The sequence below is a fragment of the Eleutherodactylus coqui genome, chromosome 13, assembly GCF_035609145.1.
Source record: "Eleutherodactylus coqui strain aEleCoq1 chromosome 13, aEleCoq1.hap1, whole genome shotgun sequence".
Taxonomy (NCBI): Eukaryota; Metazoa; Chordata; class Amphibia; order Anura; family Eleutherodactylidae; genus Eleutherodactylus; species Eleutherodactylus coqui.
In genome coordinates this window covers 9,124,871-9,190,762 of record NC_089849.1, presented here as the reverse complement: position 1 = coordinate 9,190,762, position 65,892 = coordinate 9,124,871, and the positions used below count along the sequence as shown (strand labels likewise).

At 46.8% G+C, this 65,892-nt stretch overlaps 2 protein-coding genes across 2 annotated transcripts; one reads left to right on the top strand and one right to left on the bottom strand.

The window, feature by feature from the left end:
• The first annotated feature begins 25,797 nt into the window (after positions 1-25,797).
• LOC136587321 (arginine and glutamate-rich protein 1-like) lies at positions 25,798-29,680 on the top strand. Its single transcript, XM_066585888.1, has 3 exons — positions 25,798-26,328; positions 27,706-27,760; positions 29,358-29,680. Exons 1-3 carry the CDS (start codon positions 25,798-25,800, stop codon positions 29,678-29,680), a joined length of 909 nt encoding a protein of 302 aa, XP_066441985.1.
• Positions 29,681-30,922: 1,242 nt separating this feature from the next.
• LOC136587320 (axoneme-associated protein mst101(2)-like) lies at positions 30,923-32,501 on the bottom strand. The gene is made up of 3 exons (XM_066585887.1): positions 32,401-32,501; positions 31,760-32,330; positions 30,923-31,618 (listed from the first exon to the last, which is right to left on the bottom strand). Exons 1-3 carry the CDS (start codon positions 32,499-32,501, stop codon positions 30,923-30,925), a joined length of 1,368 nt encoding a protein of 455 aa, XP_066441984.1.
• Between the last annotated feature and the right edge of the window lie 33,391 nt (positions 32,502-65,892).

The window sequence follows — 65,892 nt, the reverse complement described above, 5'->3', positions numbered from 1 at the left end:
CATAGACCAATACAACTACACACCCAATCACAAAGACAATCCACCTGAGGTAAACAAACACCACCCTAGAGGTACCCTAACTCTGGGCCACTACAGTGTTACCACTGGGACCCCCCACGGATCCTGAGAACAGGGGGTCCAAAAGTTTCTCTCATGAATGGAGGGGAGGTCATGGATGCTCAGTACTGCTCCATTCATTTTAGCAGTAGCTCTGAGATTGCTGAGCACTTGTAATTGGCAATTTTTGATTATCCCACTGAGATAAATGGAACGGCAGCGCTCTTGTTTGACTTTCAATCCAATTATGTAAGGACCTTCAGGAATTCAGAGGGGTTCCTGCGGTCAGACTCCAGCGGATCATAAAGTTATACTCCATCTTTTGGATAGAGCAATGCTTTTTAACATGAGAAGCCCCTCGTTCTTCAGTGTTTCTGCTTCTCTACATCTCGTCTTGTCAATCAAGTTTTAACATTAACCCCTAAATGACTTGAGACGGTCTATCGGCTGCTCGTTAAAATGTCTCTGCTTTATTTCATGAGCGGGGGGCAGTGGAAATTATTAATAAGCAGTAAAATCAGGGCTGCAGGTAATCTGTCCCATGCCTCCTGAGCTTCAGAGGGGAACGTCTGTTTTCGGATTAACCTCAGTACCCAGAACATGTAATGATGGTCCAGAAGATTTCTTCGACTGAGTCTAAAGATCTAATTTCCGGCTACATGAGAAGCGCGGGCAGTAAACACCTGCTGCAGGTTGTACATCAGAGGCCGACTGACAAGCACTAATTGATAGGAACATTACAGCCAAAACCACAAAAAAGAGTTTCTGAGTGGCAACTTTGTTTCCATCTTTTCGGATGGATTTGACACAATAGAAAGTGACACCAATAAATCTTCCAAGATATTAGAGGGAAACATCAATTAAAGGGGTTGTCCAGTTGTAAACTATTGATGGCCTATGCTTAGGGTCGGCCATCAATATTAAATCGGAGCAGGTCTGCTGCCCAGGACGCCCCACTGATCACTACGTCAGTGTGTTTGTGCACTGAGATGATTTCTGCAGGAAGCAGACAGCTCTGTTCTCACTGCAGTGGCCAGGCTTAGTATTACAGGCCAGTCACTTCAATGGGAATTTTGTCTGCAATACCAAGTTTAGCCACTGCACTAGGAATGGAGCTGTCAGCTTCAGGCAGAAATCAGCTCTGTGCACCAGCGTGCTGGCCTAGTGATCAGTGGGGGTCCTCACCAAACTATTACTGATGTCCCATCCTAAAGGATATGCTATCAAAAGTTTGTAATTGGATAACAGGACTGCAGGGCTATGGAGGCCACAGAGAGTGGGCTCCAGAGCTACTGGGACCACAGAAAGGGGACACCAGTACTACAGGGGGCCACAAAGGGACCATTAGTACAATGGAAGGTCACAGAGGTGCCACTAGTACTACGGAGGCCACAGAGGGGACATTAGTAGTAGTGGGAAAATTACTGAAAGGTTTACTGGGGTACTAACAGGATGCTAAGAGTATGCAAAGATATAATGTAGCTGGAAGAAATCTTTATGATCATCTAGGCCCAGATAATGAACAAAAACTAAAACGGACGCCCCCAATCAGAAAATGCCACCAGTGATCATTGGAGGAAGCTGCACTGTAATCACTATCACTGTATTAAACAGGTATCTGTTATATGGTGACTGCCTACTTTGGAGTTATCCCAGAGATGAGCCACTGTTATCCATATGCTGACTCTAATATATATATTTTTTATGAGGGGCCACAAGTCTAGGTTTTGCTATCTAACCCCATGAATTCTATGTATGGCCCTGTCCCCAAGATACTAGAAACTAAAACAATGGGTCACCAGGGTGTAGATATAGCAAAACTAGAACACTAGAGGCAGGACACTGGGCCACCAGTTGTGGGCTTGTGACCTACTTGGGCACCTTGGGTTAATCAGATATTGGATGCTCCACTATTTATCATCAAGGACTGGATGCCGAGCCACTGATCCAAACTGGGTGCAGGGCTAATCTGTCACAAAGGATTTAAATTTGCTATATTGGTACACGAGACAGTAGGGGCTGAACCACTGGGTTACAAAGTACTTGAAGCTGCACTACTGGGTCACATGAAACTGGATATTATTCCACTGGGCCACCAGGGATGGGATAGTACACTACTAAACCATCAGGTAGTGGACAAAGCACTACTGGATCATCAGTGACTGAATGCTGAGCTATTGTACTATTAACGACCATGTATTGCCCTACTGAAATACACTACTGGATTAATTAGGACTGGATATTCTACCGCCAGGCCAACGAAGATGCCATAGTACCCTATTGTACTATCAAGGACTATATGTGGGACCATTTGATCACTAAGGTCAGATTAATGTACTACTGGGCCACCAGGGATGCTATAGTACTCTACTAAGTCATAAGGGACTGGCTAAAACACTACTAGATCCTCAGATATTTAATGCTGAGCTATTGTATTGTCAAAGACTGTATGTTGGACTATTGGATCACTAAGGACTGGATATTGTACCACTGGGCCACCAGGGATGCTATAGTACCCTACTAAGTTACTAGGGATTGAACAGAGTACAAGTGAATCATCAGAGACTGTATGCTCAGCTATAGCTTTATCAAGTACTATATGTTGCAGCACTGGATCACAAAGGCCTGAATATTGTACTTCTAGGCCACCAGCAGGGGCGTAACTATTGGTGATGAGGAGGATGCGGTTGCATACAGGCCCAGGAGTCCTAGGGGGCCCATAAGGCCTCTCTTCTCCATATAGGGAGCCCAGTACTATGAATAAAGCATTATAGTTGAGGGCCCGGTTACAGATTTTGCATTGGGGCCCAAAGGTTTCAAGTGACCTCTATGGATACCATAGCATCCTACTGAGACACCCTGGACCAAACAAAAGATCAAGGACTATATGCTGCACTACTGGATCATTAAAGACTGGATATTATACAATTAAGCCACAAGGGATGTTATAGTAGCCTAATAAGTGACCGGGGATTGGACGAAGCATTATTGGACCATCAAGTACTATATTTACATGCCGGACTACTAGAGCACTAAGGACTGGTTCTGTTGCATCATAGGTGAGTTTAGTACATATCAGTCCATTATTGGGTCTGTGCTCCTCTTTGTCCTGAGGATTCCTTTGACTACCTGCATGTCAACAGGCTGGCTATGAAGAGTTCACCTGCATTAGCTGGAGACAATGCTCTGTAATTAGGCATTAGCACCTCTTACCTGCTGAGTTGGGTTTTAGTTTATTGCTTGTTTGATGGAGGGAGACAGGATAAGGACTGCAAAGAAGAGTCGTTGTCAGTCGGTTTCCCCTGGGGGGATAATACAAGCTGCTCTCAGCCCTTCCAAGTAATTATAGATAATCAACCCAAAAATGTCTGTGGTCTTTTCTTGTGTTCTGCATTCCACACTCCACCCACAACAGGATCTCTACAGCAAAAAAATCTGATTACTCCTAATTTGGACACTTTCTAAATCTGTGCTTTTATAAATGGTGCACAGAGCAGTGCGCACTCCACATCCTGCAAGCACTGGATGAAAGGCTGCAGCAACCCTCCCGGATACATTGACGACGCTTCTCACTAAAACATCCTGCAATTAAATCCTGCAGAGCTGTGACAGCCCCCCGAAACCCACACATCATTATGATATCTGGGGGGTGGATTTACAAATGTGATTCAAGGGCATGTTACACCGACAAAACCCCTTGTCCTGTAACAGCGTATGAAGACGAGAGTAACATACATAAGGAATAGCTTCAGTCTAACATAAAGGGCATCTGCAATCCCAAAAATCCCCAAGCAAATGTAAGCCCTTGAGTCGTCCTCTTGTGTCAAGTTGGTAAAAAAAAGTTTCAAACTTTTTTAACTCTCTTTCTGGGAAGGCTTGGTGATAACTAAGGGTCATTAATGTGGGGAGTGAAGGGCACAGAAGAGCTGCTGTAGTGCAAAGTACAGATAACGTCCCTGCTGTGGATAGTAGAATGGTGTCAGAACACACAGGGATAGAAGCTTGCTGTGTATGGGGCAGAGGGGTCAGAGTGCCCATGTGACCTATGCCCACTGCCGAAAGTGCCTACAGTGGGCAAGTGAACATCAGAACTGGACCATGGAGCAATGCAAGAAGGCACTTGATCTTATGAATCAGGTTTTACATCATGTGGATGGACAAGTGCATCACCTACCTGGGGAAGAAATGGCACCAGGATGCACTCTGGGAAGAAGATAAGCTGGTGGGGGCAGTGTGATGGGCAATGCTTTGCTAGATACTTGGTTCTGGTATCATGTGGACAGTCAGGTGCATTACTTACCCGGGGAGGTGATGGCACCAGGATGGAAAGAAGACATGCTTGCAAAAGAAGTGATGGGAGATGTTCTGATGGGTACTTGGGTCTTGGCATCATGTGGATGTGACACCAACCTAAACATTGTACAGAAAAGCCCAAAAACAAAAAGAGGAACAGCAACAATTTTTTATGATAGGCCACGCCCCTTTCCTACAAAGTAGCCCTAGTCTAAATAGTGTCCCCCTATAGTAGCCCCAGTATCAATAGTGACCCCCACCGTAGCTCCAGTAATAATAGTGACCCCAATTAGTACCCCCAGTCTTAATAGTGACTCGCATAGTGGACCTCCAGCCACCCAACAAGCATTTAACTCATTGGTAGTCCCGGTATGGCAGCAGTAGAGCCGTTGCTGTAATCATTCCGACCTCTGTCCTCTCCACCCGTGTCTGTGTGCAGGAACGCACACCTCGGGGTAGATGCAGGGGTCACACCGATTACAGCATTGGCGACTTCTGCTGCTGGACCGGGTCTACCAGTGAGTTAAATGCTTGTAGGGTGGGAGAAGAGATGTGCCTCCTGCTACCCTGGACTGTGGGATAGCTCCCCAAATCCGGGACTGTCCCACAGAATCCAAGATGGTTGGGAGGCAGGGACAAGTACCCATTCATCAGCACTCCCTAATGGCAGTGCCCTATGTCCGCAGGATAATGCTCTTGGCCACACTGTTCACAGACCCTCCCAGCATTGGGATCGCTCTACTGGACATCACTGGTGCAGCTTAGGTCTACAACAAGATTCATCAAACAGTATTAGTGTGGAAAGTCAGCTATAATCTCGCAGGTATCACCTCTGTCAACTGCAAATTCAGAAATATCCCTTTAAGACATAGAAAGTGTAAGAGAAGAAGATGGAAGGATCAGGATAAGGAGGAGGATGGGATGAGAGAATGGCCCCGGGCGCTGTCTGTAATGTGACTTCCCACCACGGGAACTGAATCAGTCACACAGTCGTAGGTGAAGCTGAAATAAATATATACAGAGTCACATGCGCCTGCTAGGTGTGATCCGTGAGCCGTCTTGTGCTCCTACATTCATCCCTCTGTATTAACGATATCGCTGCTTCTTCTGCCTCCTGCGCGCTCCTATATGATTAGCCCTAAAATAGGAAGATGATCCCCATTGTACAGTCTATATACTGAATGAATCTATAGAATAAATTGCACATTTGTTGCGTAAGCTCTGAGTATGAAGTGCAAGAAAAAGTAAATGAACCCTTTGGAATTCAATGTAACAAATAACACAGAGACAATTCTACAGCTCATCATCCGCAGGGCAGAGAGAAAATGTCAGAGAACCTCAATGTTAATGACTTCTACAAGAGCTAATTGGCAAAAGAAGTTACTATTATTGAGATGAGATTGGAAGTGTGGGTCTTACAGGTGCTATGCCCATTAAATAAAACCACACAAAGCCTGGTTACTGATAGATCTGTTCTTCTCATAACAACTGGTTAGTGTGACTGACGCCTCAATGTACAGTAGGCAGCTATCAGAAGACCTCAGAAGAGGTGTTACAGATGATTAGATACAGCGGTTCAGAAGACAGTATTCCACAGGACAGGATTTGACACACAACTCAGTAAAGAGTATCACACAGGATGGGATTAGACACAGCAGATTGTTACAGTGTGCCATTCGTAAAAGGGAGTGGAAACAGGGTGACGTTATTATGTCAGCCTGGTCCACGTGGCTATGTCTTCATCTTTGCTGTTTGCTTTTATACCTGTCACTGCAAAAGGTCCCTGTGAAATTGTCTGTTGGAAATACCTCATTGGGGCTTTACTCTCCACTTTGCTGTAACATTTGCTATAGTGTAATGGCTGATTGGTTGACAGGGAGGTGTGTCCGCTGTTTGGCCAATCAGCCATGGTGTGAATATATTTAACCTGGACACACCCATTCCTGGATGTGGGTCATTCTGTAGTCTACATGTTTGTGTGAGGATGTGTGGTGCGCAGCTCTCTGTCTGGATCCAGTTTGGTGTTTGAGTCTAAACTCCATGTTTTGTCCGTGTTTGGAATTCAGATTGGAATTCATGTTTAGTGTTGTTTGTGCTCCTCCATCTATAGGTGTGCAGACGCCTGAATTCCCCTCCGTCCGTAGGTGTGTGGACCTCTGAATCCTCCTCCATCTGTATGTATGCTGACACCTAAATTCCCCTCCGTCAGTAGGTGCACGGACGTGTGAATCCCCCTCCATCCATAGGTATGCAGACGACTGAATTCCCCTCCGTCTATAGCTATGTGGATGCCTGAATCCCCCTCTATCCATAGGAGGTCGCACCACTGAATCCCCCTCTGTCTGTAGGTGTGCGGACGCCTGAATCCCCCTCTGTCCGTAGGTGTGTGCACGCTTGATTCCTCTCCATCTGTAGGTGTGTAGTGACCTGAATCTCCTTCCATCCATAGGTATGCTGACACCTAAATTCCCCTCCGTCAGTAGGTGCACGGACGTGTGAATCCCCCTCCATCCATAGGTATGCAGACGACTGAATTCCCCTCCGTCTATAGCTATGTGGATGCCTGAATCCCCCTCTATCCATAAGAGGTTGCACCACTGAATCCCCTTTTGTCTGTAGGTGTGCGGACGCCTGAATCCCCCTCTGTCCGTAGGTGTGTGCACACCTGATTCCTCTCCATCTGTAGGTGTGTAGTGACCTGAATACCCCTCCATCCATAGGTGGGCGCATGCCTGAATCCCCCTCCGTCTCTGGGTGGGCGGACACCTGAATCCCCTCCATTTGTAGGTGTGCGGATGCCTAAATCCCCCTCCATCTGTACGTGTGCAGAAGCCTAAATTCCCCTAAGTCTGTAGGTGTGTGGATGCTTGAATCCCCTTCTGTCTGTAGGTATGTGGACACCTGAATCCCCCTGCATCCATAGGTGGGCGGATGCCTGAATCCCCATCTATCCATAGGTGAGCAGACACCTGAATCCCCTCCATTTGTAGGTGTGCGGACCCTGAATTCCCCTCTGTCTGTACGTGTGCGGAAGCCTGAATCCCCCTCCATCTGTACGTGTGCGGATGCCTGAATCCCCTTCTGTCTGTAGGTATGCGGACGCCTAAATCCCATCCATCTGTAGGTGTGCGGACCCCTGAATCCCCCTCCGTCTGTAGGTGTGCAGAAGCCCGAATCCCCTTCTGTTTGTAGGTGTGCGGACAACTGAATCCCCCTCAATCCGTAGGTATGCGGATGCCTGAATCCCCCTTCATCCATAGCTGGGCGGACGCCTGCATCCCCTTCCATCTATAGGTGGGCGGACGCCTAAATCCCATCCATTTGTAGGTGTGCGGACGCCTGAATCCCCCTCCGTCTGTACGTGTGCCGAAGCCTGAATTCCCCTCCGTCTGTAGGTGTGCGGATGCCTGAATCCCCTTCTGTCTGCAGGTATGCGGACACCTAAATCCCCCTCCACCAACATCCGTAGGTGTGCGGATGCCTGTATCCCCTCTATTTGTAGGTATGGGGACGCCTAAATGCCCCTCCATCTGTAGGTATGCAAATGCCTGAATTCCCTTCTGTATGTAGGTGTGCGGAAGCCTGAATTCCTCTCCATCTGTAGGTGTGCAGATGCCTGAATCCCTATCTGTCTGTAGGTATGCGGACACCTGAATCCCTCTTCATCCGTAGGTGGACGGATGCCTGAATCCCCTTCCATCCGTAGGTGGGCGGACGTCTGAATCTTCTTCTATCTGTACATGGGCAGATGTCTGAATCCCCTTCCATCCGTAGGTGGGCGGACGTCTGAATCTCCTTCTATCTGTATGTGGGCGGATGTCTGAATCCCCTTCCATCCGTAGGGGGGCAGATGTCTGAATCTCCTTCTATCTGTGCGTGGGCGGATTTCTGAATCCCCTTCTATCCGTAGGTAGGCAGACACCTGAATCCCCTCCATTTGTAGGTGTGCGGACGCCTGAATCCCCCTCCGTCTGTAGGTGTGCGGACGCCTGAATCCCCTTCTGTCTGTAGGTGTGCGGACACCTGAATCCCCCTCCATCCATAGGTATGAGGACGCCTGAATCCCCTTCTATCCGTAGATGAGCGGACGCCTGAATCCCCTCCATTTGTAGGTGTGCGGACGCCTGGTTCCCCCTCCGTCTGTAGGTGTGCGGATGCCTGTATTCCCTTCTGTCTGTAGGTATGCGGACACCTGAATCCCCCTCCACCTCAATCCGTAGGTGGGCGGATGCCTGAATCCCATTCCATCTGTTGGTGTGCGGACGCCTGAATCCCCTTCTGTCTGTAGGCATGTGGACACCTGAATCCCCCACCACATTCATCCTTAGGTGGGCGGACAGCTGAATTTTCCTCCATCCGTAGGTATGTGGACTCCTGAATCCCCCTCCATCCATAGGTCGGCGGACGCCTGAATCCCCTTCCATCCGTAGGTGGGCGGACACCTGAATCCCCTCCATTTGTAGGTGTGCGGACGCCTGAATCCCCCTCTGTCTGTAGGTGTGCGGAAGCCTGAATCTCCCTCCGTCTGTAGGTGTGCGGACGCCTGAATCCCCTTCTTCCTGTAGGTGTGCAGACACCTGAATCCCCCTCCATCCATAGGTATGAGGATGCCTAAATCCCTTTCTATCCATAGATGGGCGGATGCCTGAATCCCCTCCATTTGTAGGTGTGCAGACGCCTGAATCCCCCTCCGTCTGTAGATGTGCGGATGCCTAAATTCTCTTCTGTCTGTAGGTATGTGGACACCTGAATCCCCCTCCACCTCCATCCGTAGGTGGGCGGATGCCTGAATCCCATTCCATCTGTTGGTGTGCGGACGCCTGAATCCCCTTCCATCCGTAGGTGGGCAGACACTTGAATCTCCTCCATTTATAGGTGTGCGGACGCCTGAATCCCCCTACATTAGTAGGTGGGCGGACGCCTGAATCCCCTTCTATCCGTAGGTAGGCAGACACGTAAATCCCCTCCATTTGTAGGTGTGCGAACGCCTGAATCCCCCTCCGTCTGTACGTGTGCGGAAGCCTGAATTCACCCTCCGTTTGTAGGTGTGCGGATGCCTCAATCCCCTTTTGTCTGTAGGTATGCGCACACCTAAATCCCCCTCTACCTCTATCTTTAGGTGGGCGGATGCCTGAATTACCTCCATTTGTAGGTGTGCAGACGCCTGAATCCCCCTCCGTCTGTAGGTGTGCTAATGCCTGAATCCCTATCTTTCTGTAGGTATGCGGATGCCTGAATCCCCTTCCGTCTGTAGGTGTGCTAATGCCTGAATCCCTATCTTTCTGTAGGTATGCGGATGCCTGAATCCCCTTCCGTCTGTATGTGTGCTAATGCCTGAATCCCTATCTTTCTGTAGGTATGGGAATGCCTGAATCCCTATCTTTCTGTAGGTATGGGGATGCCTGAATCCCTATCTTTCTGTAGGTATGGGGATGCCTGAATCCCCTTCCATCCGGAGGTGGACGGATGCCTGAGTCCCCTTCTATCCGTAGGTGGGCAGACACCTGAATCCCCTCCATTTGTAGGAGTGCGGATGCCTGAATCCCCCACTGTCTGTAGGTGTGCTGAAGCCTGAATCCCTCTCCCTCTGTATGTGTTCGGATGCCTGAATCCCCTTCTGTCTGTTGGTGTGCGCACAGCTGAATCCCCCTCCATCCGTAGGTATGCAGATACCTGAATCCCCTTCCATCCGTAGGTGGGCGGATGCCTGAATCCCCTTCCGTCTGTAGCTATGTGGACACCTGAATCACCCACCACATCCATCCGTAGGTGGATGGACTCCTGAATCCCCCTCCATCTGTAGGTGGGCGGACGCCTGAATCCCCTTCATTTGTAGGTATGCAGATGCCTGAATCCCCCTCCGTCTGTAGCTATGTGGACACCAGAATCCCCCAGCCTATCCATCCGTAGGTGGGCTGACTCCTGAATCCCCCTATATCCGTAGGTGGGCGAACGCCTGAATCCCCTCCATTTGTAGGTGTGCGGACGCCTGAATCCCCCTCTGTCTGTAGGTGTGCGGAAGCCTGAATCCCCCTCTATCCGTAGGTGGGCAGACACCTGAATCCCCTCCATTTGTAGGTGTGCGGATGCCTAAATCCCCCTCCGTCTGTAGGTGTGCGGACGCCTGAATCCCCTTCTGTCTGTAGGTGTGCAGACACCTGAATCCCGCTCCATTCATAGGTATGCGGACGCCTGAATCCCCTTCTAGCTGTAGGTGGGCGGACGCCTGAATCCCCCTCCATCTGTAGGTGTGGGGATGCCTGAATTCCCTTCTGTCTTTAGGTATGCGAACACCTGAATCCCCTCCACCTCCATCCGTAGCTGGGCAGATGCCTGAATCCTATTCTATCTGTTGGTGTGCGGACGCCTGAATCCCCTTCTATCCATAGGTGGGCATACACTTGAATCTCCTCCATTTGTAGGTGTGCGGACGCCTGAATCCCCCTCTGTCTGTATGTGTGCAGACGCCTGAATTCTCCTCCGTCTGCAGGTGTGCGGATGCCTGAATCCACCTCCATCCGTAGGTGGGGGGGATGCCTGAATACCCTTCCATCTGTAAGTGGGCGGACACCTGAATCCCCCCCATTTGTAGGTGTGCGGACGCCTGAATCCCCTTCTATCCATAGGTGGGCATACACTTGAATCTCCTCCATTTGTAGGTGTGCAGACGCCTGAATCCCCTTCTGTCTGTATGTGTGCGGAAGCCTGAATTCTCCTCCGTCTGTAGGTGGGCAGATGCCTGAATCCCCTTCTATCCGTAGGTGGGCGGACGCCTGAATCCCCTTCTATCCATAGGTGAGCATAAACTTGAATCTCCTCCATTTGTAGGTGTGCGGACGCCTGAACTACCCTCCGTCTGTAAGTGTGCGGAAGCCTGAATCCCCTTCTGTCTGTAGATGTGCGGACACCTGAATCTCCCTCCATCCGTAGGTGGGGGGGACGCCTGAATCCCTCTCCATCCGTAGGTATGCGGACGCCTGAATCTCCCTTCATCCGTAGGTATGCGGACGCCTAAATCCCCCTACAGCCGTAGGTGGGGGGACGCCTAAATCCCCTTCCATCCGTAGGTGGGCAGACACCTGAATCCCCTCCATATGTAGGTTTGCAGACGCCTGAATCCCCCTCCGTCTGTAGGTGTGCAGATACCTGAATCCCCTTCTGTCTGTAGGTGTATGGACACATGAATCCCCCTCTGTTCGTAGGTGTGCGGACGCCTGAATCCTCCTCCATCCGTAGGTGGGCGGACGCCTGAATCCCCTCCATTTGTAGGCGTGCAGACCCCTGAATCACCCTACGTCTGTAGTTGTGCGTAAGTCTGAATTCCCCTCCGTCTGTAGGTGTGCGGATGCCTGAATCCCCTTCTGTCTGTAGGAGTGCGGACACCTGAATCCCCCTCTATCTGTAGGTTGTCGGATGCCTGAATCTCCCTCTATCCATAGGTGTGCAGACACCTGAATCCCCCTCCGTCTGAAGGTGTGCGGACACCTGAATCCCCCTCCTTCCATAGGTGTGCGGACACCTGAATCCCCCTCTATCTGTAGGTTGTCGGATGCCTGAATCTCTCTCCATCCGTAGATGTGGACACCTGAATCCCCCTCCGTCCGTAGGTGTGCGGACACCTGAATCCTGCTCCTTTCATAGGTGTGCGGACACCTGAATCCCCCTCCTTCCGTAGGTGTGTGGACGCCTGAATCCTCCTCCTTTCATAGGTGTGCGGACACCTGAATCCCCCTCTATCCGTAGGTAGTCGGATGCCTGAATCTCTCTCCATCCGTAGATGTGGACACCTGAATCCCCCTCCGTCCATAGGTGTGTGGACACCTGAATCCCCCTCTATCCGTTGGTGTGTGGATGCCTGAATCCCCCTCTGTCCATAGGTGTGTGGATCCCTGAATTCTCCTTCATCTGTAAGTTTATGAATCCATGTCTTGTTTGGTGTATGGGGTGTAGATGCGACATTTGTGTGTTGAGTACGTTTGAGGCATATCTTACATCTGTCTAGTTCTGTCCTCTCGTACTTTCCATCTATGGACTGACTAGGTCCTTAGGTATGAAATGCAGGTCTTCCCCCCCAAAAGTTGCTAGGGATAACTTTCCCTTTTCTGTTTGTTGGTGTTATGTCTTGGTGTGACCCCCTTAGTTTGTTCCGGCTGGGTGGATAATCTCTGCATGATCAGAACACGGAGCTTTTTATTGTCAAAGTAAAAAGTATAACAAAGGGTGAAAACACATTGCTGTAGGGGTGACTACGCTCGGTGGCACGGGGCTAGGTTGTGCCTAAACGAGAGGAATCCCTTCTCCCTTGCCAGCTTTAAAAAAATAATAAAATGCGGGAAGATAGGTGCCACCCGATAGCTTCTTAACCGCATATAGTAGTCACGGCTCAGAAATCCCAGCAGTGAAAACAAAACCACTGAACTCCTATTGAAATCAGTGGTTTAGTTTTGTCCCCTTATACGGCCATGATTATCGTATAAGGGGAGAGAAGCACGCTCGTGTTTAAGCCCTAATAATGGAAAAGAAGATAATATGCCAACTCAAATGATCAAAATACAATAGTCAAAAGCAAAAAAAGAGGATATTTACAAAATATTACAGAATAACCAAAAGAAGAAAAAACTAGCCCATCGGCGTAGCCATCAGACATTTCCCATTTATACCAAATAATTTATATCAAATACCAAATACATATTTTGCCCGGCTGTAGGAAGCGACCATGCCTCTTCTTGCCACCTTTGCTCTCGGAAGGCCCCTGTGCCAAACCTACCTATACAAAAAGACAAGTCACGTTCTTCACCCTCTTTTGTGACCGACCTCTCTCCTCTCTGAAGATGGATAGGAAGAGATGGTGTGACCCTAGGTCCCTGAAATCAGGAGAAAAAGGTTCCCTCACTACCCTGGCGGCAACACTCACATAGCTCCTAGGAACCACCCCCGGGAGAACCAGGGAGAACTTCTTCCAAAATCACCAGCCACAACACCACCAGACACACCAGAACCAGACATAACTCCACCGGATGCAACTCTTCCAGACAAAACTCCACCAGACACAACTCCACCAGGTACTCCTGCCTCACCTTCCTCACTCGTTACACTTGTACATTTACTGCCCTTGCCTCCCACGAAAACTCCTCCATCTGCAGACACCCCAAAATGTAACTCTGCATTATTTGGATTCCCCACACCCCAGACTCTCTATCACTCACACCACTTGTTATAATCCTCCCACCTTCATCACTTTCACTTCTATGTTTTCTATATTATTTTTACCCTCATTATTGTCCGTGACCAGAGTAGTAACGGCTCTCCTCTTGGGATGGGGAGTAAGAGGCCCTTTGCAGCTCGGAGGACCTCAGGCACCTCCCCCCATGCCTGCAGGGGAGCAACCCAGAGTTGGCTTCTTAAAGATAGCCCCCTCCAAGCCACCAGCCCCACCCCTCTCTTTTTGTAACATGAGAAATGGGACTTCTGGCTGCCCACATGGAAAAGCCTTCAGCCCGACCCCCTCCACCATACCCAGTGTAATGCCAAAAGAATTCCAGTGGGAAACTTGACAAATACTTTGACGGGAAATGGAACGGCCTTCAGCCATCACCATATTCACAGCTCTACAAGAGGGGGCCCGACGCCGGGCAGCCCCACTCTCAGCTACCCACCACGGAGAATTTTAGGGGGCTCCCCAATGCCAAACCACCCCAATACTTTTCCCACATCCCTTTTAGATATTTTTGGGTCACTAGATGCCGCATGACCCCCACACATAAAGACCTCACTGTCAGACACCACCAGTTTATGCTTGTTACTAGGAGGGGGTCTGGACCGGGATGCCTAGCACTTTCAACCTTCCTGTGCACTGAACCCACATTAGCAGGGTCCAGACAGAGTCAGACAAGGGGACTCCCCATGCAGCTACCTCCCTCCCCTGGTTCAGAGGCTTGCCGTAGGTGGTTAATGTACCTGTACTCCATCTGGGCTCTAGGTGATCTTTTTGCCACCTTTTCTCTTCTTATTAGCCCAAGAGTCCTGCTTAGGTAGGTCATTTCCAGAACAGAGACTCTGCAGACCTCCAGGGTATTCCAGGTGCTTTACATACACTATTAGCCTTCCTCCCTGACCACTGTCCTCACCCTCTTCCACAGAAGTGCTTGAAATGATGGTAACTTGCCCGGCCGGAAGCTCGCTGCGCAGGGACTGCTGACTTTCCACTGCCCGCAGTTCTCTGGCAGAGGCCTGCTTCATGTTGAACACAGGGCCATTCAAATCATCACATACCCCAGCTAGACGCGGCTGAGACCCTTCAAACCAGTCATCATTGCCCAGTTTTTCTGCAAAGGGACCTGAACCCTTAAAGATAGTCGTCCCTCTCTCAAACAGGGTAAGAATCTCTCCCTTTACCTGGCGGACGCCTTGTTTGGTCTCTAGGAGGGGTGCAGGAGACACATGACTTGATCTCCTCAATCCCTCCTGGGTAGCCAGTTGTAATGCATCCCCACCCTCCGCCGACTTGGTCTAGAGATTGGAGGTTGTGGGATTCCCTCCAACCATATCCCAGGACCAAACCCTCCGCTGGGTAAGAGAGAACAAAAGCCCCGGCCCTGGAGGTAATGAAGAGACTGAAGCTGCAATCACAACTGTTGGAAGTTGGTAGGTGGATACAGCAGCACAGCCGACAGTATCACACATGGCAGCATTAGATACACGCTCAGCAGGCAGTATCACACATGGTAGGCTTAGATACATTGGCTCTGCTGACAAGTAGCGCAGCACCCATGAAGCCGGCCAGTCACCTTCTACTCTGGTGCTATAGAGCAGTGGTCCCCAACCTTTTTGGCACCAGGGACCGGCTTCAAGCAAGACCATTTTTACAAGGCCCGTCAGGGTTGGGCGGGACATGGGCGGGGCTTTGGTTATAGGGGGCGGGGTTATGAAGGGGGTTGGAGTTTAGTGCATTCTTATTTAGTTATGACATTAGAATGTCCTGGCAGTACACACATAGGGTAGTGTATAATCCCCCCCCCCCCCAGAACACACATAGGGCAGCATATAATTTATCTCCCCCCCCCCCCCAGTAATAGACAGCCCCCATCCCTCAGTAATAGACAGCCCCCACCTCTCAGTAATTAGCAGCCCTTCCCCCTGTAATAAGCAGGTCCCCCCCCCCCCAGTAATAAGCAGGTCGCCCCCCCCCCCCAGTAATAAGCAGGTCCCCCCCCAGTAATAAGCAGGCCCCCCCCCCCAGTAATAAGCAGGTCCCCCCCCCCAGTAATAGGCAGCGCCCCACCCCCAGTAACAGGCAGCGCCCCCCCAAGTAATAGGCAGCCCCCCCCCCCAAGTACTAGGCGGCAGCCCCCCCCCCAGTAATAGGCAGCCTCCCCAATAATAGGCAGCCTCCCCAGTAATAAGCAGCCCCTTCCCCTGTAATAAGTAGCCCCCACCCCAGTAATAAGCAGCCCCCCCCCAGTAAGCAATTCCCCCCCAGTAATAAGCAGGTCCCCCCCCCCCAGTAATAACCAGGTCCCCCCCAGTAATAACCAGCCCCCCCAGTAATAAGCAACCCCATTCCCCTGTAATAAGAACACCCCCCCAGTAATAAGCAGGTTCCCCCAGCCAGTAATAGGCTTCTCCCCCCCCCCCCCCAGTAATAGGCAGCCCCTTCCCCTGTAATAAGTAGCCCCCCCAGTAAGCAACCCCTCCAGTAATAAGCAGGTCCCCCCCCCCCAGTAATAGGCAGCCCCCCCGTAATAGGCAGCCCCCACCCCAGTAATAAGCAGCCCCCCCAGTAATAAGCAGGTCCCCCCCCAGTAATAATCAGGTCCCCCCCAGTAATAACCAGCCCCCCAGTAATAAGCAACCCCATTCCCCTGTAATAAGAACACCCCCCCAGTAATAAGCAGCCCCCCCCCAGTAATAAGCAGGTTCCCCCAGCCAGTAATAGGCAGCCCCCCCCCCAGTAATAGGCAGCCCCTTCCCCTGTAATAAGTAGCCCCCCCCCCAGTAATAAGCAGCCCCCCCAGTAAGCAACCCCTCCAGTAATAAGCAGGTCCCCCCCCAGTAATAGGCAGCCCCCCCGTAATAGGCAGCCCCCCCCAGTAATAGGCAGCCCCTTCCCCTGTAATAAGTAGCCCCCCCAGTAATAAGCAGCCCCTTCCCCTGTAATAAGTAGCCCTCCCCCCCAGTAATAAGCACCCCCCCAGTAAGCAACCCCCCAGTAATAAGCAGGTCCCCCCTGTAATAAGCAGGTCCCCCAGTAGTAAGTGGCCCCCCCCCCAGTAATAGGCAGCCCCTTCCCCTGTAATAAGTAGCCCCCACCCCCCAGTAATAGGCAGCCCCTTCCCCTGTAATAAGTAGCCCCCCCAGTAATAAGCAGCCCCTTCCCCTGTAATAAGTAGCCCTCCCCCCCAGTAATAAGCACCCCCCCAGTAAGCAACCCCCCAGTAATAAGCAGGTCCCCCCTGTAATAAGCAGGTCCCCCAGTAGTAAGTGGCCCCCCCCAGTAATAGGCAGCCCCTTCCCCTGTAATAACCAGCCCCCCCAGTAATAGGCAGCCCCTTCCCCTGTAATAAGTAGCCCCCACCCCCCAGTAATAACCAGCCCCCCCCCAGTAATAGGCAGCCCCTTCCCCTGTAATAAGTAGCCCCCCCCCCAGTAATAAGTAGCCCCCCCCCCCAGTAATAAGCAGCCCCCCCAGTAAGCAACCCCTCCAGTAATAAGCAGGTCCCCCCCCAGTAATAGGCAGCCCCCCCGTAATAGGCAGCCCCCCCAGTAATAGGCAGCCCCTTCCCCTGTAATAAGTAGCCCCCCCAGTAATAAGCAGCCCCTTCCCCTGTAATAAGTAGCCCTCCCCCCCAGTAATAAGCAACCCCCCAGTAATAAGCAGGTCCCCCCTGTAATAAGCAGGTCCCCCCTGTAATAAGCAGGTCCCCCAGTAGTAAGTGCCCCCCCCCCCAGTAATAGGCAGCCCCTTCCCCTGTAATAGGCAGCCCCTTCCCCTGTAATAAGTAGCCCCCCCAGTAATAAGCAGCCCCTTCCCCTGTAATAAGTAGCCCTCCCCCCCAGTAATAAGCACCCCCCCAGTAAGCAACCCCCCAGTAATAAGCAGGTCCCCCCTGTAATAAGCAGGTCCCCCAGTAGTAAGTGCCCCCCCCCCCAGTAATAGGCAGCCCCTTCCCCTGTAATAACCAGCCCCCCCAGTAATAGGCAGCCCCTTCCCCTGTAATAAGTAGCCCCCCCCCCAGTAATAGGCAGCCAGGCAGCCCCCCAACCCATATACTTACCTCCTCCCTGCTGTCGCTCTCTGTCTGCTTGCCCTGACGTCAGCCCGGAACGCTTCCTCCCCGAGTCCTCTCCTGCGGAACTAATGAGCAGGGGACTCGGGGAAGAGTATCCTGGCTGCACAGACGTCAGTGTGCGCCGGCATCAGCGCGATTACCAGCGGGGAGCTGCGGCGCCCTCGCTGGTAATCGCTTCGGTGGTCAGCGGCGTCGGCACGCCGCGGGCCACATAGCACAAGGCAGCGGGCCGGATTCGGCCCGCGGGCCTTGTGTTTAGAGTAAAAGTTCCCGGCGGTGCCGCGGACCGGCGCTAAACACCCAACGGCCCGGCCCCGGTCCGCGGCCCGGCGGTTGGGGACCCCTGCTATAGAGAATGTGCATTCAGCATGGGGGGAGCTGTTAATTGAGTGGGCAGATAAATACCCTCCGTGTGACGGGACGCTTCTTTAGATATTGACTCTCATCTGATCCCACAAACCTCCTGTAAATGAGTTTGGTGACCCCGGCCTGCATGAACGTGGCCGATCCCGGAGTCCACACGACCCCCAATCTGCCAGCAGTGTAAGCTGGCAAGAGCCAACCTGCCATGAGTCTGCCAGTCTCCCGGTGCAAATCAGCACCCCGCCGTTCATAGTGCAGCCCCCCGAATACAATGATGAGTGGCTCCTTTGAATGGCAGGCTGCGCACTGGAGGAGAGCCCATTAGATCAGAGTAATTATTCCATTTCCATGGCACAGAGTCACAGTGGGATCCTCAGATCTCATCAAACACTTCTGTCTCCCCCGCTAATGAGGCAGACTGGATGCCTTTGTACGCGCCATTCACTCCTGAGGACGTCTATCCAGCCAGCAACAGCTTTGTGCACAAAACAGGCCCCGCTTTTCAGAAGCCATTTATTCCCCGGCGACCTTTGACCCGCGAGGTTGTGACATCAGCAGGCAGATTTGCGACCATTTTTATTGGCAAACACTCAACTCTTGTTCTGTGTCTTTAACTCCGGCCTCCTGTTTTGTGGTTCTACACTCTGCGCTAACAAAGCATCTGCCAAATGACTAGAAAGCGGGCCCCGGGCCGCACAATGGGGCCTCTTATCTCCGCACTGAAAAACAGCTCGCCCGGCCCAAAAATAATGGCGCTATAACAGCAATTTAATTGTCTGGATTAGCGAAGAAGTGAGACGGCGAAATATTCGGCTAATCACATCACAGGAGGAGGCGGCTATAAAAATAATCAGTGTATTTTTAGTTTTCGGGGCGTTTATAGCGGCTGGGGGAGTTGGTGTAACGTTGTAATAGATAAGCAGCGAGAAGAAACATTAAGGAGCCTTTCAGTCGGGGCGGAGTTAGTCGGCGCGGACATCTCTGCGTCACAAGGTTATCCCGGTGGGACTTGGATTTCGCACCTGCTATAATTTGCGCGTCTTTACTTCAAAACTGCAAGATTAAATCCCGTAGCTGAAGAGCTTCGTCCTTCGGAATTACGGACGCCGTGCGCAATTGTTGCTGCCAATTTCTAACACGAAGGAGATGGAAGTTCGCAATCAAAGTCTGCAGAAAAAAAACGTAACACGTTCCACAAGACGTTTTGCAGAACGCACGCCGCAGTTAAAAATGAGACAAAAGTAACAAATTCTGCATCTGTTCTGCGGACAATTCCATCCTGTGTGAAACGTCCCGAACGGGATCTGGGACATAAAGAAGTTACAAAGAATTGAACATTCCCCTACCTGGGCGACCCGGGGGGCGACCCCCCCCATCTGTGTCCAGCACTATAAGCCCCAGCGCACGAAACCCTGAGGAAGCGTCGTAGGTCACTCGCTGTTCATTGGGCACTTGAACCTTTCAGCCACTCACAGGCTTCAGCGGCGAATCTTCTATGGCCGGTGAGCGGCTGAGCGGCCGCGTGCCCAATGACCATTGAGTGACCGCCCGCCACTTCCTCAGCGTTCTGTGCGCTGGGGCTGCAGCGCTGGACGGGGAGCCGCGGGGATAGGTGAGTATTTCATTTATCCTCAATTCTGGCTCTTTTAGCTTTTTTTATGTCCCACAAAACCCCTTTAAGGCTGCGTCACGCGGCCCAATTCAGCTTCGTACATGAAACACCCAGCGCTTTCATGGACCAAAACCGCGTGTATCCCTGGCGATCGTGTCTTTCATGCGCGCAAAAAACACTAGAAGGTGCCACTGATTTCCCGTGTAAACATATATGTATCACACGTATCCGCTGCGGATTTACCCATAATACGGACCAGAATCGGCTTTCTCTTTTTGCTGTTATACAACAGTGCCATCTGCTGGCTGCACCAGGGAGGCTCCGACAGCAGAGTGGCTGTCAAAAGACGGTAAGAATACCCTGTTAGACGTCTTCTGACATTGGAGCTGTACAAGCTTCAATGAGAATGTAGGAAGACGTCAGACAGTGGATTGGAAAGGGTTAAATGATGCCACCCAGGCATTTATAGGTCAGCTGACCCACTTACTGAGTTAGCTGCCCAGCCTACTCAAACATGGCGCTGCTGGGGCCGCGCCAATGTGAGTGGATCCGGCAGTACAGTAAAATGCGCAGATACGGGTACAATAGCCCACAATGATGTGCCCTGCATAGCGCATATACGCGTACTGAGTGTATCTGCGCTGACGCCCGTGGGAGGCCGGCCTTCCCTCTACGGACCTTTTCATGTGTTCATTTTAAATTCTTTGCTCGCCGTTTTCAAAAAATTCATAACTTTTTTATTTTTGCGGTCGCGTCGCTACTATCGTTTGGCGGAGGGTTTGTTTTTATGGCATTAAGGCTGAAATGTTATCTTTATTCCGTCGGTCGGTATGATTATAGTTTTTCTGTAGTATCTCTTTCAACGCCTTAATGCCCCCGGGCATACAGGTGAGTCCTGGCCACGCGGGGTTTGTATGGTGCGGGAGCCACACCCACTAAATGCATGCTGTCTCTCACAGCTAACCCTCACCTGCAATAGCTTTCATCAGCACTCATTCTGTTAACCCTTTAGATGCTACTGTCATGCTGATAGCAGCGTTTAACTTTTCCAATTGGTCCAGAATGCCCCCCCCCCCCCCCCATGATGAGACCTCAAGGTGCTGTTCAGTTGCCATGACAACCTAAGACCTTCTGAAGGTCCCAGCGCTGCCATGCCTTGGCACATCTTGATAGACTGCCTGTCAGAATATACTGTAATATACTGCAATACCTTGGTATTACATTATACTGTATGAGCGATCAAACAATCAGAACTTCTAGTCCACCATAAGGACTAAAAAAAGATGTCAAAATGAGTTTAAAAAAAAGGGGGTTTTCACGTTAAAGTCCGGTCTACCAAATGAACGCATTATTTATCCAGCATGGGGAATGTGATCAGGAAAAAATACACAACGCCAGAATGGCGCTTTTTTGGTCACTCCGCCTTCAAGTAAAAAATGTAATAAAAAGCGATAAAAAAAACTGTATGTCTTCCAGAATTGTACCAACAGAATCTCCAGGATGTCCGGCCAACACTGAGCCCCACACAACTGGGTGGATGAAAAGAGTAAAAAAGTTATGGCGGCAGGAAATTGTATTTTTTCTAAAGATTTTTCATTTTCCAAAAGCAGTACCGTAAAAAGGTGAAGCGCTATAAATCTAGCGCGCACCGACCGCTAGAGTGCAGTTAGAGCGAGAGCCCTGCGGGATGAGTTGGCGCTGTACAAATATAGATTATCATTACTTATTAGAATGTCGTTTTTGCTGCAGCGTGTAAATCCTGTAAAAACAAGAACCCCAAAATGGCAGAATCAGCATTCTGTTCACCAGACTGTACGGTGCGGTAAGCATCTCCACTGAAAAATACAAACCGCCCGCAAACAGCGCCCAGCCCTCCGACCGCGGGGAGGGATAAATATTTAGGATTCTTTTGCAGGTGGGGTGGAAAAAACAAAAATGGAAAAGAAGGGGAGGCTGTCACGTCCTTTAGGGCGCCGACCCACTGGCGATTTTTTTTCCTGCGATGCTAAATTGCGTTTTGCGTTTTTTCTGAAGAGCGATTAGCATAGAATGTGTTCTTGTCCATTTGGGTTTTTTTTTTCGTTTCGTTGCAATTTTTCACATAGGAACTGTCAGTTGCATATGTCTCCTTATTTTTCTCTTAAAGGGGTTGTCCCGCGCCGAAACAGGTTTTTTTTTTTTTCAACCCCCCCCCCGTTCGGCGCGAGACAACCCCGATGCAGGGGTTAAAAAAGAACACCGCACAGCGCTTACCTGAATCCCCGCGCTCCGGTGACTTCTTACTTACCTGCTGAAGATGGCCGCCGGGATCTTCTCCCTCGGTGGACCGCAGGGCTTCTGTGCGGTCCATTGCCGATTCCAGCCTCCTGATTGGCTGGAATCGGCACGTGACGGGGCGGAGCTACACGGAGCCGGCATCCTGCACGAGCGGCCCCATTGAGAAAAGAAGAAGACCCGGACTGCGCAAGCGCGTCTAATTTGGCCATTAGACGCCGAAAATTAGGCGGGCTCCATGGAAACGAGGACGCTAGCAACGGAACAGGTAAGTGAAAAACTTCTTATAACTTCTGTATGGCTCATAATTAATGCACGATGTACATTACAAAGTGCATTAATATGGCCATACAGAAGTGTATAGACCCACTTGCTGCCGCGGGACAACCCCTTTAATGCACCCATGATTGTCAATGGAAATTAACGAAAAAGGCGCGAAAAAGGCACGAAAAAGGCGCAAAAAACGCTGCGTTTTTCACGCACGAAAAACGGCAACGCCAGTGGGTAGGCGCCCTCAGGGGTTAAAAAGAAAAAAATTGCTTTCTGTCGCCATCTTACGACCCCGTAACGTTTTTATGTTTCCATCGGTGTCTCTGTTTTTGCGCCGCAACCTGAAATTTTCATTGGTATCATTTTGGGGAACATATGACTTTTTTCATTGCTTTATTTCAATTTTTCTTGGAGACGGGGCGGCAAAAAAAGCGCCATTCCGTTGTTGTGTTTTGGTTTTCACCATGTGGGATTAATAATGTAATATTTTCATAAATTGGTCTTGAATGGAGCCATAGCAATTTTTCCATTTTTTTAATTTGCTTTTATTTTTTTGATGCTTTTTTAGGGGGGCTTTAAAGTATTGGTGGACTAATCTCATAATAGGTCATCAAAAGAAGATCAGTTTGGATTTGTTGCCCGAGCCCCCCGCCGATCAGCTCTTCTCTGGGCTAATGTGCTAATGTACTGAACTGATTTCTGCAGGAAAGTAGACAGCGCTATTCTCACTGCAGTGGCCAGGTTGGGTATTGCATGTCAAATTCCCATAAATATCAAAGGGAAATGGTCTGCAATCCCAAGCCTGACCACAGCAGGGGAAATAGAGCTTTTGTCAATGGGCAAAATCCACGTGCGGAATTTCAACGTAGAAAATGGAATTTCGGTGGGTTTCTGCATTAAGAAGTTTCATGTCACTTCTTTTTAGTTTCTGCTTCAAAATTCCACATGTGGATTGTCGGGGCAAATTCGGCATGCAAATTTGTGTAAAAATTTGCACCAAAAAGATGTGTATTTCAGAGGCTGAATTCATGTGGAATGTTTCCTCGGTGAAGTCTGCTGTGTGAACATACCCTTACTTTTAAGAAGCGCTATTACTCTGCGGGGCACAACGGGGGCCCTCATACAGCTTGGGATACAAAAGCAAGCATTGTTACTATGGAAGGCACTGCGAGGGGCATTGGTGTAGCGGCAGGACAAGGAAAGTGCGCAGGGATTAATCGTTTATACAAGAAGGGAAACATAATGACACCAATCAGAGGAGACGTCACCTGTGATCACTGGAGGTACCTGCACTGTAATCACTATCACTGGAGGTACCTGCACTGTAATCACTATCACTGGAGGTACCTGCACTGTAATCACTATCACTGTACAGAGCTTATTTGTCTAAAAATGTGTATATATTTTTCTGTTGGATGTGAAAGGGGTTTTGGTGCACCGCTGGCATCATCCCGGGCCGCCGGTGCTGCTACAATGGGTCACTTAAAAGTTATTTTCAGAGCCATGAAGGGAAGTTGTGAGGGATGGGGGGGGGGGGGCAGCTGTATTTACGTACCCGGCCAATGAGCCTTTAGCTACACCCCTGACTTGATCCACAGATTACCTCACTTCACCCACTTAGACGAGATGTACGCTTACGTGAAAAAAAAACGCCCGTGTTACATGCGCAAAAAAAGCAGACTTTTTTTTCCCGCCTGTGCAGTTCCGTGTGGTCTTCGCAGTCGCGCCACCTGTCGGCTTTTTTCTTTATACAGCATGCATTTTTTACATCAGCAAAAAAAAAAAAATGACACAAGGCCAATTTTTTTCTGCATCTTATAAAAAAAATATGAATTAACCGCTACATGAACGGCGCCCGCACGGCGCCCGCAAAATGTCCATTTTTAATATCTTCTGCGATAATAAAAAAACTGATTATAAAACCAATGATTTACAAGGTTTCCTTCCCATCTGTGATGTTTTCGCTAAAGCGATGCTGAGAGGACAAAAAAATCGCGTTGCGCTCTATCTTTCTGCGATGTCCGATTTTTTCATCTCCAGTATCCCCCTATGGAGCCTCCTTTTTTATCACAGACGCGCGTTGCGATGCGATTTTAACTTTAGAAAGTCCTATTGACTTTTGCGATAAAAAAATTGCGTGATTCTCTTGCGAGCAGCAGCGATGCGAGATTGATCCCCCCCCAAAAAAGCATCGCTGACGCTCAAATGTTACGGATGAGACTCGCCCACTCAAGTCAATGGGGAATGAAAAAAAAACAGACAGTACATGGACGCCATCCGTGCAGAAAAAAAGATCTGGGCTTGTTTTGGGTTTTTTCTCCGGACGTGAAAAACGCAAGATATATAGAGAAAAAACTTCTAATCCGCGGACTGAATATGGAGGCCACATGAGCTGCACACGTATGGAAAGACATAACACAGACATTTTCTTTAACACAAGTGTGCATCTTGCCTTCTATAGACATTTCCTCCCTTTGGTGTTCTACGCGTTACAAGAGCGCCCCAGAAATGTCATGATTTAAAGGGACTCTATCACTTTTGTCTGGGCACAGTTATCTCATAGAGCTCTTCTTACTGAGCAAATAGCACATCCTGTCATTTCTGAGGGAAGAGTCATTCAAAATTGACCCCATTTTAAAGATGTAGGTTTTGTCTGTACCAGATCACACATCAGACTAATGTCTTTGGAAAAGATTTGCTGCCACCAGTGGTGAAAAGGCGGAACTACAACTAACAAAGTTAAAATTTGATGGGCATGGGGGTGTATAAAACTTGGAACCATAGGGTTGTGGTGAGGAGGTCAAGTGCATTACCAGTTCTCTGGGAATTAGTGGGGATCATAAATTTCGGAACCCAAAGGTTCCAGTAAACTTCAAGAAGAACATAATTGGGAAACCGCAAATTTAGTAGTCTTCGTGTGGAGTTTATTTTATACCCGTCCGTCCGTTTTCGCACGCTGACAGGATCATCATCTGGAAAAAATAAATTAAAGGCAAATGTATTCATATTTTCGATGCCGTTTGGCGAAGGCGTCACACGTTCTGAAAAGTAAACTTGTGGTCTGATGCTAAAAAAAGGCTATTTTCACCCTGCCTGTTGTACGCAATGTTTCTCTGCCTTACCTGCCACCTGATAAAGCATCATTTAGTCTCACCTTGCCCGCATCTCCGTGACAATGTGATTTCACTAGTCACAACATCTCGAGACAGCATCGGGAGTCCGCCATTAATTAGACTAATTAGAGGCAAAGGACTGCGCCTAATTAATCAGTTTGGTTAAAATAAAACATCCTCCTGTTCGCCAGCATTAGAAGTGTGATCATTAATTGACAATGCTTCTCTTTTAACCCCATGAGTGCTGAGACGTAGGTGACGAACAAACAAACCCTCTGGGCTATGATCAGAATGGAACTGGGGGCATAATCTACAAGAGCCTTAGTAGTCATCCCAGCAGTGTGGGATGGACTTGGCTAAAGTCCTCAGAAAAGACTATTTGCTAGAGCACATGGCTGAAATATAGGGGGTTACAAGGGGCACCACTCACCCTCCTTGATGGCCATTCTGTGATCACAAGTCCGCCTGTTTCCATAGCTTCCATTGACTTCAATGTAGAGAGACTTGTACACGGACTTCAGTAGAGATGACCACCTCTCCTATAAGTGGCATTGACAGGGGTCAAGTGCAGTTTGAAGTCAAGAGGTGTGATCCATATCCACCAAATTTTTTGCCCAGGGTCTCCATCAACCTTAACCTGGTCCCCGTGAAAAGTGCCAACATTCATTCAACCAGAAGGACCACTGTCAGCAGAAGACAAGTCAAGAGAAGGAACCAGAAGATAAATCAAGAGTGGGAACAAGAAAATAAGTCAAGAGCAGATAGCAGAAGACAAGTCAAGAGAAGGAACCAGAAGATAAATCAAGAGTGGGAACAAGAAAATAAGTCAAGAGCAGATAGCAGAAGACAAGTCAAGAGAAGGAACCAGAAGATAAATCAAGAGTGGGAACAAGAAAATAAGTCAAGAGTAGAATATAGAAGACAAGTCAAGAGTGGGATCAAAAAGACAAATCAAGAACAGGAGGCAGAAAACATGACAAGAACAGAAACCAGAAATAAAGTCAGGAGGGTGAACCAGAAGACAAATCCAGAGCAGGAGGCAGAAGACAGGTCAAGAGTGGGAACTAAAAGACAAGTCAAGAGTGGGAACTAAAAGACAAGTCAAGAGTGGGAACTAAAAGACAAGTCAAGAGTGGTAACTAAAAGACAAGTCAAGAGTGGTAACTAAAAGACAAGTCAAGAGTGGGAACTAAAAGACAAGTCAAGAGTGGTAACTAAAAGACAAGTCAAGAGTGGTAACTAAAAGACAAGTCAAGAGTGGTAACTAAAAGACAAGTCAAGAGTGGGAACTAAAAGACAAGTCAAGAGTGGGAACTAAAAGACAAGTCAAGAGTGGGAACTAAAAGACAAGTCAAGAGTGGGAACTAAAAGACAAGTCAAGAGTGGGAACTAAAAGACAAGTCAAGAGTGGGAACTAAAAGACAAGTCAAGAGTGGGAACTAAAAGACAAGTCAAGAGTGGGAATTAAAAGACAAGTCAAGAGTGGGAACTAAAAGACAAGTCAAGAGCAGAAACCAGAAGAAGAAATCAAGAGCTGGAAGCAGAAGATAAGTCAAGAGCAAAAGAACTGAAGAGACAGCCAGAAGGGACCAGGGAGGAAGAACAGATGGTGATGTGAGAGTACAGGAATGAACATCCCACTTGATGATGTCCTCAGATTGTGGAGACCCAGCCATGACAGCTGAGTTGGCCGCTGCACACCCTGCTGGACCAACAGACTGACAGTATCAGTTTGGTGAGTCGATTTCTTTAGTTATGAAGTATGATGATATAAATCTACATAAAAAGTTGTGTAACTTTGTAAATAGTTTGCTGACAGTTTTTGATACCATTTCATCTCACCGTCTTCTTCTCCATTCACATGCAAAGCAACTGTCCCAGTTCTGCTGAATTATCCTATCTCCACCCTGCTGTCAGTCATATGACCTGACAGCTAGGTTCTAACCATCTCAGTGTCATGTGATTACCCACCCACAATGCACTTCTCTTTGTTGATAGGAAGCTAGTAGAATTCTGGATTTAGCTTTAAACATGAAATGGTGCCTGATTTTCTGTCTACCATTAGTACTTTGGCCAGTGTAACAATGTAGCAGAAGGCACCAGCCTGGCTACTTAGTAACAAATGGAACAGCCCTGATCAGACAAGTCAACATCAAAGTAAACTCTTCAATGCAAATTTACCCTGTCAATTATTCGGTGCATCATCCTCAGTCACCACCTAATGCAAGAACAATTATATTTCTGCAGAGAGAGGTCACATGGTGATAATTATAGAGGTGTAAAATGTAATCTGGTTGCAGAAGAAAGGAGAGAAAACCACATGTAAAGGGATCCCCCACCCAAAAATAACAGGATGATGAAGAGCAGATGTGTCCTATGACGGTCCTCTACGCTGATATCATCTACTCCTAGGACTCTATAAAATCGTTCTCAGGAGCTGATTCACCACATAACCATCTCCAAGTCTCCAGTGACTCAAAGCCCTGGAGGTAACTGCGGAATCGGAGAATTCAGTACAGTCCCAGATGTCACTAAAGGTCAAAAATGAACTTGTGTGAATGGTGGTGGACGTTGGAGGTGACCACTGTCTGGCCCATCATTAGTGCAAAATGGAAAAATTCCTGAGGGGGCCCAGGGTAATCTCCTGGTACTCAAAGCAAAATTGGGCCCCCATCAAGCATAAGGATCCAGGGGCAACTGGTTACTGTGCATTCCATATAGTTGTACCCCTTGAAGGGGCTGTAGAAAGAGACCCTACTAATACCCCATGTAGCATTGGGTTTGTACCACACTTCTTTTTTCCATTGCGAGGTCCAGAGGTTAGGCTCCTAAGACTCAATACAAAATTGGCCTCCTGAAGCACTAGAACCCAGTTACAACTGATAACCTTGCATTCCATATAGTTGCACCCCTTGTAAGGGCTGTGTAAAGAGACACTACTACTACTACTCCATGTAGCATTGGGTTTGTACCATGCTTTCTTCTAGGGCCCAGAGATGAAGCTTCTAGGACTCAATACAAAATTGGGCCCTCTCAGGCACCAGTACTGAGGTACAGCCGCTAACTCTGCACCCCATATAGTTGCACCTCTGGTAGAGAGACCCTACTAGTACCCAATGTTGTACCATGCTTTCTTTTACATTGTGGGGCCCAGGGGTGAAGGTCCTTGGAACTAACACAAAATTGGGACCCCCTCAAGAACTAGGACCCAAGTGCAAGTGGTAACTCTGCATCCTATAGAGCTGCACCCATTGGGGTGTACATCCACATTGGGGTAGAAGACAAGGGCTCCTCTAAACTGTGGTCCCTCCTATCTCTGAGCCCCATATCAACTGCTTTGGCTTGCTATGTGTTATATACACTCTTGCTATGTCTTACTGTGACGATGGCTCTGAGGGCACTGCCCTTACCCTCATGGCATCTTTGTTAGCTAACCCAACAATGGCAGCATCTAATGCTACCAGTCTACAATAACCAGCACTCACAGAGCGTCCTGTAAAGGCTTTTTGGATATTTTTTGTTTTCATGACTTTGGTTGTCCGAAAGGAACATAAGGACCCGGGGATTGTCATTCGTTCTCCTGTATGGGATTGTGGCACTTATTGAGCACAAAAGCCAAGAGAAAACCTATAATTTGAAGGCAAGTTGCAGAATTTAAGAACAGAAACAAAAGTGATCTTTGTCCCTGGTGCGAGCGGCGCGGCCGTAATGAGCGGTGTGGTAAGTGGGTGGGATGGGTAATTATCGCGTTTGGACAGGTCCTTGGCTAATCCTGTGGATTAAGTGGACAGACCGTACACAGCTCCTGTGTGATGTACAGGACAGGTGATGGAGGTCACACCCTGGGCAGGAACCATAATTACACAAGTGACGGTTCTCCTCGCTTTTTGCCTTGTGTCCTGTAATAATGGGATTATAGGGTTGGGGGGGCAGGTGAACTGTAGAACGGCCCCGGTGGTCACCCACCTACCTCCCCAATAAACAGTGAATATAGGGAGTCAAAAGTCCTGAGTGCGATCCTTTCCAGGCCGAATATATGTGCTTTGTTATCAGTTCCTCAACATGTTCAAGTCTGAAACCATTAAGGACTCCCGAACACACAGAGAACGGTGCAACAAGACGGAAGAAGAGAGCAGGAAAGAGGAGCGCAGCAAGACAGAAGGAAGCTCAATAAAGAGAGAAGCAGGAGGAGACAAAAGAAACAGTACAAGAAGAAGAAGGCGGCTGCGGCAAGACGGAAGAGCGAAGACAACGGAAGGAAAAGTGCAAGAAGTCAGAAGAAAGAGCGTGACAAGCAGAAGAGTGCAGCGAAGGAAGAGTGTGACAGACAGAAGAGTGCAGCGAAGGAAGAGTGTGACAGACAGAAGAGTGCAGCGAAGGAAGATGTGTCTACTGCCTGCTTCTTGTAAATACTAAGGGCTCACACAGCGTCTTTTACGGGTGTAATACCAAGTATATAGCTAAATACGTATTTACTGCGGGTTTTAAAACTCTATAGCCTCTAATGGGCAAAGTAGGCATGTGAAAAAAGCATGTCTGAATCGGCCCGATACAAATCAATGGTCTTTTAGGACTGTGTATTACACGCATGAAAAATACGCAGATAATACGCAGTCGCCACATGTCCGTGCGCGCCCCTAACATACACACACAACTAATACTTTAGACACATCTTCCCTCTGTCACACTCTTCTGCTTGTCACACTCTTTCGTCTGACATCTCGCACTCTTCCTTTCGTTGTCTTCACTCTTCCGTCTTGTCGCTGCCGTCTTCTTCTTGTACTGTTTCTTTTCTCTCCTCGTCCCTTACTGTTTATTGAGCTTTGTTCTGTCTTGCTGCACTCCTCATTTTGTTGCACTCTTTCTTCTATATCCTCTACCCATTTGAGCTTTCTTCTGAATTGTCGCACTCTTCCTTTTGTTGCGCTCTTCTGACTTTTTGCACTCTCTTTTGCTGCATTCATCTGTTGCTTCGTGCTCTTCCGTGTCTTGTGCTTGTTCTTCTGTCTTGACACACTTTTCCTTTTGTTGTGCTCAATTCTGTATTGCTGCACTCTTTCTTCTGTCTTGTTTCACTTTTCTTTTTGTTGCACTCTCTTCTGTTGCGTTGCAGTTTTTTTGCACTCTTTGTTCCTTCTTGTCACACTCTTCTTCTTTATGTTGCACTCTTTATTCTGTAGTGTTGCACTCTTGCACTCGTTCTCCTGTCTTGTCATGCTCTTCCTTTTCTTGTGCTTTCTTCTGTCTTGCTGCACTCCTCCTTTTGCGGCACTTTGTTCTGTCTTGGCACTCTCTTCTCTGTGTCACATTCTTTTATTCTGTCTTGCTGCACTCTTCTCTTCATTGCACTCTTTAGTCTGTGGTGTTGCACTCTTCTCTTTGTCGCACTTTGTCTTCTGCCTCCTCATGCACTTCCTCTTGTGGTTTGTACTGTCTTGCTGCACTCTTTTTTCATTGTCACATTCTTTCTTCTGTCTAATTGCACTCTTATTTTTGTCATATTATGTCTTTTGTTTTGCTGCTCTCTTCTCTTTGTCGCACTTTTACTGTCTTGTCGCTCTGTTGTCTTCGTTGGACTCTTCCTTTTATTGCACTCTTCTGTCTTTTTGCACTCTTTCTTTTGTTGCACTTTGCTCTGTTTTCTCACCCTCTTAGTTTTGTCTGGTTGTTGCACTCTTCCTCTTCTCACCCTCTTCCTTCTGTCTGGTTGTTGCACTCTTCCTCTTCTCACACTCTTCCTTCTGCCTGGTTGTTGCTCTCTTCCTCTTCTCACCCTCTTCCTTCTGTCTGGTTGTTGCTCTCTTCCTCTTCTCACACTCTTCCTTCTGTCTGGTTGTTGCACCCTTCTCACCCTCTTCCTTCTGTCTGGTTGTTGCTCTCTTCCTCTTCTCACACTCTTCCTTCTGTCTGGTTGTTGCACCCTTCTCACACTCTTCCTTCTGTCTGGTTGTTGCTCTCTTCCTCTTCTCACCCTCTTCCTTCTGTCTGGTTGTTGCTCTCTTCCTCTTCTCACCCTCTTCCTTCTGTCCGGTTGTTGCACCCTTCTCACCCTCTTCCTTCTGTCTGGTTGTTGCACTCTTCCTCTTCTCACCCTCTTCCTTCTGTCTGGTTGTTGCACTCTTCCTCTTCTCACCCTCTTCCTTCTGTCTGGTTGTTGCACCCTTCTCACCCTCTTCCTTCTGTCTGGTTGTTGCACTCTTCCTCTTCTCACCCTCTTCCTTCTGTCTGGTTGTTGCACTCTTCCTCTTCTCACCCTCTTTCTTCTGTCTGGTTGTTGCTCTCTTCCTCTTCTCACCCTCTTCCTTCTGTCTGGTTGTTGCACTCTTCCTCTTCTCACATTCTTCCTTCTGTCAGGTTGTTGCACTCTTTCTGTTCTCACCCTCTTCCTTCTCTCTGGTTGTTGCACTCTTCCTCTTCTCACGCTCTTCCTTCTGTCTGGTTGTTGCACTCTTCCTCTTCTAACGCTCTTCCTTCTGCCTGGTCGTTGCACTCTTCCTCTTCTCACCCTCTTTCTTCTGTCTGGTTGTTGCACCCTTCTCACCCTCTTCCTTCTGTCTGGTTGTTGCACTCTTCCTCTTCTCACGCTCTTCCTTCTGCCTGGTTGTTGCATTCTTTCTCTTCTCACCCTCTTCCTTCTGTCTGGTTGTTGTACTCTTCCTCTTCTCACCCTTTTCCTTCTGTCTGGTTGTTGTACTCTTCCTCTTCTCACCCTCTTCCTTCTGTCTGGTTTTTGCACTCTTCCTCTTCTCACGCTCTTCCTTCTGCCTGGTTGTTGCATTCTTTCTCTTCTCACCCTCTTCCTTCTGTCTGGTTGTTGCACTCTTCCTCTTCTCACGCTCTTCCTTCTGCCTGGTTGTTGCATTCTTTCTCTTCTCACCCTCTTCCTTCTGTCTGGTTGTTGCACTCTTCCTCTTCTCACCCTCTTCCTTCTGTCTGGTTTTTGCACTCTTCCTCTTCTCACGCTCTTCCTTCTGCCTGGTTGTTGCATTCTTTCTCTTCTCACCCTCTTCCTTCTGTCTGGTTGTTGCACTCTTCCTCTTCTCACGCTCTTCCTTCTGCCTGGTTGTTGCATTCTTTCTCTTCTCACCCTCTTCCTTCTGTCTGGTTGTTGCACTCTTCCTCTTCTCACCCTCTTCCTTCTGTCTGGTTGTTGCTCTCTTCCTCTTCTCTCACTCTTCCTTCTGCCTGGTTGTTGCACTCCCCTGATGACAGGCTAGCCCAGGAGGTCATCTGTAGTTGGGATTTGCCTCCTGTTTCCTGTACGGACAATGTTTTATTAGCATTGGAGGAGGGAGGGTTGTGAAATGCTCTGATTACACAAGGATCTGGGGCGAGCGTGCGCTGATCACATCCTCCTGAATCTACCTGAGCGTAAGGTTTTAATTACCAAAAGTATTTAATGGGAATTGTGAAATTAATTTTGCGTGCTGCGCTGGCTGGATGCCGGATATTAGTAGGGATCAGGAAACACTGTCAATTATTCTCACCATCTGAGCGAAAGTGACAGATTTACTAGAACGCAAAACACAACATCTAAATAACATCACTTGGTTGGCGTGCACGCTTCCGTCTAATCACATGATGGAACTGCATGCTTGAATCTGATCACATGACTAAAGGTGGCCACACACCTCAGGGCCTAACTACATGGGTAGATCGTCTGCCTCTGCAAGCAAGTGCTGACCTACAGTGAGCGTGGCGATCAGCGCTCATTCATATTCTTCGCACCGGCAGCTGATCTGTTATATAGGACCGCACCTTAAGGACTTGATCTGTTATATAGGACCGCACCTTAAGGATTTGATCTGTTATATAGGACCGCACCTTAAGGACTTGATCTGTTATATAGGACCGCACCTTAAGGACTTGATCTGTTATATAGGACCGCACCTTAAGGACTTTTACCCACTAGCGTTTTTTTATTGCTGCGATATCGCTGCATTTTTTACTGCAATTGTCAATGGGACTTTCTAATGTTCAAATCGTATTGCCCAAAAATCACAAGTTTGCACTTCTGCGATTTTTGTGCGATGCGATTTTAACATTAGAAAGTCCCATTGACATTTGCAGTAAAAAAAAAAATGCAGCAATATCGCAGCGTTAAAAAAACGCAAGTGGGTGAAAGCCCTAAAGAGGCTATCCAGTTGTAAGCTATTGTTGGCCTATCCTCAGGATAATAGATCGGCAGGGGTCCATCCATCTCCCAGGATCCCCATGGATCAGCTATTCACTGAGCTAGTGCCCTGGGCTGATTCCTGCAGAAAGTAGACAGGTCCATTCCCACTGCAGTGCCCAGGATTGGTATTGCAGCTTAAGTTCCTATTCAGTTCAGCCTGCAATATCAGGCCTGGCCACTTCAGTAAGAACGGAGCTGTCTGCTTCCTGAAGAAACCCGCTCAGTGTACGAGTGCAGCTGCTCAGCAAGCAGCTGATCGACAGGGGTTCTAGGCGACAGGCCCTGCCAATTTACTACTGATGGCCTATTCTGAGGATAGGCCATCAGTCGTTTACAACTGGACAACCCCTTTAAAGCACACTTGTATCTGATCAGATATTTGTAGTGCACATTCCCTCACATGACTGATAGCTGAAGAGGCTTGTACTATCATATGGGAGAAGGCAGCGTCTGGTGATGATCTAAGAGATGAAGAGCAGCCGTAGATCACATCCTGTGACTTCCATAAGTAAGAAAAATATACATTAGAAAATATATATTACACTGAAAGGCAGCCTGCCTGTATTCTGCTTGTGCAGCATAACCACACCAGAACCAAGCTCAGTACATAAACACAGCACCAGAACCAAGCTCAGTACATAAACACAGCACCAGAACCAAGCTCAGTACATAAACACAGCACCAGAACCAAGTTCATGTCATAAACACAGCACCAGAACCAAGTTCATGTCATAAACACAGCCCCAGAACCAAGCTCATGTCATAAACACAGCCCTAGAATGAAGCTCATAACAAATACAGCACCAGAACCAAGCTGATAACAGAATACAGCCACAGAACCAAGTACCTAATATACATAAAAACATCCTTCTAGTGCCCCTATCAGCTAGTAGCCAGCGCACTGTACGGTCACACGGGTCACACGGGTCGCACATAGCCACGACTGACCACGCCTATGAAGGGAGCGTGTGCAGACGATTGGTGGAGGGGAAGCTGCTACATGATCATACACATGGGAGAGGAATGTCCTGGGAAATGATCCGACACATGAAGGACATGCTATCCGAAACTGACATAGCGGACACGCTCCCAGCACACGGATGTCATGGAACCCATACACGCTTATATACCAGGAGGCACTCAGCTCTGACCTCCTGACTGAAGCACATATTATCACATAATTAAAGCACACAATTGCAAATTATCCAATGACGTACGAGCGCACATGGCTCCGGTGCCTGTCTGCGGCGGCGAGGCAGTGTAATGGAAGGAAAGGGCCACAGCAGCACAGAGGGTGTCAGGAGAGGAGGGAGCCGATCTTGGAGGGGGTCACAGACTGAGAGTTACATAGTAGCAGGGGCAGAGCCCCCAGCAGCACAGAGGATGTCAGGAGGTGAGGGAGTGGATCTAGTAGGGGGTCACAGACTGAGAGTTACATAGTAGAAGGAGCAGAGTCCCCAGCAGCACAGAGGATGTCAGGAGGTGAGGGAGCGGATCTAGTAGGTAGTCACAGACTGAGAGTTACATAGTAGAAGGAGCAGAGTCCCCAGCAGCACAGAGGATGTCAGGAGGGGAGGGAGAGGATCTAGTAGGGGGTCACAGACTGAGAGTTACATAGTAGAAGGAGCAGAGTCCCCAGCAGCACAGAGGATGTCAGGAGGGGAGGGAGTGGATCTAGTAGGGGGTCACAGACTGAGAGTTACATAGTAGAAGGAGCAGAGTCCCCAGCAGCACAGAGGGTGTCAGGAGGGGAGGGAGCGGATCTAGTAGGTAGTCACAGACTGAGAGTTACATAGTAGAGGGAGCAGAGCCCCCAGCAGCACAGAGGATGTCAGGAGGGGAGGGAGCGGATCTAGTAGGGGGTCACAGACTGAGAGTTACATAGTAGCAGGGGCAGAGCCCCCAGTAGCACAGAGGGTGTCAGGAGGGGAGGGAGCCGATCTAGTAGGGGGTCACAGACTGAGAGTTACATAGTAGAAGGAGCAGAGTCCCCAGCAGCACAGAGGTTGTCAGGAGGTGAGGGAGTGGATCTAGTAGGGGGTCACAGACTGAGAGTCACATAGTAGCAGGGGCAGAGCCCCCAGCAGCACAGAGGATGTCAGGAGGGGAGGGAGCGGATCTTGGAGGGGGTCACAGACTAAGAGTTACATAGTAGAAGGAGCAGAGCCCCCAGCAGCACAGAGGATGTCAGCAGCCTGTATCCGCTCTCTCCCAAGTCCCGACTCACACAATATGACAACGATGACGGAGCAGGAGGAGACGCCATATCACAATGGCCGGGAACATCTGGTTCTCATCCGGCCTTTACGACGCTCCTCCTGATGCCCATTATGGGGACATTTGAAAGCCATTACTGGGGAGATTGTGAGGATGGCGGATTGCGGGAGAACAGAGCGGCGCAGTGCGTGCCACACATGTTAATTGGTCAGCAGAATGTATCGGCAGATCTTTAAGGGGGTAATTAACGTGTTTTGATGAGGGGGCAAAGACTTTTGTGTAATTGCTGAAATGTCTATGAAACATCTGTGCCAGATGCCAAACTGTCAGCTAAAGGCTGCGTGCGTGAGCGACGGCGGAACAAAAAGGCGTCGGGATGGGAACTGGTCACCGCCGAAATTGAACTGATCCTCTCACTGACGCCATGGTCCGTAATGTAACCGCGCCGTGCACAGCCGCGGTCAGCAAAGCTTCATCCTTGTGGAATCTAACATTCTGCAGCTTTCCTACAGGCTTTGTTTTAACTTTCAGGATCTCTGCTTGCTCTCAGTGAATGAGCACATCCTCGCTTACAACCTGCGCCGACAGAACACTGGATGGAACTTTTATTCTTCACCTTTACAAGCACTGACGTGCCGCCCGGTCCTGCTCACAGAGCTGCAGTTTGTTACAGTGTATCATCGTGGTTACCGCCCCCTCACAGGGTTGTATTTTCGGCCGTGTGCTCGCTGCGTGAACTCGGACCCATTTAATTAATTCGTTTATTCAGACGGGCGTGTTCTACATGGATTAATGTTCGGCGTGTCCTATTTTGGTCCATTACCTTTTGGTCCATGGACTTTTCTGCTATTTGCAACAATTTTGCCACTTTCATGGAAAGGGGCGTGACTGCCCAGACTGAGGAGGCGTGCCCCACTTCACCTATTAGTCGCACTTTGCTCTGGCGGAAATTATACTTATGCTGGCATTTGAAATGCCAATCTTAGTAAATTCCTCTCCCCTCCCCGATCTCTGAGGGTTGTGACAAAGTTGGCATCAGTTGGGCTGTCATGTTTTTTTGCACGCCTGAACGCGGGCGCAACACGGACGTAACAAACGCACATATGTACCAAATGTGCGCATCGTATACTGAAAATGTTACATTTTTCATAGACCAAAATTGCCTCCGCCGTCTGCATGAGGCTGGAAGTGTAACTGCCATTTCCAAAAACGTTTGACAAGACCACAGTTCTGACCGAGGGGTGTCTGTAAGCCCCAATGACGGCCAGAGCAGCGCAGCAGAAATACATGGTAGCTGAAGACGGGTGGTTGAGGGAAAAGCATCCGGCAAAAGGGGATCCTGTGGACAGAAACAGATCGCCACCAAAAGGGGTCAGAAGGGGATGTCAGGAATCATTCTGACCAACAGCCGGTCAGATGGGTCCAGATTTCTATTGCTGATGGGAGGGCAGAATTTAGTGCAAGCAGCATGAATCGCTGACCCCTTCCTGTCAGCTGGTCAGAACTTGTCAGCACCTCCATCTTTAATCTGCAGCAGCAACTACAAGAAGCTTCCTGTCCGCAGGGGCCGATATTCTTGCAGAACGACTTCATCACCCCGTGAATCTACACCAAGATGAACTGCTGCGGATCTGAAGGCCAAATGAGTCCTACGCTGCTAGATGGGGGTAATGTAGCTTTGTGCCTAAAGAAGATGCAGCGCGGTCACAGGCTGGACGTCTTGCACAAGAGCTCCAAGTAACCTCTACAAGTAACTCTTGCAGTCCCATGTAACTTCCACTGCTTGCCTGGGATGTACCGGGTGTTACAGTGGTCAAGTGGCAACCCCAATATAAGGCAAACTCCCCATCTGATAATTCAGGATGGAAGTCCAAAGACCTGGGGAATGGTAGAGCGCGGCGTGTAATTAGCGCTCTGCAGGCTGCAGCACAGCCCTCCGCTCCGCAGCCAGCAGCTGGAGACAGCCATCTATTAGGAACTGGTTCTGGGTTTATTAGAGAAACTGGTGTCTCCTGAGCGACAACTCACCGGGACGAGCCAGACTTAACCCCTTCTGTCCCAGGAGCAATCATAGCTACAGAATATACAACCCCCTCCTCTAGCAGGAGTATATATATATATATATATATATATATATACAGTATATATATACACACTCATCGTTAGTAACACCCCGCAACTACAAGTTGTTGGATGAATGAAACTTCCTCTGTCTGATCGTAACATTGATACAAGTGATTACAATATCAGAGCAAAAGGACCATTTACTGTGGAGAACCAACCCCCTGTAGGGAGGCTCTAGTACCCTGTTGTACCGCCTCTAGCTTGGATACAAGATGTGATATGGACTGGCATAGAGGCTCTAGTACCCTGTTGTACCGCCTCTACCTTGGATACAAGATGTGATACGGGCAGGCATAGAGGCTCTAGTACCCTGTTGTACCACCTCTAGCTTGGATACAAGATGTGATACAGGTGGGCATGGAGGGTCTAGTACCCTGTTGTACCGCCTCTAGCTTGGATACAAGATGTGATACGGGCAGGCATAGAGGCTCTAGTACCCTGTTGTACCGCCTCTACCTTGGATACAAGATGTGATACAGGCGGGCATGGAGGCTCTAGTACCCTGTTGTACCACCTCTAGCTTGGATACAAGATGTGATACAGGTGGGCATGGAGGGTCTAGTACCCTGTTGTACCGCCTCTAGCTTGGATACAAGATGTGATATGGGGGCATGGAGGCACTAGTACCTTGTTAGGCCACCTTTAGCTTGGATACAAGATGTGATACAGGCAGGCATGGAGGCTCTAGTACCCTGTTGTATCACCTCTAGCTTGGATACAAGATGTGATACAGGCGGGCATAGAGGCTCTAGTACCCTGTTGTCCCACCTCGAGCTTGCACACAAGATGTGATATGGTCGGGCATAGAGGCGGTACAACAGGGTACTACAGCCTCCATCTTGGATACAAGATGTGAAACGGACAAGCATGGAGACTCTAGTACCCTGTTGTACCGCCTCTAGCTTGGATACAAGATGTGATACGGATGGGTATGGAGGCTCTAGTACCCTGTTGTATTGCCTCTAGCTTGGAAATAAGATGAAGTATGGGCGGGCATTAAGGCTCTAGTACCCTGTTTTACCTCCTCTAGTTTTAGATACAAGATGTGATACGGGCGAGCATTAAGGCGTACAGGTTCCGCATTGTATTCTACCACATATCGCTGCACATTTTCTTTAACTGAGCCTCTATTCTATGCAAACTTATAGCCTGTCGTATGGCCCAGGAGATACGAGATGTGATGGGGCAGCTATGAAGGCTCTAGTACCCTGTTGTACCACCTCTAGCATGGATACAAGATGTGATACGAGCAGGTATGGGGGTTCTTGTACCTTGTTGGGATGCCTCTGGCTTGGATACAGGACGTGATACAGGCAGGCATAGATGCTCCAGTACCCTGTTGGGCCGCCTCTAGCTTGGATATAAGATGTCATACGGGTGGGCTTGGAGGCTCTAGTACCCTGTTGTACCACCTCTAGCTTGGATACCAGATGTGATACAACTGGGCATGGAGTCTCTAACACCCTGTTGTACCGCCTCTAGCTTGGATGCAAGATGTGACACGGGTGGGTATGGAGGCTCTAATACCCTGTTGGGCTGCCTCTAGCTTGTATACAAGATGTGATACAGGTGGGCATAGAGCCTTCCATACCCAGTTGGGCCACCTCTAGATTGGATACAAATTGTGATATGGGCAGCCTGAAGGCTCTAGTACCCTGGTGGGCCGCCTCTAGCTTGGATACAAGATGAGATATGGATGGGCATGGAGGCTCTAATATCCTGTTGTACCACCTCTAGCTTGGAAATAAGATGTAGTACGGGCGGGCATTGAGGCATACAGGTTCCGCATTGTATTCTACCGCATATCACTGCCCTTTTTCTTTAACTGAGCCTCTAATTCATGCAAACACAAACGGTCCAGGAGATCCACAATTTATCGATACAACCATCCAGCTTCTCACACCCCAATAATGCGCCCCCCTCTGGTATCGCGGTGAAATATCTTCTCTGCATTGTAGAGGCGTCTAGAGGCCAACAAGCTCTACCCAAGTGGAAGAAGAGGTCACTACACACAAGGAGCCTCCGAGAGCCTCTTATAGGCCAAGGGAGGAACCACTTTTAGGGCCTCCGGTGACAAGACTGTCCATCTAATCACCACAACTCTCATCATCTACAGATCTGCCTGAGATGGAACCGCAGGACGGATTATACAGCAAAAGGACAACTTCTTCTGGGGGCGGATTAGTTTTGACAAAAAGTGTATATAGACAGTTGAAGCACTGTAAGCAGTGCAGTATCATAGCATGCAGTGTATAGGTTTGGCCTCTTGGGGTGCTATCCCATAGGAATCTAGGAACACAGCTGCTGCTTTCCTCTGCTTTGCAGTGAGGATATAATAATAATCTTTTTTTATATAGCACTAACATATTCCGCAGCGCTTTCTAGACAGGGAACAGAAATGACACCACAGTTATATATAGTAATCAGTAGATAGAGACAGTAGGGGTGACGGACTGCAACGAGCTTACATACTACGGATAATGGGGGGATACAGAAGGTAAAGGGGCTGGAGATGTGTGCGGTATGGCGAGGTGGAGAGTGTGGGATGCTATACACATAGACAATGGTCAGGCCGTATAGTGGCTGAATCGGTGTGACTCCCAGGGGTGGTTGATGGCGGCTGGTAGGGATTGCAGTCAGTAGGTCAGGGAGCATGTTATCAGGGGAGTACAGAGGGGTTTGGTTTAGGGACTATGGTATGCCTCCCTGAAGTGGGGTGCCTGAAGTTTTGTGTGTTGGGGATTGCCGGGATAGTTTTGGGTAGTGTGTTCCAGAGGACTGGTGCTGCTCTGGAGAAGTTTTGGAGGCGGGAATAAGAGGTTTGAATTAAAGGGGCACTTAGTCTGATTTCATTGCTGGAGCGGAGGGTGCGGACTGGGTGGTGGATTGAGATGAGGGAAGCAATGTAAGGCGGTTCGGTGCTGTGGAAGGCTTTATGGATGAAGGTAGTGAGTTTGAATTGTATTCTGTATTTGACGGGCAGCCGGTGCAGTGACCGGCACAGGGAAGAGGTAGCGACTGGACAGAAAGATGAGCCTGGCTGCCGCATTCAGGATGGATTGGAGGGGGCAGAGTCTAGAGACAGGGAGGCTGATCAGCAGCGAGTGGCAATAGTAGAGCCGAGAGCGAATGAGGGCAACAGTAAGCGTTTTTAGCGTGTCTGTGGTGAGAAAAGCGGCGAATTCTTGCAATGTTCTTGAGGTGCAGCTGACATGTTCGGGCCAGAGATTGGATGTAGGGGGTAAAGGAGAAATTGGAGTCGAATATGACCCCAAGGCAGCGGGCATGCTGGGAGTTATGGTGGCGCCACACACTGAGATGGAGATGTCAGGAGGAGGTCGGTTAGTGGAGGGTGGAAACACCAGTAGGTCAGTTTTTGGGAGGTTTAGTTTTAGGTAGAGAGAGGACATGGTGTTGGAGACAGCGGACAGACAGTCAGTGATATTTTGGAGTAAAGGTGCAGAGATGTCACAGGAAGAGGTGTATAGCTGGGTGTCATCAGCGTACAGGTGGTATTGGAGGCCAAATCTCCTGATGGTTTGTCCAATAGGGGCTGTGTAGATAGAGAAAAGAAGGGGGCAGAGGACCGAGCCCTGGGGGATCCCAACAGCAAGGGGAAGAGGAGGGGAGGTAGAGCCAGCAAAGGAGACACTGAAAGAGCGGTCAGATAGGTAGAAGGAGAACCAGGAGAGGGCAGTGTCCTTTAGGCCGATGGAGCGTAGCATAGTGAGAAGGAGGTCATGGTCGACAGTGTCAAATGCTGCGAAGAAGTCGAGGAGGATCAGTAGGGAGTAATCGCCCCTCGATTTGGCTGTCAGTAGGTCATTGGATACCCTTGTAAGGTCCGTTTCTGTTGAGTGTTGGGGGCAGAAGCTGGACTGTGGGGGGTCAGGAAGAGAGTTCTCTGATAGATAGCTTATAAGGCGGGAGTAAACCAGGCGTTCTAGTAGTTTGGAGATGAAGGGGAGATTAGAGATGGGTCGGTTATTGGCAACGTCAGTCGTGTCCAGAGTCGGTGTCTTTAGCAGTGGGGATATGATGGCGTGGTTGAAAGAAGAGGGAAAGATGTCGGAGGTAAGAGAGAGGTTGGAATCTTGCTCTTTAGTGAATGCATAGGCGGCATTCTCAGTAATGTCATCGCTGCTTTCTAGTGACTGTACAGGCTGCATTCTCAGTGATGTCACCACTGGCTTCTAGTGATGGATAGGCTGCATTCTCAGTGATGTCACCACTGCACTCTAGTGAATGGACAGGCTGCATTCTCAGTGATGTCACCACTGGCTTCTAGTGATGGATAGGCTGCATTCACAGTGATGTCACCGCTGCTCTCTACTGAATGGATAGGCTGCATTCTCAGAAATGTCACCGCTGATCTCCTACTCTTTAGTTTGCTATTCGAAGGATGTACATCACAAGATGAGCTTAAAGACACCAACCCAAATCAATGTTACCAGAGGGTAATGCCCTCTCTTAGTGATGTCACCACTTCTTTCTAGTAAATGGTAAGACTCTATTGTCAGTGATGTCACCGCTGCTCTCTAGTGAATGGTAAGACTCTATTGTCAGTGATGTCACCGCTGCTCTCTAGTGAATGGTAAGACTCTATTGTCAGTGATGTCACCGCTGCTCTCTAGTGAATAGATTGCGGCTATTCTCAGTGATATCACTGCTGATGTCTAGTGAATGGATAGGCGGCATTCTCAGTTATGTCCCCGCTGCTCTCTAGTGAATTGATAGACTTAACACGTGGTTGTTGGGGGCCCTGAAGCTTCACGCTACATTTTAACTGCTCTGGTAAATTAAGGAAAAACTAAGAAACAAGTAGGAAAATCTTGAGTCGTTTACTGTACAGATCTGATACATTGTGACACGATAATGTAGGCGGCCGAGCGGTGAGGAGACTCTGGAGACTGTTCACATATGCTTCTCATTCTCTCAGCTGTTGCGCTACAAACTAAAAACATGTTAAAGGGGCGGCAACCCCCCCCCCCCCCATCTCCGGAGGCCGTAGCTCCAGCGACAGCTTATTAATGATTTATAACCGATCTACAGTAATGTCTATCTGTAACAGCGATACATTAAAGGGAGACTCCATGCTAAACACATATTCCCACATTGCTTCCCTGTGGAGTGGAGATTAATTGCTGCATGACTGTGTGTACCTGACAATGGAAGACGGATGTCACCCTCCACATGACCGTAAGCCCATCAAATGTATTGAAAGGACATACTATGCATAACTGCTATACTTTGTTATGCCTAGTGCAGCCCCTCGGGGGCGGAGCATGACTTCCATACCCAGTCTTCATTGTTATGCTCCACCCCTCACTGCACAGCCCTGCTGTAGGCAGAATATAGTGATATAATAGATGTTTGTCTCTTCCCAGTCGCCTCTCCAGCTGATATAACAGCTTTACACCATCTTTCTACAATTACAATCAGATATTGTTCAGAAGTTTCTTCCCAACATTGTTATAGAAGTTCCCACAAATGTGCTGCACTTGTAGGTTGCTTTGCTTTTACCCTTCTGTCCAGTTCATCCCAAACAAGCTGAATGGGGTATAAGTCTGGGGACTGTGCAGGACATTCCATTCTTTGACACCTGCTGGCTTCTTCTTGTCTTCTTCAGTAGCTCTGACATAACCTAGAAGTTTCCGATCATTGTCTTGGTGTAATATGAACCCCTGACCAACTAGGCGTACACCAGAGGGTATCGCATGGAGTATTAAAGTGCTGTGGTAGCCCTTTTTGTCCAGTGTGCCGGTCACCCTGTGCAAGCTGCCAACTATGGATCCAGCAGAAGAGCCCCAGACCATCACTCTTCCTCCTCCATGGTTGACAGTTGGTGTCACACACTCAGGAGCCATTCAGTCACCTACTCAACAGCGTACAAAACCCTGTGAGATGTACCAAAGATGTCACATTTATTCCTCAGTCCATAAGACCTTCTTCCACTCTTCAGTAGTCACTGGAGGAGCTGCTTGGCCTAAGCAAGGCTTTATCTTATTGTGTAGTCTCAGGCAGCGGCTTTCTTACGGATCCTCCACCTGTTAGACCTGCAGACAGAAGTCTCTTCATCGTACGAATGGAGACTTGTTTATTGCTGCATTAAGCCGTGCATGAAGACTTTGTGCTGTGAGGCGCCGGACACGCAAAAAACGTGTCATCTGATTTTGTAGTGGCCTTTGGTCTGCCAGACCTCTTCCTGTTAGAGTTTCCTCCAGTTTCCAAGTGCCTTTTGATGGCATAGGGAACTCCACTGACGGCCATCTTGGCTTTTACAATTTCTTTGTAGGGCCGGCCTACTCTTCTGAGGCCACTTTCACTCGGACAAGAAATTTGCATGAAATTTGTGCATTAGGAGACGCACAATTCTCGCACTAATAGGAATGGGGTCAAATACATGAGGGATTTTTTCCCCGGTGTATCCAATCTTTGTTCGCTCCCTCAGAATGCATCGCCCATTGTTTTCAATGGGGCTGAAAAACACATTACACAGCAAAGCACCTTGCATCCACGGGTAAATCGTACGTTGATGAGCCCGATATCAGGCGGAGGTTCATGGCCCGATATCGCACTCACCCATGTGTAGGGAGCCTTAGGATAGCCTCACGCAGGAGAATGCGATATGGGGCCGAGAAATCTGCACCCGTATTGTGAAATCCACATGGATGCGAGGCGTTTTCATGGGAAGCAGCCTCACATCACTGCGGGGTGGCAGGAATCCTCAGGCTGTCACAGCCGCGGCAGAGGATCATGGAGTTCTCCCATTGCTTTCAATGGGCCCCACGATGCTGCCCCCAGCCCCATTTAGAAAGATGGGGCTGCAATGTGAGATCACGAACCCAGATAGAACATGCCACAAGTTATATCCCGCATCACATTGCAGTGCCATACAGGAAAACACCCCTCATGTGTGTGACCCTATTCAAATAAATGGGGTTAATATTTTTACGAGATTTGTGCGTCTCAAAACACACAAATCTCGTACAATTTTCTCGCCCGTGTGAAACCGCACTTAGGGCTTTTACCCACTGCAAATGTCAATGGGACTTTCTAATGTTAGAATTGCATCTCACAAACTTACGATTTTAACATTAGAAAGTCCCATTGAAAAATCACAGCGATAAAAAAATGCTAGCGGGTGAAAGTCCTGAGGGTTCTAATTGTCTGTCTGTCCTCTTTGGTTAATTGCCTTTTCCCTGCCATTATGACAGCAGTGTGCTCCGTCCTGAAGAGCTAGGCTGTCCAAATCCTCGGTCTTACAATGCTCTATAGGGCGTAATACAGACTGTTCCAACACTGGTTATGTACAATCAGAGGGTTTGAAAGTCATCTACAAAAGTTGAGACACTGGTAGGAATAGTTTGCCCCCAATCTCATACTGTACTTCCTGTGCTGTAGCAGCGGTCCTTGATGGGTTCCCTGAAAAAAGCCCTTTGGTTAAAATCATGAATTCAGACTGTTGTTGCGTTTATGGTTAACATTTCACGATGTTTGTAAATTACTTTTGAACCATTTCACATTATTTGCTCGGCTTGAACTGTGTTAATGTCAAAGATAACTGGAAAAATGGAGGTTTTCTACAACTTCTGAAGTGTAGTGTATCCCGCACTGGGATCTTCATCTGCCCCCCAATAAGGCAGAGAACAGGCGGTGCCATCCTGGCACACCCTGTATGATTGCTCTAGCCTCCATGTAGGTGAGGTTCCCATTCATATTGTGTCCAGCCAGTGTTTTCACGACACAGCTGATGCCTTTTTGACGCACTTCTTGCCCCGCCCCAGCATCCATAGCAGGATAGAAATATGTGGCATGCAGAATTTTTCTACCTGGTGCAAGGAGGCATCAAAACGGATGTGCCGGACGCCTTGAGCTGTCCCATAGAAAGCTAGGGGATCGGTTCCAGCATCAGTTTCCCTCCAGCGTTTCACTACCAAAAGCCTGATGACTGTATGTGGAAACCCAGCCTTCCGGAAACATTTAGAGGGGGCAGTTCTGCCCATAAGTCCAGCTTCATACTGATGGCCTGGTGGTCATTTCCCTTTACATTAAGTCTGCGCCCTTTCCATTATTTTCCGTTCCCGGGAACAGTCAGTCTGAGTTCTGTTAACTTCTCTCTCCTTCAGCCCCGGGTGACAGTAATAAAAAGTAATCTCTGGTCTAATGAAGGAGGACGGTGCCAACTCCCTGCCAGGCTGTGTGTCTGGATTATTTGTCCTGAAGTGTTTGGAAGGAACCCGATGAATGACCAGGGGGGATGCAAGTGGCACGATACACATGGCAGGAGCTGACTAAATATACACGGAGGGTGGATACACATGAAGATGGATTCTGACCCGGAGGCTTCATCTACAGCCACCAACAGAGACGCTACACAATGGCCACAAAGAGCGAGGAACCGGAGGGAGTCGTCTCACAGGTGACATGCCGGATGGCAACTAGAGTGCCCACTATTACGGTGCCCACACAGGCTCTTACCCAGCTTTGCACAAACCCAGAGCGGCATTTAAAGGACTCATCCAGTCTTATGGAAGTAAAGTGTAATCACTGTATAATAAAAAGTTTTGCAACTTTCCAATTGACTTTGTGTTACAATTTCTCATTGTTTTTAAGATCTCTGCTTCCTGTCAGTGAGTGGAAATATTCTTATTTAACTGCAGGGGCTGGAAAGTCATCCTGACTAAGGCCCAAAGCCCATGGACGGATTATTGCTGCAGAAATCGCAGCCAGACACCCGCCGCAAATTCCGCAGCAATGTCCGTCCATAGACATGCTGTGTTAAACGATTCTCCCCTGCCCAGTGGAAATCAACTGCGGCTTTCCGATCGCAGGGGAAACATCACAGAGTGTTCTATTCTGTGCAGAAAAAAAGCACGGACAGCTTCCACTGCAGTCAATGGAAGCCATCCGTCCCACGATACTTCAGCTTAGAGCACTGCGGAAGTATCGCGGAAATCCGTGTCACAGCCCAGCGCCGACGTGTCATTCGCTGCACTGCGCATGCGTGCCGGCTCGGCGGACGGGACACTCGCGGAGGATCTGGACAGGTGAATATAGGGTCTCTGGGGGTGCGGGGTCTGAGATTTCAGAGGCGGAATCAGACCCGGCCGTGGGCATGAGGCCCAATACTTCTTACAGCTGAGGGTTTGTTACATTGTATCCAGTCCAGACCATCCTCTGTGAGGCTTATCTACACAGAGGTGAGTGTGATCTCGGACCGAGTAACTCAGCATGCGTTTTATTGCCGATGCGAGGCTTTCTTCTGGCACAAATGCCGCCCTTCAGTTCTGTGAAATAGCGACCCCCCCCCCCCCCGCGGCTCTCAGAGGATCGGCGAGTGCTGCCCATTGTTTTCAATGAGGAACCCGGCATGGCATTTGTGTGCGCCTCCCACCGTCTGATGTGTCTTACTGTCCCATTGAAAACAATTGGTGATGCGTTCCGAGGAACACGAAGAGATAGGAGGTGCAGCGATTTCCCCGCATCGCTAAGATATATGACACCATTCAAGTCGCACGGTAAGTTTCTTGGCCACCTGAGACCGGCCTGAAGTAAATCAGCAGCACTCATTACTTCCCTGCACTGATAGTTTGTTGCAATGTATCAGTCTAAAGATGTTTATGTAAAAGAGGATTAGATACATTCGTAAGATCCAATGTGTAGAATCATCATACAGAGATGTACTGAAGGGAGAATCACAGACGTACTTTACATTCACTATTCTGCAGGCTTCAGAGCTGAAATCTTCCAATATTCTTTGTACAAAGTGACTCCACCAGCAGCAGAATAGTGAGTGCAGCTCTGGAGAATAATACAGGATATAACTCAGGAGCAGTACAGGATAAGTAATGTATGTACACAGTGACTCCACCAGCAGAATAGTGAGTGCAGCTCTGGAGGATAATACAGGATGTAACTCAGGAGCAGTACAGGATAAGTAATGTATGTACACAGTGACTCCACCAGCAGCAGAATAGTGAGTGCAGCGCTGCAGAATAATACAGGATGTAACTCAGGAGCAGTACAGGATAAGTAATGTATGTACACAGTAACTCCACCAGCAGAATAGTGAGTACAGCTCTGGAGAGTAATACAGGATGTAACTCAGGAGCAGTACAGGATAAGTAATGTATGTACACAGTGACTCCACCAGCAGAATAGTGAGTGCAGCTCTGGGGTATAATACAGGATGTAACTCAGGGTCAGTACAGGATAAGTAATTTATGTACACAGTGACTCCACCAGCAGAATAATGAGTGCAGCTCTGGAGTATAATACAGGATGTAACTCAGGATCAGTACAGGATAAGTAATGCATGTACACAGTGACTCTACCAGCAGAATAGTGAGTGCAGCTCTGGGTTATAATACAGGATGTAACTCAGGATCAGTACAGGATAAGTAATGTATGTACACAGTGACTCCACCAGCAGAATAGTGAGTGCAGCTCTGCAGTATAATACAGGATGTAACTCAGGATCAGTACAGGATAAGTAATGTATGTATACAGTGACTCCACCAGCAGAACAGTGAGTGCAGCTCTGGAGTATAATACAGGATGTAACTCAGGAGCAGTACAAGATAAGTAATGTATGTACACAGTGACTGCAGCAGCAGAATAGTGAGTGCAGCTCTGGGGTATAATACAGGATGTAACTCAGCATCAGTACAGGATAAGTAATGTATGTACACAGTGACTTCACCAGCAGAATAGTGAGTGCAGCTCTGGGTTATAATACAGGATGAGTTATGTAATGTCTTTACATGCAGCTCAGTGGTGGGTAATTGATTTTACTGGTCATTATACGCTCAGGTTTTGTCTCCTGAATGGGGCGGATTGTCTTATTATCTCCAGTGACGTCTGCATTTCATCTGGAATCTCGGAGAATGTGGTTTAGATTAAGCACAATGAGTGTTTTGGCAGAACGCGGGATAATTGTATCCAGTTCACATGTGTGCAGCCGATCATATGACTTGCATTGTGTGGCAGAGCGGCCATCAGTGTTGTCCTCTCCACAAGTACATGATCCTCACAGATTGGCCGTGTCTGGTGCAGCGATGGCCGCCGCCGCCGCCGCAGGGTTCTCTGAGTGATGTCACTATCAGTATAAACGCTGCATGATAAAAGGACAGACAGACGCAGGGAACAGGACCCTTTATACGGATTACCACTGGTGTTGGGGGACAGCGCTCTGCGGAGTAGAATGAAGCTGTTATGGGGGCACTATGACAGGTCGGGGGGCCGGGTACTTAGGGAGCAAACAGGCCAAACAGCCTTGTAGTCAATCTTTAATCAAAGTTAAGGCAAACTGTGCTACAACTGGGCTCTGGCCCGCACCGCTGGGGGTGTAGCACACCTGACACTGTGGTGGTTGCTATGGGCTACTGTGCCTGGGGCTGTTATGGTCACACTGTGCTCAATGCTGTTATGGGGGTGCTGTGCCTGGGGCTGTTATGGGGGCGCTGTGCCTGGGGCTGTTATGGGGGCTCTGTGCCTGGGGCTGTTATGGGGGCTCTGTGCCTGGGGCTGTTATGGGGGCTCTGTGCCTGGGGCTGTTATGGGGGCTCTGTGCCTGGGGCTGTTATGGGGGCGCTGTGCCTGGGGCTGTTATGGGGGCGCTGTGCCTGGGGCTGTTATGGGGACGCTGTGCCTGGGGCTGTTATGGGGACGCTGTGCCTGGGGCTGTTATGGGGGCACTGTGCCTGGGGCTGTTATGGGGGCGCTGTGCCTGGGGCTGTTATGGGGGCGCTGTGCCTGGGGCTGTTATGGGGGCGCTGTGCTCGATGCTGTTATGGAGGCTCTGTGCCCGTCGCTGTTATGGGGGCTCTGTGCCCGTCACTGTTATGGGGGCGCTGTGCCTGGGGCTGTTATGGGGGCGCTGTGCCTGGTACTGTTATGGTCACACTGTGCCCGTCACTGTTATGGGGGCGCTGTGCCTGGGGCTGTTATGGTCACACTGGGGTCGATGCTGTTATGGGGGCTGTGGCTGTCCTTATTATGGGGGCACTGTGCCTGGTACTGTTATGGTCACACTGGGGTCGATGCTGTTATGGGGGCTCTGCGCCTGGTACTGTTATGGGGGCTCTGCGCCTGGTACTGTTATGGGGGCGCTGTGCCTGGTACTGTTATGGGGGCACTGTGCCTGGTACTGTTATGGTCACACTGGGGTCGATGCTGTTATGGGGGCTCTGCGCCTGGTACTGTTATGGGGGCGCTGTGCCTGGTACTGTTATGGTCACACTGGGGTCGATGCTGTTATGGGGACTGTGGCTGTCCTTATTATGGGGGCACTGTGCCTGGTACTGTTATGGGGGCACTGTGGCTGATGCTGTTATGGTCACACTGGGGTCGATGCTGTTATGGGCACTGTGGCTGTCCTTATTATGGGGGCGCTGTGCCTGATGCTGTGGTTGTCAGCATTAACTATTCTAGCCATCTGACTTCTCCGCCCTCCACTTATAATCCCCCCATCATTGTGCTTCCATGGGAAGCACTTACTCTGCCCTTTGCTACATAGTCCGCATCAGTCTGCTAATCCGGCATCACTGCCCTTACAGAGGCTTTACAGACACTTTTCGCTCACCGTCCAGTAATCCAGAACATCTGATGATCCTCCTCCCTTCAGATCGCAGTGATGCCGGATTACAGGACAGTTCCTGTTTCTTCGTTATTTCGTAACACCAACCCACTGCCATCTTCCTGAGTCATCCGTCCGCTCGGACCCTCTTTGTATGAAGCAGAGTCGTGCCATCACGTGCGCCCGCTTGCCACACATCTGCCGCCGTCTTCCTGGCGCTGACGCGTCTGCAGAGCCTGTAATTCTGCTTATGTTTGCTCCAATTAGCACTGAATAACAAAAGGACGACAGCGACACCTTTACTGCAGCGTCTGCGCTGAGCTGTCAGCGGCTGAGCAGTGCGAACGCGGCGATAGATGCTGCGTCACGTTCTAGACCATCCGTGAGCACAAAGAGTGATGCCGGGCGGACTGCATCAGACTGTATCCATCTGACCATTTATGTCTCCTCCCAGAATTCCGTGCGGCGTCGCTCTCCTCAACTAGGAAGGGATCACAGACTGCGCTTTCAGGTTGATGAATAAAATGCCAGATGCGCAGTGAAGACTGACACTAATACAGGAAACTCTGAAGAACAGTACATACTGATCTGCCTTTAAGGGTCTGTAAAATGTGGGTGGTAACCCCTGCAGTGCTGGTGCTTGTCATCCAACAGGGGGGAGTGCTCTTTAACCCCTTAGTGACGGGGCATATTTTGGTCCTGAGGATGTAATGATTTTTTGGGGATTTTTATCTCCCCTTTTCCCTTTGGTGCGGCCCGATTAGGGATGTTTTTTGCCTGACAATCTGTAGTTTTTATTGATGCCATTTTTGGGTCCATATAATGTATTGTGGAACTTTTATTTCTTTACTTTGGAGGGCAGCGAGAAAAAACACCAATTCTGCCAATGTTTTCTGTAGTTTTTTTCTAGCATTAATCCCGCATTGAGCGACGCGATACATTTTTTCTGCAGGTACAATTGTGAAAAAACATAATTATATATATTTTTAGGGTTTTCCACTTATTTTTGATTATTATTTTGTTGTATCGCTGCATTCAAAGCCCCATCATGTGTTTTATTTTCCGTGGGCGGAGCTCTGTGGGGGCTTGGGTTTTTTTTCAGGACAAATTGACATTTTTATTTGTACAATTTTAGTTTACATGCGGCTTTTTTTTTGATAATTTTTATTGCAATTTCTTGGGAGGCAAAAGGAAGAAAAAAGCATTTTGGCTCCATTTTTTTGCGTTTTTTTTTATTGCACCTGCCGTGCGAGATAGAGTGTGTTCCCTTTATTGTACGGGTCGTTATGGATATGGCAATACCAAACATGTTTTTTTTAAACAAAGGATGTAAAAATGCACAAAAAAATTTTTTTAGCAAATTTTTTTAAGTCCCTGTAGAGGATGCTATGATCGCTCTGATAATACAGTGCAATACTTTTGTACTGCAGTGCATTATCACTTCTTATAGCAATCACAGGCCATGCCAGACCCAGACACCACTAAATGATGTCTGGTTGCCATAACCAACGGGTCTTCCACAATTACATGAAGGAAAGTTGATGATGTCACAGAGGGAGCTCCCTTCCTCTGTCAACCTTTTTATATGCTGCGATTAATATGCATGTAAGAGGTTAACAGTAGGGATCAGCGTCCCCATTGATCCCAGCTGTGGCAGTGGGAGGTCAGCTGTCAGTCACAGCCAGCTCCTGCTTCTTAGCCAGCACCATGCATAGGACTTAACTGTACGTCCATTAACAGGAACCGCTTCTCACCAAGACCATAGATATAAGCCCTGTGGTGGGAAGGGGTTAAAGTGACTTTCCACCAAATTTCCTAAGGCTTGATCTGAACCCCTTGCACTTCCTATTAAGGGATCATCCAAGATTAGCAAAACATGGCTGCTTATCTCCAAAAACTGAGCCACACTTGCCCACAGGTTGCGTGTGGTACTGCAACCGAGCTCTATTGAAGTAAACCGTGTTCAGATGCAATACTACAGACAGACTGTGGACAGGGGTGGCGCTGTTTTTGGAAGAAGGCAGTCATAGACAACCCCTTTAAGACTGAATGGCATTGCAGGGCACCACTAGTCTTCACCCAGGTTCTGCCTATGAGACACGGGGGTATTTTTTCTTACTTATCGCCCTTTTGAACACAGAAGATTTCTTTTACATTTGCAGCCGAGACGTGAAGGTCTCCATCTGCAGGCATTTATAACATAAGTAGGTGACATCACTTTACATGGCGACTGTCCCCGCGACTCGCCGCTTTAATGGTCGCTGTATGGCATTGGCGTAGATGTGGCCTTTGATGTTTAAAACTAGTTGTAAAGTCCTTGAAGTCAGCCTGACTTCCTCTTGTTTCAGCATGTTAACAAGACTTGGACGACTGACAGACGAGCGTACACGAGGACGCAGCTGGGCACTCCCTCGTCGTGTCCTCTAATGAGAAGCAGGACATGACACTGCGTCCCACCACCCGACAGGAAGGACCCTCGGCGCACTTGGGATTAATTAAGAAAGGAAATGCCACAATTAGTTCAGTGTCTTGTGCAGTCCTGGCAGAGCCGGTGCGTATAGGGGGGCATTTATACCGCACAGGAAATGTACCAGTTGGGGGCACAAGGGTGGTGGGCTTCATGACAATATAAACATTGGCCCCCCTATCTTCCTTGGCCTTCCTGTGTCTTCAGCCCAGGACCTACCTAAGACATGGACAAACCAACCATCACCTGAAGGGGGCAGCACTCCAGATCCTAAGAGACTGGACAAAGGAGGTCCCCATTTGTCAATATAGAATCGCTCTTGGACTGGTGCCGGCAGCATCATACTCTAAATGTGCCAATGGGCATTCCCAATTGGTGATGGGTGATAAGTAGAATAATTGGCTAGTGATGGTATCGGGCTAATTTGACGAAAATCATTATGGATCGGGACGGACGACTCCGACGCCTATAAAGTCAATGGGAGTTAAAATTCTGTTCACTAATTTGCCCTCTAGAAGGTCTCCAATGCAGCCGTAGCCCCCCAGATTACATGGGAATACAGCCACCTCTGGGGAACACTGCGCTCCTCCCAAAATTTGGTAAAAACAGTGTGCAGTGGTGTGGGGGGTCAATCATAGCACAGGGGGGTCACTGAACACAAAAGAAGTCCCACGGGGTTTATCTACTGGAGAAGACAAAGGATCAGACATTGAAATTTTACATCCCATCATCTGTTGGGGGAAAGTTGAGTGGTCACCATACCCGTTAGTGAGTCACCCACCGGCAATGGTATCAGCGGGTCCGGATGACTAAATACCAATGTGTATGCGAGCCTTACCCCCTTAGTGATGGCCAATACACCTTTTTACTGACCTCACTAATGGGCTTTAAACCTGCACATAATCTATTTTGGGCAGTGACTTGACTGACTACTGACAGCCAGGCTCCTGCTCTAAGGGCTCTTTCACACGGCGTTGCGATTTTCGGCTGCCCTAATTGCGGCTGTAAATCGCAAGGACTAGAGGCAGCCGCAACCAAGTTGCAGCTGCATCTCCCATTTTCTCGTCCATTCAGACAGCCAGGTGCGGCATGCATAGGCCGCAGCACGGGATACTGTTGGCCGGGGAAATACAGTTCAGCTCTGCTAAACTCCCTCCCCCTCTCCACCCCTTGCTGGCTGCCGGCAAGGGGAGGGGACGGGGTGGGGCGGGAGCTACGCAGAGGTAGTAGTGCTAATCTCTCGCCCCTCCCTCCCCAGCCTTTGGAGCTGCCACCAGAGGGATGGACTTTGGCAACGCGAGCCGCTGCTAAACTCCCTCCCCCTTCCCTATTCTAATGGTTCTCATAGGCTTCCATAGGAGTCTATGGGAACCGCCAGTGTATTCCTGCAAAAGAGAGGACAAGCAGCCGGCTGGAATGGGCACCGCATGCACCGGAAAATGGCCCATCTGAACAAATGCATTGGAATCTAATGCTTCAGATGGGCGCGAGTTTTGGGCGGCACTTTAAGGTAGCAAAATCACTGCAATAAAACGCTCATGTGAAACTTGCCCAACCACCCGGAGCGGAGAGACCCAAGATCCTGACAGTCTCAATCCTTACATGCTACAATCTATAGCAACTGCAACGTGTAAGAAGATGACAGCAGGAAGGGGGCTCCCTCTGTCACCCGTCGGCACCCCACAATGTGATCGCAAGGTACCAATGGATTCCAATGGCAGCCGGAAGTCTGACAAAGGCCTTCATATCTGCTATGTAACTCAGCCGATTCCACCTCCGGCAGGGTCTAATAGGCTGCTGCCAGGGGCGTAACTATAGGGGATGCAGGGGATGCGGTTGCACCCGGGCCCAGGACCCTTAGGGGGCCCGTAAGGCCTATCTTCTCTAAATAGCGAGCCTAGTAGTATGAATAAAGCATTTTGCATTGGGACCCCAAATCTTCAAGTTATTCCTCTGGTATCGGTACAGATGGAGGAAGGAGGGCCCAGCTGAACTTTTGCACCTGGGCCCCTGAGCCTTTAGTTACGCCCCTGGCTGCTGCTATAGGCTTAGTAAAATGCACTACATCAGTATTTTTCTACTGCAGTCCTCAGGGACCCCATGTTTTCAGGATATCCTATAGTAAGAACATCTGAGGCACCTTGTAATACTGGGGAAATCCTAAAAACATGACCTGTTGGCGGTCCCTGAGGACTGGAGTTGAGATACACTGCACTACACAACTAATGCAGTGTACTACCCTGGCGATCGATCTGATCGCATCTTCAAGCCGGCTTTAGGGACTAAAAAATAGTGCAAATAAGTTCAATAAAACTCAACTTTTTTTTAATCCACATTAAAAATGTTCACACAAAAAAACCTTTTCAAATGAATAAAATATCCCCAAAAAGTTTATTAAAAAGCGGCACAGAATAGATCTAACCGTAAAGACCCGGACAGTGAGAAGACTCTGTTATGTATCGCTCACGGTGAACGCCATAAGAATCATGTAAAAAAGTAACATCAGAATCGCTATTTTTCTTTTGTTCACCTCCCAAAAATGCAATAAAAAGCAATTAAAAGTCCCTCGTACCCCAAACTGGTACCAATAAAAGTCCAACTCTTCCTGCAAGAAACAAGCCCTCGCAGAGCTGCGCCGCCGGAGGAATAACAATGTTCCGGATCTTAGAATGCGGCGAAGCTGAGGCAGTTTTTCTTTAAAAACTTGGATTTTTATTGTGTAAAACTAGTAAAAAATCCCTATAAATGTATCGCAGTAATCGGGCCGATCAGATAAGAGAGTCATCATGTAGGTTCTACCAAATGGTGATCGCCATAAAAATAAAACCTAAAATAATGGCAGAATTTCTGGGGGGTGAGGGGGTTCCGCCCCCCAAAAGTGTAATAAAAGTTCTATAACTCATTATAGTTCCCACAGAGTGCGGCAACTAGAAAATACGCCGCGTCCCACGAACAGCCCTAACCCTCATACAGCGGCCAGCGACCTAGGACCTCCATAATGAGCGGATCGGTTGCTGGATTGCACATGAATGCTGGTATTGCTTCAGCACTATATGGCGCTATTACTTTGTGAAGAGGCATTATTTGGGCACTGTACGGCTCAGTTAGTTGAGGGCGCTGTGGCACTGCTATGTGGACCACATACACTTACAAGGATATTAGCTAAGCATTGCAGGGTAGTGATGAGCAGGGATACTCCTGTTGTTCTAGTATGGCAGTATTATTTTAACACCGTAATTCAGGGCTCTTTCACACGGACGCGGTTTTAGGTCACTATAAGCGCGTCACAAATTGCAGCTAAACTGCACTAAAAATTACGTGAATGGGCAATTTTTCATGCGCATGAAAATCGTGCATTCAGAGCTCCTGTGCACCGGCGACAGCGATATCGGGCCATGATTCACAGCTCGATATCGCCCTCACAATCCTACTGAAACTTCCCCGAATGCAAGGCGTTGTCACATGGAAACAGCCATGCATCCCTGCGGGGGTTCCCTTCATCCCCGTTGCGACTGTCGCAGCCACGGCAGCAGGTCATGATCTTCTCCCATTGATTTCAATGAGGCCAACGTTGCTGCCACTGGCCCTGTTAAAAGCATGTGGAAACCGCTGGATGCAAAAGTCTTGCATCCATGTGAGGCTGAAGGAATCCCCTGCTGCAGTTGTCACAGCTGCGGCAGAGGATCGTGATCTTCTTCCATTGATTTCAATAGTGCACAGAGAGGGAGCGGGGCTACAGGGGTTCCCCAAGGGATATCCCCATCACACAGAGAATCAGGGCAGAGCTAGAGGGCTTTGCAGAGGGATTCTCCATGACAAGGAGAGGGGGCGGGACTAGAGGGTGGATCCATCTAGGCCTGTCCTTTGCTCCACTCTTTCGGGGAAGCCCTCTAACCCCACCCCCTCTCTTTTCCGCTATAGGTTAATCCCTTTGGGAACCCGCTGCTGGGGAGAGAGGTGGTGGGAGTCCCCAGCTGCTGGGGAATTGCCCAGCAGCAGGCTGGAGGAATTCCCTGCTGCTTACAGTGGGATGTTGAAACTTGCTACCCAGAAGTACATTTTAAATGCCCCACTGTAAACTCCTGCTAGAAACAGTGGGGATTAAAGGAACCCCCAGGGAGATGAACAGAACCCTTGGGGCATCCCCTCATCCCTACGGGGACTAATGGGAGTTTACAGCAGGACATTTGAAATGTGCTTCTGGGTTTAGCAGCATAGGGAATTCCGACAGTCGGCAGAAATCCTCCTGATGACTTGTAATCTTCTTTACCGAGCGTCTGACATGGCTAAACTAACGCTCTTATAGGATTCTATGGAAACTCCTGCGCAGCAAGCACCGCAGACAGGTCGGGTCCGGCCTCGTCACACCCCTCGGACCTTAGATGTGGCATTGTAGCTACGCAGGTCCTATCTTTTTAAGGTGCGAGTTTTTTGCGCGTCCAACATTCCTTCATCTGGATGTTTCCATAGGAAGCCATTGGTTGTAACAGACGCCGTGTGAATGAGGCCTCAATGCGACGCCGCAACAATCTAAAAGGACCATCTAGACACAGACAGCAAAAGTAACCACTCGCTCGGGGCCCCTCTGGCTCTTCTGTGGCTTTCACCGTGTGAATTAAATGTACGTCACGCGGACCCAAAAGCGCATTGTGGTGTCAGCATTAAGATGGGTTTCAGCAGAAACCCATTGAGATCAGTAAACAGCGACGGCGTCATCAATAAATTATGGATCAGGGGAACGTAACAAGTGTTTAAAGAACTCGGCTGAAACAAAGTGACATTAAATGGCAGCAGGTCGGTGGAGAGTCAGAACATCAATTATGTAGAGATTCACATCCAAAAATACCGTTTAGCCTCCAGACAGGAGCAATTATATCACCAACAGAAAGTATACACAGCGCTTTATGAGGTCTGGTGGGCCAAGAGACCCGCGAACATTAGGAAGGGGGCGCGGAGGGGAGGAAGACGCCTGGCACACAGCAGGGCTTACAGCGATATTCATATAGGAGCGAAGGAAATCGCTGTATGAAAGACGAGTCATAACATCATCTTACAAGTATCATAGGGGGCAGTATTATAGTAGTTATATTCTTGTACATAGGAGCAGTATTATAGTAGTTATATTCTTGTAGATAGGGGGCAGTATTATAGTAGTTATATTCTTGTACATAGGAGGCAGTATTATAGTAGTTATATTCTTGTACATAGGAGCAGTATTATAGTAGTTATATTCTTGTACATAGGAGGCATTATTATAGTAGTTATATTCTTGTACATAGGAGGCATTATTATAGTAGTTATATTCTTGTACATAGGGGGCAGTATTATAGTAGTTATATTCTTGTACATAGGGGCAGTATTATAGTAGTTATATTCTTGTACATAGGGGGCAGTATTATAGTAGTTATACTCTTGTATATAGAGGGCAGTATTATAGTAGTTATATTCTTGTACATAGGAGGCATTATTATAGTAGTTATATTCTTGTACATAGGAGGCATTATTATAGTAGTTATATTCTTGTACATAGGGGGCAGTATTATAGTAGTTATATTCTTGTACATAGGGGGCAGTATTATAGTAGTTATATTCTTGTACATAGGGGGCAGTATTATAGCAGTTATATTCTTGTACATTGGAGGCAGTATTATAGTAGTTATATTCTTGTACATAGGAGGCAGTATTATAGTAGTTATGTTCTTGTACATAGGGGGCAGTATTATAGCAGTTATATTCTTGTACATTGGAGGCAGTATTATAGTAGTTATATTCTTGTACATAGGAGGCAGTATTATAGTAGTTATGTTCTTGTACATAGGAGGCAGTATTATAGCAGTTATATTCTTGTACATAGGAGGCAGTATTATAGTAGTTATATTCTTGTACATAGGAGGCAGTATTATAGTAGTTATATTCTTGTACATAGGGGGCAGTATTATAGCAGTTATATTCTTGTACATAGGAGGCAGTATTATAGTAGTTATATTCTTGTACATAGGAGGCAGTATTATATTAGTTATGTTCTTGTACACAGGGGGCAGTATTATAGTATTTATATTCTTGTACATAGGGAGCAGTATTATAGTAGATATATTCTTGTACATAGGAGGCAGTATTATAGTAGTTATATTCTTGCACATAGGGGGCAGTATTATAGTAGTTATATTCTTGTACATAGGGGGCAGTATTATAGTAGTTATATTCTTGTACATAGGGGGCAGTATTATAGTAGTTATATTCTTGTACATAGGGAGCAGTATTATAGTAGTTATATCCTTGTACATAGGGGGCAGTATTATAGTAGTTATATTCTTGTACAAAGGAGCAGTATTATAGTAGTTATATTCTTGTACATAGGAGGCAGTGTTATAGTAGTTATATTCTTGTACATAGGGGGCAGAATTATAGTAGTTATATTCTTGTACATAGGGGCAGTATTATAGTAGTTATATTCTTGTACATAGGGGGCAGTATTATAGTAGTTATATTCTTGTACATAGGAGCAGTATTATAGTAGTTATATTCTTGTACATAGGGGGCAGAATTATAGTAGTTATATTCTTGTACATAGGGGCAGTATTATAGTAGTTATATTCTTGTACATAGGGGGCAGTATTATAGTAGTTATATTCTTGTACATAGGAGCAGTATTATAGTAGTTATATTCTTGTACATAGGAGGCAGTATTATAGTAGTTATATTCTTGCACATAGGGGGCAGTATTATAGTAGTTATATTCTTGTACATAGGGGGCAGTATTATAGTAGTTATATTCTTGTAGATAGAAGTCAATATTATAGTAGTTATATTCTTGTACATAGGGGCAGTATTATAGTAGTTATATTCTTGTACATAGGGGGCAGTATTATAATAGTTATATTCTTGTACATAGGGGGCAGTATTATAGTAGTTATATTCTTGTACATAGGGGGCAGTATTATAGTAGTTATATTCTTGTACATAGGAGCAGTATTATAGTAGTTATATTCTTGTACATAGGGGGCATTATTATTGTAGTTATATTCTTGTACATAGGAGCATTATTATAGTAGTTATATTCTTGTACATAGGGGGCATTATTATAGTAGTTATATTCTTGTACATAGGGGGCAGTATTATAGTAGTTATATTCTTGTACATGGGAAGCAGTATTATAGTAGTTATATTCTTGTACATAGGAGGCAGTATTATAGTAGTTATATTCTTGTACATTGGAGCAGTATTATAATAGTTATATTCTTGTCCATAGGGAGCAGTATTATAGTGGTTATATTCTTGTACGTAGGAGGCAGTATATAGTAGTTATATTCTTGTACATAGGAGCAGTATTATAGTAGTTATATTCTTGTACATAGGAGGCAGTATTATAGTAGTTATATTCTTGTACATAGGGGGCAGTATTATAGCAGTTATATTCTTGTACATAGGAGGCAGTATTATAGTAGTTATATTCTTGTACATAGGAGGCAGTATTATATTAGTTATGTTCTTGTACACAGGGGGCAGTATTATAGTATTTATATTCTTGTACATAGGGAGCAGTATTATAGTAGATATATTCTTGTACATAGGAGGCAGTATTATAGTAGTTATATTCTTGCACATAGGGGGCAGTATTATAGTAGTTATATTCTTGTACACAGGGGCAGTATTATAGTAGTTATATTCTTGTAGATAGAATTCAATATTATAGTAGTTATATTCTTGTACATAGGAGGCAGTATTATAGTAGTTATATTCTTGCACATAGGGGCAGTATTATAGTAGTTATATTCTTGTACATAGGGGCAGTATTATAGTAGTTATATTCTTGTACATAGGGGGCAGTATTATAGTAGTTATATTCTTGTACATAGGGGGCAGTATTATAGTAGTTATATTCTTGTACATAGGGGGCAGTATTATAGTAGTTATATTCTTGTACATAGGGAGCAGTATTATAGTAGTTATATCCTTGTACATAGGGGGCAGTATTATAGTAGTTATATTCTTGTACAAAGGAGCAGTATTATAGTAGTTATATTCTTGTACATATGGGGCAGAATTATAGTAGTTATATTCTTGTACATAGGGGCAGTATTATAGTAGTTATATTCTTGTACATAGGGGGCAGTATTATAGTAGTTATATTCTTGTACATAGGAGCAGTATTATAGTAGTTATATTCTTGTACATAGGAGGCAGTATTATAGTAGTTATATTCTTGCACATAGGGGGCAGTATTATAGTAGTTATATTCTTGTACATAGGGGGCAGTATTATAGTAGTTATATTCTTGTACACAGGGGGCAGTATTATAGTAGTTATATTCTTGTAGATAGAAGTCAATATTATAGTAGTTATATTCTTGTACATAGGGGCAGTATTATAGTAGTTATATTCTTGTACATAGGGGGCAGTATTATAATAGTTATATTCTTGTACATAGGGGGCAGTATTATAGTAGTTATATTCTTGTACATAGGGGGCAGTATTATAGTAGTTATATTCTTGTACATAGGAGCAGTATTATAGTAGTTATATTCTTGTACATAGGGGGCATTATTATTGTAGTTATATTCTTGTACATAGGAGCATTATTATAGTAGTTATATTCTTGTACATAGGGGGCATTATTATAGTAGTTATATTCTTGTACATAGGGGGCAGTATTATAGTAGTTATATTCTTGTACACAGGGAGCAGTATTATAGTAGTTATATTCTTGTAGATAGAAGTCAATATTATAGTAGTTATATTCTTGTACATAGGGGCAGTATTATAGTAGTTATATTCTTGTACATAGGGGGCAGTATTATAATAGTTATATTCTTGTACATAGGGGGCAGTATTATAGTAGTTATATTCTTGTACATAGGGGGCAGTATTATAGTAGTTATATTCTTGTACATAGGAGCAGTATTATAGTAGTTATATTCTTGTACATAGGGGGCATTATTATTGTAGTTATATTCTTGTACATAGGAGCATTATTATAGTAGTTATATTCTTGTACATAGGGGGCATTATTATAGTAGTTATATTCTTGTACATAGGGGGCAGTATTATAGTAGTTATATTCTTGTACATGGGAAGCAGTATTATAGTAGTTATATTCTTGTACATAGGAGGCAGTATTATAGTAGTTATATTCTTGTACATTGGAGCAGTATTATAATAGTTATATTCTTGTCCATAGGGAGCAGTATTATAGTGGTTATATTCTTGTACGTAGGAGGCAGTATATAGTAGTTATATTCTTGTACATAGGAGCAGTATTATAGTAGTTATATTCTTGTACATAGGAGCAGTATTATAGTAGTTATATTCTTGTACATAGGGGGCATTATTATAGTAGTTATATTCTTGTACATAGGGGGCAGTATTAGAGTAGTTATATTCTTGTACATAGGAGGCAGTATTATAGTAGTTATATTCTTGTACATAGGAGGCAGTATTATAGTAGTTATATTCTTGTACATAGGAGGCAGTATTATAGTAGTTATATTCTTGTACATAGGAGGCAGTATTATAGTAGTTATATTCTTGTACATAGGGGGCAGTATTATAGTAGTTATATTCTTGTACATGGGAAGCAGTATTATAGTAGTTATATTCTTGTACATAGGAGGCAGTATTATAGTAGTTATATTCTTGTACATAGGGGGCAGTATTATAGTGGTTATATTCTTGTACGTAGGAGGCAGTATTATAGTAGTTATATTCTTGTACATAGGAGCAGTATTATAGTAGTTATATTCTTGTACATAGGGGGCAGTATTATAGTAGTTATATTCTTGTACATGGGAAGCAGTATTATAGTAGTTATATTCTTGTACATAGGAGGCAGTATTATAGTAGTTATATTCTTGTACATAGGGGGCATTATTATAGTAGTTATATTCTTGTACATAGGGGGCAGTATTATAGTAGTTATATTCTTGTACATAGGGGCAGTATTATAGTAGTTATATTCTTGTACATAGGAGGCAGTATTATAGTAGTTATATTCTTGTACATAGGAGGCAGTATTATAGTAGATATATTCTTGTACATAGGAGGCAGTATTATAGTAGTTATATTCTTGCACATAGGGGGCAGTATTATAGTAGTTATATTCTTGTACATAGGGGGCAGTATTATAGTAGTTATATTCTTGTACACAGGGGCAGTATTATAGTAGTTATATTCTTGTAGATAGAATTCAATATTATAGTAGTTATATTCTTGTACATAGGAGGCAGTATTATAGTAGTTATATTCTTGCACATAGGGGCAGTATTATAGTAGTTATATTCTTGTACATAGGGGCAGTATTATAGTAGTTATATTCTTGTACATAGGGGGCAGTATTATAGTAGTTATATTCTTGTACATAGGGGGCAGTATTATAGTAGTTATATTCTTGTACATAGGGGGCAGTATTATAGTAGTTATATTCTTGTACATAGGGAGCAGTATTATAGTAGTTATATCCTTGTACATAGGGGGCAGTATTATAGTAGTTATATTCTTGTACAAAGGAGCAGTATTATAGTAGTTATATTCTTGTACATATGGGGCAGAATTATAGTAGTTATATTCTTGTACATAGGGGCAGTATTATAGTAGTTATATTCTTGTACATAGGGGGCAGTATTATAGTAGTTATATTCTTGCACATAGGGGGCAGTATTATAGTAGTTATATTCTTGTACATAGGGGGCAGTATTATAGTAGTTATATTCTTGTACACAGGGGCAGTATTATAGTAGTTATATTCTTGTAGATAGAAGTCAATATTATAGTAGTTATATTCTTGTACATAGGGGCAGTATTATAGTAGTTATATTCTTGTACATAGGGGGCAGTATTATAATAGTTATATTCTTGTACATAGGGGGCAGTATTATAGTAGTTATATTCTTGTACATAGAGGGCAGTATTATAGTAGCTATATTCTTGTACATAGGGGGAATTATTATAGTAGTTATATTCTTGTACATAGGGGGCAGTATTATAGTAGTTATATTCTTGTACATGGGAAGCAGTATTATAGTAGTTATATTCTTGTACATAGGAGGCAGTATTATAGTAGTTATATTCTTGTACATTGGAGCAGTATTATAATAGTTATATTCTTGTCCATAGGGAGCAGTATTATAGTGGTAATATTCTTGTACGTAGGAGGCAGTATATAGTAGTTATATTCTTGTACATAGGAGCAGTATTATAGTAGTTATATTCTTGTACATAAGGGGCAGTATTATAGTAGTTATATTCTTGTACATAGGGGGCAGTATTATAGTAGTTATATTCTTGTACATAGGAGCAGTATTATAGTAGTTATATTCTTGTACATAGGGGGCATTATTATAGTAGTTATATTCTTGTACATAGGGGGCAGTATTAGAGTAGTTATATTCTTGTACATAGGAGGCAGTATTATAGTAGTTATATTCTTGTACATAGGAGGCAGTATTATAGTAGTTATATTCTTGTACATAGGAGGCAGTATTATAGTAGTTATATTCTTGTACATAGGAGGCAGTATTATAGTAGTTATATTCTTGTACATAGGGGGCAGTATTATAGTAGTTATATTCTTGTACATGGGAAGCAGTATTATAGTAGTTATATTCTTGTACATAGGAGGCAGTATTATAGTAGTTATATTCTTGTACATAGGGGGCAGTATTATAGTGGTTATATTCTTGTACGTAGGAGGCAGTATTATAGTAGTTATATTCTTGTACATAGGAGCAGTATTATAGTAGTTATATTCTTGTACATAGGGGGCAGTATTATAGTAGTTATATTCTTGTACATGGGAAGCAGTATTATAGTAGTTATATTCTTGTACATGGGAGGCAGTATTATAGTAGTTATATTCTTGTACATAGGGGGCATTATTATAGTAGTTATATTCTTGTACATAGGGGGCAGTATTATAGTAGTTATATTCTTGTACATAGGGGCAGTATTATAGTAGTTATATTCTTGTACATTGGAGCAGTATTATAATAGTTATATTCTTGTCCATAGGGAGCAGTATTATAGTGGTTATATTCTTGTACGTAGGAGGCAGTATATAGTAGTTATATTCTTGTACATAGGAGCAGTATTATAGTAGTTATATTCTTGTACATAAGGGGCAGTATTATAGTAGTTATATTCTTGTACATAGGGGGCAGTATTATAGTAGTTATATTCTTGTACATAGGAGCAGTATTATAGTAGTTATATTCTTGTACATAGGGGGCATTATTATAGTAGTTATATTCTTGTACATAGGGGGCAGTATTAGAGTAGTTATATTCTTGTACATAGGAGGCAGTATTATAGTAGTTATATTCTTGTACATAGGAGGCAGTATTATAGTAGTTATATTCTTGTACATAGGAGGCAGTATTATAGTAGTTATATTCTTGTACATAGGAGGCAGTATTATAGTAGTTATATTCTTGTACATAGGGGGCAGTATTATAGTAGTTATATTCTTGTACATGGGAAGCAGTATTATAGTAGTTATATTCTTGTACATAGGAGGCAGTATTATAGTAGTTATATTCTTGTACATAGGGGGCAGTATTATAGTGGTTATATTCTTGTACGTAGGAGGCAGTATTATAGTAGTTATATTCTTGTACATAGGAGCAGTATTATAGTAGTTATATTCTTGTACATAGGGGGCAGTATTATAGTAGTTATATTCTTGTACATGGGAAGCAGTATTATAGTAGTTATATTCTTGTACATAGGAGGCAGTATTATAGTAGTTATATTCTTGTACATAGGGGGCATTATTATAGTAGTTATATTCTTGTACATAGGGGGCAGTATTATAGTAGTTATATTCTTGTACATAGGGGCAGTATTATAGTAGTTATATTCTTGTACATAGGAGGCAGTATTATAGTAGTTATATTCTTGTACATAGGAGGCAGTATTATAGTAGATATATTCTTGTACATAGGAGGCAGTATTATAGTAGTTATATTCTTGCACATAGGGGGCAGTATTATAGTAGTTATATTCTTGTACATAGGGGGCAGTATTATAGTAGTTATATTCTTGTACACAGGGGCAGTATTATAGT

What these genes read in the sequence shown, in the direction of transcription:
- LOC136587321 (XM_066585888.1), top strand. Translation starts at nt 25,798, where the DNA reads ATGACCACCTCTCCTATAAGTGGCATTGACAGGGGTCAAGTGCAGTTT. An exon ending in AGGCAGAAGACAGGTCAAGA is followed by an intron (nt 26,329 to 27,705) that starts GTGGGAACTAAA and finishes AATCGTTCTCAG; the next exon opens with GAGCTGATTCACCACATAAC. An exon ending in AGTGACTCAAAGCCCTGGAG is followed by an intron (nt 27,761 to 29,357) that starts GTAACTGCGGAA and finishes GAAACCATTAAG; the next exon opens with GACTCCCGAACACACAGAGA.
- LOC136587320 (XM_066585887.1), bottom strand. Translation starts at nt 32,501, where the DNA reads ATGACCTCCTGGGCTAGCCTGTCATCAGGGGAGTGCAACAACCAGGCA. An exon ending in AACCAGACAGAAGGAAGAGG is followed by an intron (nt 32,331 to 32,400) that starts GTGAGAAGAGGA and finishes TGCAACAACCAG; the next exon opens with GCAGAAGGAAGAGCGTGAGA. An exon ending in AGGGTGAGAAGAGGAAGAGT is followed by an intron (nt 31,619 to 31,759) that starts GCAACGACCAGG and finishes ACAACCTGACAG; the next exon opens with AAGGAAGAATGTGAGAAGAG.